This window comes from Nipponia nippon, unplaced genomic scaffold, assembly GCF_047370975.1.
Source record: "Nipponia nippon isolate SJK-2023a ecotype South Korea unplaced genomic scaffold, ASM4737097v1 scaffold_5, whole genome shotgun sequence".
In the NCBI taxonomy this organism is placed as follows: Eukaryota; Metazoa; Chordata; class Aves; order Pelecaniformes; family Threskiornithidae; genus Nipponia; species Nipponia nippon.
In genome coordinates, this window is record NW_028262369.1 from 21,969,029 (window position 1) to 22,026,384 (window position 57,356).

Sequence of the window (57,356 nt, forward strand, 5' to 3'; positions counted from 1 at the left end):
TCTGGGCTCCTGTGCACCTTTGATGTGCGTGAGAATCTCAGCTGTCACTGGAGTCCCCAAATGCCTCTCAGGGGTAGCGTAACCCCACAGGCACCTGAGCCCTCCAGCACCAAAGACTGTGGCTGTGGGTCAGTGTCAGCAGCGAGCCCAGTGCAAGGGGCTGAGCTGCCCCGTCGAAGGCAGCGGAGAAGGTGTGGAGGAAACGTAACTCCTGACACGGGACCTGCTGCTGAAAACGCAGGAACATGCAACCATGGGCTGCCCTGTGTTTGACTGCAATCGTGGTTTAACGTATTCCCTTTCCTGTTGGCCACAGGGCTGCAGCATGAACCTAGCCAGCCTAAAAAAAAATAACACGGGGGAAAAAAACCCAGCATCTTTGCTTTTTTCCAGCCAGATCGGGGCCCTGATCCAGCTGCCGGTGCAGCCCCGCGGGCGGTGTGCTGGCACAGCAGCGGCGACGGCAGCGCGTGGGAGGCGGCAGCAGGCAGAAAGTGGCCGTGTCAGCTGCAGCTGAGATGGGAACCTGCCCGTGGAAGCAGGAGGCAGTTTTAGCTAGCAGGAAGGAGCAGTTTTCTGCCCAGACAGTTACCAGCTGGCCCAGCGGGTTTCACTTTGGCATGTCCCAGTCTTCCCAGCGCTGCTGCACATGGCTGTTGGCTGTTTCACTAAGGCACCTTCATTTTTTTCCCCGTCTAATTTTGCCTGGTAATAACCCTGAGAAGAGCGGCTGGGAACACCTGGGCAGGACCATTGCTAACTGCATTATTTAACCCGTGGCGGTGGCTCCCCTCAGCCCCACAGCACGCAGACCTTGGCGTCCCTGCGCTCTGCTGAGCCTTTTAGGAAGGGGAAACATTTTTTTCTCCTCTTTTCCTTCTCCGTCTTTTCAGATTAGGAAGGCAGCAAAGCCCCTTCTCCTCCGGGGTTGGTCCCAAGGGAGCTGTTTGATCGCGGCAGCTGAGGTGGCTCCTGCGTACCCCAGCCCCTCCTGGCACCCCCCTTCCACAGCACCAGGGCCTTGGGAGCCCAGGGAAAGGGGTGGGTAGAGGAGAGCGCATAGAGATAAGGCCCACAGAGGCGATAAAAGCAGTGTTTGGTGTACCTGACCTTCTGCTTTGTAAAGTTCCACTGCTGGTTTTCCAGGCTAAAAGCACCTTTTACCTTGAGTGCTGTTAAGAACACTTGCTTGGCAGGTTGTTTAGGATTCAGGGGAAGAAAGTTCAGGCAGAGCTCAATTAGTCTGGCTTAATTTACAAGCAAAGTTCTGTGTCTGCATTATTTGCTTCACTTGTCTGTTGCATATTTTAGTGCACATAGCAGTACTGGGCTTTTTTATTTTTCAATGCACGTACTTAATGTAGAAGCACTGTTGTTATTCACATGTTTACAGCCCTCCTCATGATGAAACTGCTGGGTTTTCTGCTATGAAAAAAAATATCTAGTGCTATGCCGAAATGAGCAGAATATGTGGGAGGATAAAGCTGTGCGGTGCAGATCGTGTATCTTCTTGTGAGCTCTGCCTGACTTCTCCTGGTCATTCCTGCTGTCCTTCTGCCCAGTGCTATTTAATTCTGGGAGTTCTTCTCATAAAGGATCCATGCGCCACGAATGTGCTGATGCAAACAGCTCAGTGACAAGTGCTCTGTGTTCTTGCTCCCTGCTGTATTCACTGCGATGAGAAAGCACCAGCAAACATTAGGTACCGCTTAGCTAATGCGGTGTACTTTATTTTTATATTAGTAATGCAATAATAATTAGTAAGGAAAAAAAATTATTATTATATTAGTAATGCAATGTAATGCAAAGTAATTGCAGAAGTTACAGTTTTAAGTATTCTGCTTGCTATCTTCCACTGACTGTCTGCTACTTCAGACTCCCCAGCACTGATACGCTTTGCTTATAAAAAGTGCCAGGAATAGGTCATCTATCACACCTCACTCTGAGCTGTCTCTGCTAAAGCATATGATGGCTGTAGAGCACCTCAGTTTGAATGCTCGGTATCTTCATGCAGCAAATCAAGAATCCAATGAAAACAATTGCCAGAACAAACTGAACAAGAAGTTGCTAGGTTTCTCTGTGGCATACAATGATTATGTGATACCTGAATTATTTCTTACTGGTCGGAAGTCATGGCCATACTTGACTTTATTCAGAAGCAAACATAATGTTTTCTGTACCAGAAATCACTGTATTTTGTATGGTCTAGGAAAAAACCCATCTCAAAAAAACCCCAAGCAACCTCCTCCTTGTCCGTATATTGTACATTCTGACAGCAAAGTAACACATGCATCTGGAGAAAACCGGCAAAACAGATTTATAAAGGTTCTTAAGTTAAAAAGTAGGAAAAAACTTGTCTTGGGAGTGGAGCAAGGACCCAAACGAATTCTTCTTCCCCTGCCCTCAACTTGCTGCATTTCCTATTCTTGCTTAATAAGCAGGCAGACGACAGCTGTTGGCAAAGCTTGAAAATAGCATAAGAGTGTAGCATGTCAGAAAGCGCTCCGTGCCTCTTTTGGTAAGCAGCGCAGGAGTGGCTCCTTAGGTAGGTTATCTATAGGCCAGCTTCGGCCAAGGAGCGTTGCGTGTCCCAGCCATAAATAGCACCAGCAATCCATTTCTTTGGGTGCTGGAAATGTTGGTTTTACTCCAGTGTGAAACGATAACACGATTGTCTGCTATGCAGGAGAACCGCATCAGCCTGCCCAATCTTCGATGCCAGCTCCTGGAAGTCTTCTGTGCGTGTTTGAATTACCCCCATGCTGTCTGCTAGTGTCTAATGACTGCATCAGCAAGCAGTGTTAACGAGATGAGTGTCCTGAGACCGATGTGTGGGGTTTCAGTGATTTGGAAGCCATAACATAGAAGTTACGTCCTTGATTAGAAGCAGAAGTGCCGAGTTAATAGTCCTTGGCTATTTAATTCCCAGGCAATGATCGTCTGTGGTTCAGACCTTCAGGATCGATTGCAGTTCAGCATCGCTGAGCGTGCATGAATGTTTCTCTGGCAGGAAATTTTGCCAACATTCGGAGAGTAGCAGAGCCCCAGACCTTGCCATCTGTCCTTCCCTCAGCCGGCCGCAGCACGATCTCTGTCCTTATCCAGCATGGGCCGAGACGTGAGGAGGTATGATGCCCCCACGCAGCAGCCATGCTAGCCAGGAGCCAGGGCACACGCTGTCCCAGCACAAAGGAGAGCTTTGTCAGCAAACTGCAGCTGCGTTGTGAAAAGCAGTTGGGGCAGTTTCTTGCTGAAGCTTGGCTGCGGCTGGCTGTGGTTCTCCTGAGCTGCCCTGCGCGGTGGCCGGGATGCTGCCCCTGCCAGCCGTGCTGGAGAGCAGACACCAGCCTCACTTGTCTGCAGTATCTCAGCCCAAACCAAACTGTGAAGAACATGTTTTGGTCAAGCTTCCTAAGGAAGCAATGCACGTGCAAAGCTGTCAGCCTCAGCCGTCCCCCCAGTCACCTTTGAATTTGTTGGCCAGTGTCAAGCAGATGTAACAGAGCAACAATGATTAGAAAAGCCTTATCTTCTTGTCAGCCCTGTGAAAGAAGGCAGCTGGCTGCAGGGCAGGGACCTGCTAATGCTCCTCCAGAAGGCAAGCAAGGTATCTGGAGGAGCAATGCTCCAGAAGGAAAGCAAGGTATCGGGAAGAGCAATGTTCCTCCAGACTCTGCAAGGTATCAATGAACCCAGTGGGATCCACCTGGAGTTCCCCAGGTGTAGGAAGCCAGGCTTTTCAGCTCTGCTGAATTGAAATGTTGTCTTATGGCCAAAAGCGCCTGAAAACTGTGAATTGTATTTGGCAGACAACATTGTTATTTGGACTTTTGACCTGTGTGGCTAATTGCTGGGCCTCTTTATTACAAACGCCAACATGCAAGCAGGCGGTGCATGCCAAAGCGTGTGATGGTCCTGAGAAGAGCTGGAGCTTCCTACCATGCACCCTGCAACTCCCGTTTCTTGCTACACAGAATGAATAAGTCTGGTTGTTGGTGATTGTATTCATGTGATGGTCAATTTCCCAGTTCATATTGAAATACTTTGAATCTGTTTTGTGTGTGATTAATTCAAGGCATGACCCAAAACCTATTATGCCATGTCTGCACTTGGAAAATTTTGGAATACTGAATGTACATCAGCTTACAGTATAGCTCAGGGGAGTTGAATATGCACAGTCTTTGCAAAAGCAAGAGAGAGATGCTCTGACTTCTCTTTGAGTGAAAAATCCCAAGCCCCAAAGACAGGCAACTGAGAAGTCCATTTCTGTGAGCAAATGCCCTCTTACAAACAAGAAGCCATCCATGCCATCTGGCAAGCAGCATTCCAGCACTCCAAGCGAGAAACATTTGTAGTTTGTTCATAAAATGCATATGATGCAATGTAGCCTTGGTGCGTGTGACAGGACAGGAGGCTGAAATGGGTTCAAGGCTGTTCCTGAAAACATCTGCCATGTAAAGGCAAAGAGTTTTAATTACGCGTTGCTTGGTGGCATTTGATTCATCCCAAAAGCAAAAGGCTTGCTTGAGAAAACTATTTTGAGTTCTGAGGATATCATTTACGGTGATGACTTAACAATATACCAAGAACAGGGTGAGCTGCTTCCATGAGCGATGCAGTGCTTCAATCCCCCTTAGACCTAGCAGTGGTACTGCAGGAGGGGCTTCCTCCAAGGCTTCCCAAAAGCAGAACAGAGTGGCTGTGGTACTGCAGGGAAAGCTGACAAAGAACGATAAATGCAACCAAAATAATTTCCGGATAATCTAGAAGCAACTAAAATGTGGACTTACTTTTCAAAACCAGTTGGTTTGTGGAGTCTCCAATTTATGGGCAATGTGCATTCAAGAACTGAACAAATGTAATGAAATGAATCTCTAAAGCAATTATTTAAAGTGGTCTAACTTCTCAGAGTAGGCAAGGCAAATATTAAAAGTATTATCCTTGCTGAGGATAAACTTAATTATACTAACAGGGACCAAAAGGTTCTGACAACTTAAAGATATAAACTGTGAGCATAAGAAACAGTGTTTTAGAAGGACATGTCAAATCTGTGCTAGTTAAATATGTTTTAATCTCACAGTATAATTCCCACTGGCTATAAATAGAATGATAAATAATAGTTAATACTGCAAATATTTACCATCTTCACTTGATATTGTCTTCTAATTGTGTATATCTGCTAATTAGATGAGTATAAATGTTAATGAAAGGAAATTTTATTATACATCTAAGATCAAGGTAAACCTGCAAGGTTTTGAAACAGTAACTTTAATTGGTTATAGCAGCAAATCTCTTAAACCACTGTTACTGAAGTTGCCTTGAATGACACACACATTTATCTCAGTGTCATGCTTTAAAAAGCAACTTAATGCTAGTGAGAAGTGTCAGATTCACAGGTTTTGAATGCAAAAATGCTCTGTATCTTCAGCAGAGCAACACGTCCCTGCGTTAACTCGATCTCTCGACAGAAGGACTGTGTCCACGCTCACGCTCGCCCAGCCTCCGTATGCGAGGTACTTCGAGCGTTTGTGGTGACGATCTTCACCACCGCGATGTAAGACCCATTTTCAAACTGAACACGGTGGCACAGTCACCTTTCTAACCCTCGGCGCACAACGGGGAGGGTGTTTCTCCCCCAGTCTGCGCTGGATCTGCTGGCGGGTCCAACGACGGCCATCGCAGGGGACAAACCCTGCCGAGCCTGCGCGCAGCGCTGGCTCCCACGTGGCTGCCCCACGGCTGCGTGCGAGAGCCTGGGCTGGGAAACCCAAAACGTCTGTCTGCGGTGCCATGCTCCTCAGATTTTTTTTAAACCTGCTTTTATAAGGCAACAAGATGGTGAAGAAGGGCAGGGTGAGATATTCAGCAGTTTCGTACATCAGTGCATTTACCCGGGTACACGCAAGTACGAAAGCATAAATTCGTGACCGGGTCGTGCTTCCGCTCAGGTGTATCAGGGCTAATTAAAAACTGTAACTTTGTTGCAGCCAGCCCGCATTATTTAATCTTTAAATAAGCTCTAGGCATACCCCGGTGGTTTGTTGCACCGTAACGGTGGAATTCGTTTAAAAAAAAAGAGTCTGTGGGCTTTGTTCCACGTTATTTTCCCCGGCAGACCCTCGGGGCGGGCCGCCGGGCTGCTCCGAGCAGGCGGCGACCCCCGGCTCCGCAGGAGAGCGGGCTGGAGCCGGGGCGAATGGCGCGGGCCGCCAGGCTCACACGCCTAGAGTTAAGAAAGGGGCTCATTGCGTCAGGACTGATGTCACGGCTGCCGGCAAACCCCTGCCAGGGCCCTCGGCACCCCCGGGTCACCCCCGGGGCCCTGGGTAGCGGCGGGCCCCGGGCCCCCTCAGGCGGCTGCCGGGCCCACCCGCGCCGAGCGGGCCCAGCGCCGCTCCCCGCCCAGCGCGGCCCGGCCCGGCCCGGCCCGGCCCCGCCCGGGGCTGCGGCCATGGCGGCGGCGGCGGCAGCGGCAGCGGGAGGCCCCGCGCCCCTGGCCCCGCCCGCCGCGGCGGCCCCGCACAATGGCGGCGCGGGGCATGCCGGGAGCTGTAGTTCGGCGGGCGGGCGCGGGCGGCGGCGGGCGCGGGCCGCCTGCCTCTCCCGTCGTGCCCCGCGCGGGGTGAGGTGCCCGGATGTGCCCGGCGCCGGAAGAGAAGCGGGTCTCTTCGGGGCCGGCCATCTTGTGCGGCAGCGAGCAGGGCGCGGGGGCCCGGCAGCATCGGAGGAGGATCCCGCCGACGGGGGCCCATCATGCCCGGACACCTGCAGGAGGGCTTCGGCTGCGTCGTCACCAACCGCTTCGACCAGCTCTTTGATGACGAGTCCGACCCCTTCGAGGTGCTGCGGGCGGCCGAGACCCGGAGGAAAGAGAGCGGCGGCGGCGGCGGGAGCCAGGGGGGCGGCGGGGGCCGCGGCGGCCCGGCGGGAGCCCAGACCAACTCCTCCGGCGGGGCCGGCGGCGGCGGCCCGGGCCAGGCGGGCGCCGGCGGCGGCGTCGGCAGCGCGGCCAAGCAGCTGCGCAGGGAGTCCCAGAAGGAGCGCAAGAACCCGCTGCCCCCCTTCGCCGCCTCCGCCGGTGGCGCCGGCGACCGCCGGGAGGAGGGCAGCGGCCAGCCCGGCGCGCCGCTGCGGAAGGAGGGTGAGCGGGGCCGCGGGGGGCTGCGGCGGGGGAGGGAGCCGAGCGCCGCGGCGCTGCCGGGCCCGGCCCCGCCGAGGGGCCGCCCCCCGCCCCGCGGGGGCCGCGTCCCGCCGCGCACAAAGGAGGCGGCGGGAATGCGCCGGAGCGCGGCGCGGGGGGCCCCGGGCAGGGCCCAGCCCGCGGCGGCGGCAGCTCCGTGCCCGCGGCGGCGGCCTCGCACCCACGTGGGGGAGCGCATGGCGGGGCCGGCGGGCCGCGGGAGGCCGCCCGGGGCACCTGCCTCGGGGGGCGGCCCGCCCGGCCGCCCGGCCCGTGAGCGGCGGCGGGCCCGGGCGGCCGGAGCGCGGGGAGGAGCGGCGGCGGCCGTGCACGCCGCGCTGCCCGGCTGCACGTGGCCGCGGGCGGTGTGTCCCCGCCGCCCGGCCCGCGCAAAATGGAGGCGTGCGTGCGTGCTTGGGGTGCCCGGGTGCCGCCTGTGTGCCGAAGCGTCTGTTCTGGCCTGGCGGGGCACGGCGGAGGGAGGGAGGGAGGGCTGCCTGCCTGAAGGGTGGCGTGAAAGAGAAAATCCCAGCAGCGCATCCTGAACTTGCATTGTGTTTCGGGTGGCCTGACGTATTTGACAGGGTATCTGGCAGTCCCCGGGCTCTTCAAAGTCACTTGGGTCATTTTTCTAGGGAACGGCGTTGAAGGGAACCACGTACGCGTTTTAGTAACAGGTTGTGCGAATTCTCAGCCGTGTTTGTGTAAACCCGTAAGACATTCCACGTGGGAAACTTTGTTGAAAAAAGAAAACAAAGTATAAATAGGTTAAATGAATATGCTGGGGATAAAGTAGTTAGTAGGACGCAGCTCTGCATGGAGAAGGATAGATGTTGTGCACGCATGTCACCCCGTGGCAGGCAGCATGCAGACTTCAGTGCACATCGAATTGGTCAGAACTCTGATTAAATTGGAATCCTTGAAACGTATCAAAGTGTGGTGACAGCAGTTGGCGTGTGGGTGAGGAACTAACTTGCTAACTGCAGTTCAAGCGATCTTTTCAGAAACGCGGCCAGTTCAGGGGAGCACAGTGCTGCATGAAAGCATCTTAATACTTTAGCGTTTACTGCAGTGCATATTGCAAAATGATTCTCCACCACATTTTATGCTTTTTAAGAAAGAAAATGTTTTAATATACTAGTTGTTTTAGCAAGCCTCCCAAATGCTATTTGAAAATACCTTATGACAAGCTTTGCTTGTGGATCTTTTGTACTTTAAAGCTCGAGAGTTTTTTCCCTGTGAGCAATGCAATAATTTGTCCTGAGTAGCAGTTTACTAAGCTAGTGTCCTCTGGAAATATTAGTCAGATACAGAATTATGGTGTTGTCTTGCATGAGGTGAACCTGAAACATGGGCAGTGTCTTTGGCCAACACAAGAGAACAGAGAGGGCTTTTGGTAGGGCTAGCAGTACGTGTTTACCTCCCGGTTTTCACATTCATTTTCAGGAACAAGCACTACTTCACTATGAAAAAAGTATTTCATGGCTTATTATAGCAGTGAAACAGAGAAAGTCAGGCCCGCTTTTGTAGCGGTGTGTATGGAGCGCTGTAGTAAACAAAGTGACTTTCCAGTTTGAAAACTTCTGGTTTTTTGTGTGGAACACTAGTTCTAACGTTATAAAGGTGTTGGGTGCCGTGGTATCGACAGGGTTTGTATCCTGTGTGAACGTATTGCAGTTTAAAACTATTCCACTACTCTGGAAAGGTGCAGATTATTTGACTGCTGAATTACCAGTTCAAAGCTTTGTCATACTAAGAAAAAGAAATAACTTGTATTTTTGGTTAGGCTTCACCAGGAACCAGATTTTTCAGAGTGCGGGGTGTTGAACTCGAAATTCAAAAGACGTGGATTATTCATTCCAGTTCTGCAGCATACCTCCTATGTGACACTGGCCTGTTCGCTTTCCTTGCCGAGCTTTGCCTCTTAAGATGAAATGGTCATCCTTAGTTTGAGAGCCCTTTTCAAAGTAAATGTTAGTGAGCTTAACCCCTGTGTTTCCTTAGGGAGTAAGGATTACTTAGCAAGCAATGTATGTCATGCAAACTTCATGTTAAGTACAGCTTATAAGGTAAGGAAGACATTGTTCATTTGGGTGTGTTGGCTTGGATATCATTACAACTGTAACTTCTTTAGCCCCACCCAAATATGACATTGCTTGTTAGGCGGGAACTTATTTCTTAAAAAAAAAAGAAAAATTGGCAGCTTTTAGTTCAAAAGATAGTTCACAATTCTTAAGTCAGACTTGGTGGTTTGCTTAGTGTTTTTTCCCTAAACGTTTTGGCAAGAAAATAGTATAACACAGGAGTAATGTGTTTTGTCCAGATATTTCTAAAGAAGAGTTAACGGGCCTTTCAGACGAGTGGGGGAAAAAAAAACCCTGTATTTAAGATCCTTCAGATGTCTTAGTGAAGAAGATAATGCCCATGGGGAGTTTTTATTCAAAAAAAACCCAAATCTTTCAGAAGGCATAGAGAGGCAGAGAAGAATGCTAGCCAGTTCAGTGGCACAGTGTATTCTTAAGCTATTTTAAGTAAGGGCACAATGAGGTGAGTCTTTGTCAGGGAGCACGTATTGGACTGAGAGTATTGGTGTGGATGAACACATCGTTTAGTCACTGACCAGTACCTGCTGTAATGGGCTGCCTGCTTACTGGGATACAAGTGACACCTGTCTGGGTAAGGGTGGCCCTTGTGGGAGAGCACACTCTGTCCTGCGTCGTACTGCTGGCCGAAAAAGTTTCCAAGAGGAGTGCAGTGGGATGAAGCGGGGTGGCTGTCATAGGGACTTGGGTCCAGTGTGGCGACACTGATTTCATTTTGGTGTGCATCAGAATAAAAACCACTTGTTTTACCTGAAAAGCACCTTTCAGAGAGGAAAAAAAAAAAAAATCTTGCTTACCTTGATCCTTTGAAAGTTGACCCTATTGTTTTAACACGGATTACTAATGTATTGTGTGCTTTGACAGGTTTTGTTTCCTACAATATTGTAAGAGTGTACACTTGTACAAAGTACTATTTAATTGAAATGCTGCATAAAAATGTGAATAAGAAGAGTCAAATGATCTACAGTGACTTTTTATAAAGGTATAGTTTCTCAGATTATCTAGTCAAAAGGCTAGAAGAAAAACTTCAATTCCAGCTTCTCTTCAATATTGTTTTACGGTGTTAGAGTCAGTATCTCTGCCAGAGCAGCTCCACATTCCGTTGATGTGTTTTGCCTAATGTTTCAGGGATAAGACGTATTGGCAGGAGGCCTGATCAGCAGCAGCAGCAGCAGCAACAGCAGGGTGAAGGCAAGCCTATTGACAGGAGACCGGAGAGACGACCTCCTCGTGAGCGCCGCTTTGACAAACCTGCTGATGAGAAAGGCGAAGGAGGAGAATTTTCTGTTGATAAGTAAGAATTTTGTCTTGCCTGACAACTTTCCTAGTTTTGATAGGAAGGGGCTATCCTGCCTTCTGCTACTAAGTTAAAGAAAAAAAAAAAGCTGATAGAATCAAAATTAAATTGATTGAATTAAATTTTTGTCAGGCACAAGAAGAGTACGTGGCATGCAGAATATAATGCTTTTCTTTCCTTTTCCATGATTTTGTTTACAAACTTGGCTCAAGTTATAGACTGGGAGTGATCTAATGTGAACAGTTCCATTGGTTTAACTGAAAATATGGTTTAAATCAGTGTGATATCCACCATATCTCTCTAAATCTATAGCAAATGGGTCAGGAAAGGAACTCAAGTATAGCTGTTGCCTGCAGGATGAGATCTGTTTGCTGTTACAGCTGTTGCTTAAATCTGTGCAGCTGACTTGAAGCCAATAAAAGTTAGTCCGTGTAGGTGTTTATACCTTGGCTGCAGTGAATTCAGATCTGGAATTGGTGAAGCCATCTTATGTCTAGGCAAGTTTTAAAGTGTCTCGAGTATCGTGTAGCATCCAGAATTCAAGTGTTCTGAAAGTAATGTTCAAATACTAAGTTCTAGTAGCCAAAATTAAAATTCTTTTAAACGTAAGTTGGATGAATGTGAGTTAAATTGAAATTTTAGTGTCAGCTAGTGATGTAACACGAGACAAATGCTAAACTTCAGAATTTAGTGCCAGAAGATGCAAATGAACGGTAATCCTTCTGAGCATTTGTTTCCAGTTTCTAAGATGCAGGCATTATATATTTGGGTTTTTTCAGTGTAATAATTTGGTATTGAAATTAGAGCCTCAACACAGTTACAGTAATTATCAGAGGAAAAGTAAGTAAATAAAATTCTCAAAAGAGAAAAAGAAAACCATGCTGTAAATTTTTGGAGGTGAAATATTAAAGTTTGACTGTTCCATGCTAGACCCATTCTTGACCGACCTATGCGTGGACGTGGTGGACTTGGAAGAGGGCGTGGACGTGGACGTGGAATGGGCAGAGGAGATGGGTTTGACTCTCGTGGCAAACGTGAATTTGACAGACATAGTGGCAGTGATAGATCGTAAGTCTTTAACTTTTTCTATTGTGGACTTTTTTTTACTATTCTTTACAATTAAAACATAATTTAAAATTTGCCTTTGAATTTCTGTATCTGGACACTATAATGTTAACTCAGTTTTGTTAGTTCTGTTTCACATTCACATTTCAGCGGCCTAAAGCATGAGGACAAGCGTGGTGGCAGTGGATCACACAACTGGGGAACCGTCAAAGACGAGCTAACGTTAGTAATCTGTAATTGCTCAGAAAACTATTAGCAGAATCCTAATTCTTACAGCTTGCAAAATGTAAAGATTTAGCTGCCTTTTTTGCCTTTGATTTTGATAATTTTTGCTACACTATTAAAGCCGCCTTTGCAGAGTTTAGAAAATTAGTGATTTCTTGTGACATAAGAGATGGCTTAACTGTTAAAACCAGAATTTTGAGGAAGTTCGGAATTGGGGGGCGTCTTGTGCTGTTTTTTGAACAATTCTTTTACTAAAAATAGAACAATTTAATTTTAACAATTTTGATCAAATTAAGCATGCCTTTTTTTACAAATATTACATGGAAAACAGTGTTTTAAATACCCAAATCCATTTTGTGTCTCAAGGCACAGCGGGAGGCTTTCAGAATGGGTACTAGTAAGTGTTGGGGAAAACCATTAGGAAGGTGGAAAGCATAGAATTTAAAAGGCACAGAGAGCACTAATTCTTAATGAAATAGTTGTTTTTCAAGAAGAGTGGCTTGTGTAAATCCACTGTAGAACTTAGTCATTAATCGTATGTAGCTTTAAATAGGGATGAACTTTTAAAAAACAAAACTCCGAACATTATGTAATTGCAGTGAATTGGATCAGTCAGCTGTAACTGAGGAAACGCCAGAGGGAGAGGAACATCCGCCTGCTGATTCTGAAAACAAGTGAGTACCACCGCTCTTAATGTTCTTTGATTGCTTCAAAGGTAGTATTACTTTGCCTTTAACCTCTGGTATTTATTCCTACTTCTGTTTTGCCACACTCAGATTATATTTTCTTGAGTAGATATGAAATTATCCACAGTGCTGCCGAAAGACTGTCTCTTTAAGAATTGCCTGTCTAAAAATTGTTATCTTGAAACAGTTCATCAGTGTCATGCAGGCTCTTGGGTCACTTTCAGATTTAGTTATTAACAGTCAGTTCCAACATGCTTAGGATCTCGGGATTGCAACTACTAAGTACTAAATCCAAACACATCTGTGCTCCTAACTAGGTAGGTAGAACCACCAAGCAAAAGGGACAAAATGTTCTTCTGCCAGTGGAAGGCAACTTTTTTTAAACTTAGTTTTTCAAAACAACTGTTGAGACTGTGTGACTAGCCTGTAGAAGAAAGGTTGTATCTCTTTCATTCTCTGGCTTCTTTGAAAGTTGCCTGTATACACAGAAGTTAACTTGATTGCTTCTCACTCCACTTGGACACTGCTACAGAAGAAACCAGTGAGTGGATGAATGAAATAGAGTAATTAGAGAGGCAGAATGAGCAGCAGTGATACTTAGAGTTGATGTAAAAACGTGATACAAATTCTTATGGTAGTGTAGTACAATAAAATGTTTTATTTTAATGAGGAATGTGCTTTATGGCGAATTCAAAAGAAAACGGCAAACAGATAAGATAGAATTTTGAAATACTAGTTTGCCTGAGATTTCTAATGTGGAGTTTGCTAAGGCTTGATTTCCTTATCAATAACTTTGGTTAGTGGTAAAGAGGGTACAATTACTGTGTAGAGAATAAGGAATGGATTTAGTTTAACAAAAAAAATACTAAATGCTATTACTTCTCCAAGGCTTTGATGATCCAAGGTTAAGGTCATCATGTATACAGGAGTAGTATGAGAATTTTTAAGGAATTACAGCTTGAGCATTGGTCAGAAAATGCAAGCTAGCTAGTCCTTAAAAAGATTATATGTATTGGAAATCTGGATATATTAAATTTGTTGTGTCTGCAGTATTTCCTGGATCTTTTAGTAGCAGTATCCTGATGCTTGACCAGAAACTGACCTATCCATGTGCAGATCAGTTATCTGAAAAATTCTGCAGGTTATTTGTATGTTTTTTTCTTCTTCCTCAAATCTGCAGAAAACACGTACTCTTCCCAGTTTCAAACGTAATGCATCTGTTGTAACCTGTCAGTTATCTTTGTAGAAAAGCATCTTTACATGGGTTAGTTTTCAGGTTGGCTAATTTTGTGTGGACCTCTAACCTAAATGTTTCACCAGAATTGTAGGATGTTTTACTGCAGTAAAATGGGCAGAATACCAAGGGGTAATATCTTTGCCTTGAACTAAAAAAATGCTTCTGAATATATACCATGTCAAAAATCATTCTGTCCTACAGAATGAGAAAAAATTGAAATACAGTCATTTTGACATATACCCTCTGCATTATTACATCAAAATTAATGGCTACAAAATTAAGATCTGTTCTCTGAAGTTGAGGCTTTCGTGATCTTTTTGCTGCACATACATGGCACAAGTGTTCCATAAATCAGAAATTTAGTTGCATAAACACAGTGAAGAATGACTAGAGGATTGACTGCCTGTGTAGTTGGAACATGATCTGTTATTGAGCATAGTGGTTGTCTGTTTTACTTAAAAATAGCTCTTTGGCAGAAGGTAGAGGCACCAAAGATTTACAGTGAAGTGATATCACACAAGTAACGAAGTTGTATGCTGTTGTTTTTTCAAGTTAGCTGAAAGTAAAAATTGTTTTAGTTAGCTGGGAAATTAATAATTGTCTTTCATTCAATAAAGGAAGCAGACTATCCAAAGCTGATTAAATTCTGGTTTTCAAAAAACTAACAAGCTTGAAAATTGTGGTAAATACAAGCTCGCTCTCACTGCCTTAACTTGAGAGGTATCTCAAAAAGGGAAAATAGCTCTAAATAAGTCCATTGCAGAAGGTAGGCTTTCATATTTGTAAAGAAATTTGTCATTAACATGGAGAATAGATGGCATGGATCAGTGTTAATTTTAAATTTTAATATTTTGCTGTGCTGTGCTCACCATTTAGTTGCTTAAAAGTGTCTGGCTGTGATTTGATTTTTTTTTTTTTTTGCCATCTGGCTAAAGGAGTTGAGTTTTCCTGTCTGCTTTGAGTGGTGGAAGTGAGGGTTTTCTATACACATGTCTTCACTGCTAAATACTTGACAAACTTTTTTATAATCTGGTGCCGATTAACAACCGATTTTGAATTTGTTGTATCTAGAATGTGAGTTCTAAGTCATGATCACAATATCCATGAATTTACTACAGAGAGAATGAGGTTGAAGAGGTTAAGGAAGAAGGTCCTAAGGAAATGACCCTGGACGAGTGGAAAGCTATTCAAAGTAAGGATCGTGCAAAAGTTGAGTTCAACATCCGTAAACCAAATGAGGGTGCTGATGGGCAATGGAAAAAAGGATTTGTTCTTCACAAGTCAAAGAGCGAGGAGGTAAAGTGATTTTCAATATTTGCTAGTATCCAGATTGTATAGGTTTTTCTGTTGATATGCACTTATTGGAGTGGAAGCTCCATTCTTTGAGACACTGACCTGTAGCTAAAATTTTATAAAGTGGGAAGAACATGTCTCTTAATAAAACTGAAGTTATGCAGTAGCATAAGTGGCCATTCTTACTGTGGTTAGTTTTAGCAGTTGATCTGTACCTGTAGGTTGGTGTATACTGTGATATAATCTAGAGATAAGACTGGAATACGGCTGCATCTGGGCAGGTAACTTTGTAAGGACTGTCTCTTGGTGAGCATTTTAGGAGAGGTTTGTCAATATCAAATTTATTTCTTTGCTTTTTATGCAGTACACAGATTTATGGTTCTTGCTAAACATGATCTAAGATTGAAGACATACTGGTCATGCCTCAGACACCTTAATACCTAAACTGTATATCTTAAGTTTGTAACATAGGTATCTTCTCATTTTGTAGTAATATATATTCAAGTGTCCTTGAAGCTTTTGAGAAACCAGGTGAAATATATTTGTATGCTTCAGTGATATTCAACGTAGTTGCTGTAGAATTATTTTAAAATTGCAGTTTCTCAAGCATACTCATTTCAGTCATTGCAAAATTTTAATTATTCTGTTCCAAGATAGAGAGAAGGCAAGGAGAGACGTACTCTTTCACTTCAGAAGGGAGGGAAGTGCCGAGAGCTCTGTTTTCTAATGCAGGGCTGCATTAATCTTTGTTTTAATCTTTGTTTTTAATGCTCTGTAATATCTCCAGTGGCCCACTGTTAATCAGTGGCCTGCAAGTTTGTATACCAGATGGTTCTGGCTCCCTTTGAAGTAACTGAGTAGTATGGAATATGCTGTTCGGTCTTCTAATATGTATTTCTGCTTTTTCACACTTTGTCAGTTTTTTTCTTGTAAGCTGGGGGCATAATACAGGAGGGGAGGCACTATTCAGTACTTTCCAATGAAAACTCCATTTCTAATCACATTGAACTCGGAATGAGTTTGACTTTGTCACAATCATGCTATTTTCTTTTCTTGCTGTGTAAGGTAGTTCTTCAAATGATTGTGTATCTTTTTGTTTACCTTAAGCTGTTCAGTGTTTGAAGTGTTCATTCAATACCACTTTCTCTGGCTTGTGTAGAAAAGGGAAACTGAGTTAGACTTAATGTTGTCATATATTAAAAGAGTAGATTTAAACAGAAGTATTATGTACTTTACCAAGATTTATTAAAACTGTAGTCCTGCAAGTCCCCCCCAGCCCCAGTCTCACTGAAGCAGATTTGTTTGACATTTAGTCAGCTGAAGACAGTCTTTTTTTAACATATCTGCATGTATGATAGTATAATAAGGTGGTGGTACTCTTGAGTAATTTAGAAGCTAGAAAGATCCATGCTGTATTTTTCATTTGAAAAAAGAATCAGTAGTTAACTCAGAAAAACCCAAACAAAAACAATGAGAATAATCAAATTACTTTCATGGAAGAACTGACATAATTGATTGTTCTGTTTGGGAGGTGCGTTCGGTTAACTTCTCTTTGAAGAAATGAGTCAGATATTTTTAACACTATCACATAAGAAGTTAACAGCTCCATGCTGTATAAGCACAGAAGTGAGATATTAACAAAGCTGCCTTTAAATCTAGATGCTTTTAGCCTGCTTTTATTGTATGTCCAGCAGATGTCTCTCCCCATTTCATTTATTCATTGTTCACTGATCCTTTGGGAAGCAGCATGGGCTTTTCTTGCAAAGTATTATAGCAGAATAGCTTTATAATACAGGTGTTGGGAAAGCCTTCACTGCGGCTCCTTTGTGAGCAGGTTTAGAACGCGGAATATTTAGAAGTTAGGAACAAAACCTACCAATCACCTGCTGTTCTTTTTCTGTTTGTCCTCTTGGACAGACTTATGAGTCATGAAATTAAAGTTGGTGTAAGGTTTCTGCGATTCTTATTGCAAAGAAGGGAGTTGATGTGTGGAAGTGACTTGGTTTCTAGGTAAATTCTGGTTTTCAGCCCCAAATCTTCTGTACTCTTATGGCTGAAAAATCACAACGTGCCCTAGTAGATGTTCTCAGAAATTTGAATTGAAGTCGTGTGATGGCCGCCCTCACTCCTGTAGCTTGAGAACTACTGGGAAAATGCCCTAGGAATCTGTGAGAAAATGGGAGTATGGCTCTAGTACTGTTCATCTGCCTTAGTCTTGTGAAAGAGCTGTCCTTCTCCTCCTACTTACACTCTTCACTGAGAGGTGAAATGCTTGACCCTATCTGAGGTCTTTCCTCTTTGTCACATTTGCTATGCAATTACTAGAAAGTGATACTTTGTATAAAATGAACTCTTAATACTGTCTCAGATTCTTGCTGGTTTAGTAAGAAATCCATGTGTATTGGCAGCCCTAGTCTAATGATACTCTTTCCAGGAGATTGGGTTATGCCATAAAAGAGAGATCTTCTTTTTTCCTTCTCTGCAGCTGGTTTAGCGGCTTGAGTCTTTTTAAATTCTACTGGTGCAGCTGAACAAAACATGGGAAGGAGTTACATTGTGGAGAGATCTTGAAATTTGTTCAGAAAGTTGGATGCAAGTCTCCTGGAAAGATTGATACTCTAGTAGATCGGTTCCTACTCTATATATCTGCTTTATTGTGCTGTGCCACTTTCCTGTGCCTTCAAGCTTTCTTGCTAATCTAATCACTTCCTTAGAGGAGGTTGCAATGGCAGGCTGAGAAATATGTTTTGGAAAATAATAGTTCATCTTCTCAAAATTCGGAGGAATGACTCGTGAATCGAGGCTGTGCAGAAACCTTTTCTCATTAACAGTAATTTTAAACATCCCACCCTCTTATCTGTGTAGTTCTGTACACAGTGTGCCCAATGTATTGAGGTGCTAGAGATCAGCCTGCATGCATGGTCTCTACTAGAGTTTCCAGCAGCTTTTGTTAAACTTTTTTGGTATCGATCCGAGATTTCTCTTGTCTCCACGCCTGTGGTATAGTCCATCCTCTGGTCTTTCTGGATGCTTGCACAGCTGTTGATCTCATCCTTTTGCTGCTTCATGTGCTCAGTGACATCTGTATCCGGCAAGTTCATGTGACCTTATTACCTGTTGTTTCTGTATGTAGTTGAGTCTCATTTCTTCCTTTTGTTTTCTCCCTTTGTTCCTTTTGTCACTTTGGCGTGGACACGCAACTTTCATCAGACAAAGGCGATGACAGAAATGCAGGGGAGTCTGCTGGAGTCAAATGAGGTACTGATCCTTTATATCTAACTGGTAATACTTGTGTTTTGATATGAGCCCCTTCTGAAATGAAGGTCTGGATATTAAGAAGTCACAAAAATAGAGAATACAAGTGGATACAATATGGAGCTCTTCTGTCCATGCCTGTTGTCTAACTGTGCGCCATATAGGACCCTTCATAATCAGTACCCTTGCTCCTGTTTGAGCTGAATTCAAACCTTATCATAAATGCTTCTATCATGAGTCTTTTTATTTTTTGTTGCTGTTGTTTTTCCACATCTCACTGTCTGCTTTGGCCCCCCTTTCCGTCAGTAGCTTATTCTTAATTTTTGACAGCCTTTCCCAAGACCCATACATGCAGCAACGCCTTCGAGAAGCAACCAGTTATTAGATCAGAGCACTATTGAGAGTTGCCAATACATATAAATTAAATGCTTCCAAAGATGATTCAGAATAAGTAATTTGTATGTCTTTGACTGTTGTCACCTCAGTGATAGAAGAGTATGAGGAGAACACGCCAAGTCTTTTATTGGTGTTTTAAATTAGCTTTAGTTATTTTGGATAAAGAAATCTTTGGGTTACATACAGAATTTACTATTTGTTGGGTTTGGTGGTTAAGCCAAAGTTAAGTTGTGAAAATAAAATGTTTTTGGTAGACTGCAGTGTTCCTTTTTTAAGCAATAACAGTGTAGGGAAGGAAATGCACAGAATTATTGTACAAAGCCACTGATGCTACCTCTCAGAAAAGAGGATGTTGTACAGCTACCACTAAGTTGAAAATATCATCTCAGTACCCTGCAGTGATCAAAACTGTAGATAAAATATTTAGTGGGAAAGGAGTCAGAACTGTAGCAAATGGTATTGTGTACTGTTTTACAAATTGTTGGTGTACTTACATTTGAGTAGTGCAATGTCAGGCTGAGATGTGGAATGACTTTTGTCTGAAAAATAACTGCTTAGGGTAACTTCCTCGGTTTGGAAAAGAGATCTCTGAGGGAAGGGTGTACAATTAAAATCTATAAAATCAGGAGTGGGATGGGGACCAGTTGGTTACATGGAGTACATCCCAATGAGATATGTTTGAAATAAAGCAGCATGGGGAGGTATTTCTCATTGTGCCTAATTAAACTGCAGTGCCCTCCACTGCAGGGCGTTGTGGAGGCCAGATGTACAACTGGGCACAGAAAGGGGTAATGAGACTGGTGTGGGGAGAAGGCTCGCTCTGGCTCTGTACATCATGGTGCTTGTGACTGACTCAAGGAATCCCTGAAAGCAGCTTTCAGCCTTTTGACTGCAGACCCCTGTGTATCCATTGGCTGCCTTATGAAGGATCCACAAATGGTAATTAAAGAGTGTAGGGCCTAATTGCACAATATGTTGCCTTTGAAACAAGTCAGCATATTGTGTAATTGCACCACAAGAAAAGTAAGTTATAGTCAGTAGGCTTAAGCTTGCACATGGCACTTCTGTAGGAAAAAAGAAGCAAACTGAAAATTGCTGTGTCAGAAACTAGATGGTTACAGGAGAAGAAAGTGTTGTATGTTGTCACGTTTCCAAACATGATTGGGCCTTGTCACGTTTCCAAACGTGATTGGGCCTTGTAAGAGGCAGAGTGCTGGACTAGATAAACCCTTGGTCTGATCCAGTGTGGTCAGTTTTACGTTTTGTGTATCATCATAGGTGCCCAAAACTGACTTACCAAATGGAAAAATTATTTGTGCAAAAAAGGAAAAATAATTCATTTAAAAACACTTGGTTCTTTTTGCGTTCGGTGTGTAATAATGTGAAATACTCAAATGTGCTGAATAGTAGCATTTATGGTGTTAGATGTAACTCTTTGGCCCATACCTTGCTTTGTGAGGCTCAGGTTTCTCACTGGGAACCAACCAGCTGTAAGAGATTGCTGTATCATGGCAAAGGTAGTGAGAGTCATATTTTTCAGTGTAATTGGTGAGACTGGTTCTCTGTTTCAGCATGGTTTTAGCTATTTCAGTTACATTGTGTTTGAACTGTTTATGCCTCGTTTGCTGTTTGTTATGGCTAATGCAAACCAGTAAGGGATTCTTACTGTCTCCCTTGTTTTAAATATTTATACAGGGCTAAGCAAATGAGAAAGTGTAAAGTACTCATTGAGCAAAATAAAGATGGGTTACCAAGTAAGTATTTAAAAAGAATGAAATGAATTGATAGAACCTGAAGATTTCTCAGAATATGAAGTGAGAAGAAGAGAAATGCTGGAATGCTATACTGGCTTGGTGATAGTCAGTTTGGTCTCAGATAAACCTAAACGTGTTCCTCTGAAGGAACTGCAGAGATTCCCTGAATTATCTTGGAAATGCAAAATACCTTTGTTTGCTCAATCGCTTATTTGATTACCTATATGTGGTTTTGTCGTCTGCACAAGTGGTATAACTTGATTCCTAACAATTCCTGCACTATCTTTTAACTTGAATCAATCAAGTTAATCAGTCATCAATTTGGGAGCACATTTGGAGGTGAACACGCGTGGTGTGGTGGTAAGAGTGCAACTACAAATGAAAAAGTTTCTTTGGTAATTTTTCTTACTCATGGAGAAACACTCGTTTCAGGCTCATGCTGAGGACTCTGTAATGGATCATCACTTCCGCAAGCCAGCAAATGATATTACATCCCAGCTGGAGATCAACTTTGGAGACCTCGGCCGCCCCGGACGTGGTGGCAGAGGGGGACGGGGTGGCCGAGGGCGTGGTGGCAGGGCCAGCCGTGGAGGGAGAACTGACAAGGTAAGTAGCTACAGCTTTCATCTACAAAGGTGTTTAATTTCAGTTGTTATTAGGATTTTCAGACAGATAGTTTTAGATGTCTTCCTTATTTCTGAGGGAGTTGCTCTGACAACAAACACCACGTTTTAAAACGAAGTAACATGTCTATTCTTACAAGTTCACTTTAAACTAGGTTGCTGTCAGGACAAAAGGATGAATGTTTTAGCAGTGTTCTTATTAAACACTAAAAAAGAGAGGGTGGGGAGTAGGTTGGAGTAAAAAAAGAGTGTCCATCTTTGAAGGTTGTATCTAAACCCAAAAAAATGACTCTTCTGTATGGACAGATCTGAGTGTACTATGAGATGCTTCTGTTTGTGCCAGAGCAGAACTGCAAGTGTTAGAGCAGATATTTTCAGACACACTCAGGACGGTGTATCTGCATTGTGACCTGTTGGGGGTGAAAGACTGGTTTTATGGCTGCATGTTATAGCTTGAATTTGAGGAACTTAGAGTTTTCATGTAGAAAAAGGACTCTTACTGTGGTTTGGTTGTTTGTTTGTTTGTTTTTCCTCTCTAATCCACAGTAACTTTTTTCCTCCTCTAGTCCTAAAGCCCTAAGGAAATATTCAGGACTAAGTACCGAATCGGTCTGGGGAGAGAACATGTAGAGTTGAAGTACTGTAGTATAGCTGCAGTAAAGATTGGATTTAATATGGATCATTTATTTGGCTTACATGCATCTAATCAAATTGTTACTCACTAGAAAATGAGTTTGGTCTGTGTGGTGTGGCTTTCTTCACATAGACTAGACTTGTTTATTTTTATCTTGTGTAGGACACTGACTTTGTTTTCTCTTTTACACTGGATCACTTTAAGTTTTAGGCTTATTAGTTGGAAAATTCTCTTCTGATATCAATATAAGAAAATTTTAAGGAACTGATATTAACTGTTGGACTTGATGATCTTAAGAGTCTTTTCCAACCTTAACGATTCTATGATTCTGTGATTCTAAATGGTGGTGGTTTGCTCTGAGTCGTTTCACTAATATGGCATCTTGCTTCTTCAAGAATGCTCTCATAAAGCAGTTGAAAACTTTGAGATCTGCAGCTTATTTTATGTTGACTTTGTTTATTTCCTTCCAGTTGGTTAAGGAGTTTGACGTGATCCACACACCCAACCAGGTTGGTGACCTCTGCTGGCACTTACGTTACCTGTGAACAAGGCCCTCCTGTTGCAGGGACTGTAATTCCCCTCCTGCAGTGGATTGGCTTTTTTGGCTTGCTTTCTGCTTTTCTGTAATGAGCAACCGGAGATACTAAGGCTATAGGCTTAAGACCCTGCTGTTACTTTTTAACTCTAGTTTGTAGGCTGGGTAGTTCTGCAGTGTCTTAGTCTTGCCTATAGAGGTTGATAAAACTTTAATTTGAATGGTTTAAATTTATCTCTTTGTCTTGATAAATGAATATGTTTACAGGAAATTCCACTATCCTGGCTCTTCCTGCTCTTCTTCTCTTTCACATCCCTCATGGAAGTATTCTAAAATACTTAATTTCTGCATTTCATTGTAGCGCTGCTTTTTTAGGTGTGGTACAGAGCCTTTTATAAAAACTCTGATAGGGAAGTCCTGAGGAGATTCTTGGTTAGTGTGTGTGAATTTCTAGGGTTAGGTTGGCACAAAAGTTCTTTTTATCAACAGCTAGTTTGAGAGTGGGAAAAATTAAACATCTGAAACTTAATTTGTGCTACAAACAGGACTTTTCTGTAACGCTTCAGTTATGTCCCTCAGTAAGAATTGATGGCTATGTGCTAGTAGAATAGCATAAGTAGTATCAAATGTAGTGATCTCTTTAAGAACGGAAAAAAGAGATGTACTTGTAACCTTGTGCAACAATCATGTGCAAACTTGGTCTGTTTGCCTGTAATGCCTCTTTTGAATCAAAGCTATCCAAAAGTAACATAGAAGTCTTTCTAGTCCTTGGAATAAGAAAAAAAATGTTGCTTATCATGGGAGGGAAAAAGTTGCTCTTGTAGTAATTTGTTCAGTACTAGCCTGCTTATTCCACTGTAGTGTGTACCTGTTTGAAACCCGGTATTTCCCTATTGAATAGGGTTCAGGTTAAAGTAGTTTTAAAAAGGAAGAATTCCCACCCTGGTTTGTCTGGGGTGCAGGGAGTCCCCGTGCCTGCAGCTGCCCCGTGCAAGTGCCACCCCGTCTGTCTGCACAGGGACAGAGGCTCAGACTTGTCGCTAGGCCCCCACGCGTGCCCGCAGTTGAGCAGTGCTAACGTCTTGCACTGCCCAGCTCAGCTGTGCACTGAGCCGCGTTTGCCTAGCGAACGGAAGGACTTGGTAATGTGTGAAGAATTAGAAACGCAGTAGGGCTTGATGCCACTGAAGGTAATAACATTCTGATGTTTCTCTTTCAGTCAAGTGCTTCTGCTCCTGATGTAGATGACCCAGAGGCTTTCCCAGCTCTGTCCTAAACTGGATGTCATAAGCCAACCCTGCCCTCGTCGGGCCTTCCTCTCCGAGGCTTGCATGCTTAAGGATCCTAAACAACTAAGAAATTAAAAAAAAAAAGAGACTGTCATTCATACCATTCACACCTAAAGACTGAATTTTATCTGTTTTGAAAATGAACTTCTCTCGCTACACAGAAGCAACAATATGGTAGTCAGTTTTGTATTTAGAAATGTAATGGTAGCAGGGATGTTTTCATAATTTTTTCAGAGATTATGCATTCTTCATGGATACTTTTTTGTATTGCTGCTTGAAAATATGCGTTTCCAAACTTGAAATATAGGTGTGAACAGTGTGTACCAGTTAAGCTTTCACTTCATTTGTGTTTTTTTTTTTTAATTCAGGATTTTAGACATTTTCCTCAAACTACAAACTGGGTTTTAATTATTGCACACTATTTCCGTTTCCTTAATTCCTGTTTAGCAGATTTTTATCAGCCCGTGGTCTTTTGGAATATGTGAAATTTTTAATTTGGCAGACTGTTAGTGCTGTATGGAATACTAACTCCTGGAGTACTTTAGTTTTAATGCTCAATTTCAGACTTGGAAAAACAGTCATTTTTCATCTATGTTTGGTAGTTTGTTTACGCAAAATCTTTATACAAAATTGATACCAGATACTTGAAAAAGATTCAGAGCACATTGGTTTATAGTTAAATACCTGTGTATTGATCCAGCAATGATGTGTGGATAATTGGTCTAAACAGTTTTTTAAAATTAATGTATTACACCTTTCACTCACCCTTTTTACCTTTATTCCCTCCTCCTCCTCCTCCCTTCAACAGAACAAAATGCTTTGTTGGCCAAAAAAAAAAAAAAGTTTCTAAATTACCTATGTTTTTTCTTTGAGAGGGTACCCTGTAGAGTGGAGTAACCTTTCCTGTTGTTGGAGCTGGGAGGTGGGGGAAGGTGGTAGCTGTTGCTCTGGCAGTCTGTCTGGACTCCGGCTGGGATGTGGAATTTAGCAGCACAGTCTCTTGACACCAGTACATCAGTACCTGATGTATTCACCGCACTGCTCTGACAGTGGCAGGTCTTCTGAAGAAGAAACCACAGGCCTTGGCTGGGTCTGGCAGGAGGGAGTTTTGCCTTACCGTTTCAGATGGGGACATTGCAATCTGTGCGCGATACAACAAAAAGATGCAAAACAAAACCCCAACACTTAACTTCTCCATCAAAATTTTGTTCTGGATTTGTGCAGTGTTTGAGATCTGATTGCTAGTTGACAAATGAATGTTTTTCAGAGTGCGATTGTAAGAAACCCTTTCTACTCCCGTAGAAATTTGCCGTAGGTTTAATTTAATCCCTGTGAGCAGGATTACCACTTCCGTACACAAAAGGAGTTGAGAGAATGACTAATAAAGAGGGTTTCTTAGGGTTTTTATCTGCAGCATTTGTTAGGAGACTAGAAACAGGTTTCTCATTTTATTTAATGTTTTACACTTTGGACAGCTTATAACATATTTGTAGTTTCTTAACTAGGTAGATAGAAAACAAAAGGTAATGCCCTATTTTTTTAAAAGCTGTACAGGACAGGCAAAAAGTATTGGAGACCTTTGAATATGAAATATCAGACTCCTTAACTGTGGTGTTTAGCTGGCTTGCTTTATCTGAACTATTTTCTACAAAAGTTTTTGTTGTAAACCACTGTTAATATCATTGGATTAGACTTTTTAGTGCACTCACCTATAGTTTGAAGTTCCAGGCTGTGAGAAGGAGGCAAGTTTTCAAACAGTGGATGGTAAAATCTCTTGGTTTGTTTCTCCTGAGTCTAAGCAGATCTTACACAGGTGCTCAGCGGGAGGGCTGTTGGAGGTCCAGCACTGAGTTGTTCCTCTTCCCTCTCCCTTTGTGGTTTGGTAGAATGTGTTGTGGTTCTAGCATTAGGGACACCTTGGATAATACAATTAAACGACTGCCTTGATATGCAGAAACACACTTGCGGAAAAGCTTTCTCTGTAACATAAACCCTCCTCTCCTTTTCCAAACTGTATATTTGCTGCTTCACTTGCCACTCAGCTTTTCTCCCAGATGACTTCTGGGCCAGCCAGTCAGTCGTTTGGGGCCCTGCTAGCTGGACTTGGTCAGAAGCTTTCCCTTCTCCTGCTTTAGAGCATAGAGCAGTTTCCCGAATGGCGTGTCACGTACAGCTTTCGAGACAGCTTGTACTTACAATCGGTCTGTCTGCTGATAGATGTAAATTTGCCTCTTTCAGTCCATTTGTGTCAAGAATTAAAACTGTGAACATATATCTTTAATATTGGTGGGTGTTAACTGAAATAAAGGTTTATTTTCATGCTCTTTTAAAAATGTCATGAAAACACATGGAGATGAAACCACTTAGATTAATAAGCGTCTCATCTAGGTTCTGCCCCAAGTGGTCCAGTCTGCCTGTTGCGATGGTGCCCAGGCATTTCCGTTGCCAGGAATGGACTGTGCCTTGGGAAAATGTCTCCCAAGTAGCTTATTTACAATTAATGGGCTTGCTCTTTAGTAGCACTTTCTGTCCTCTTATTTGCTACTTTTGCTGTCACGCTAAATCCAGAGGACAAGACCTTTTAAATCTGAACAATTTGAAAAAGATGGTCAGCAGAAAAAGTTGGAGAGAAACAGAGAAGCACGTGGTGCAAATTGGCTTTAGAATATAATGATGGCAAGGTTTGAGCATGAAAGTTCATCTTACAGATTGAATGCCACTGATGCTGGGAGGAAACAAGACTGATTAATAAATGCAAGTGTTAGCCATGTGGGAAAGGGCATAAATTCTTCTGAAACATCAGAAGTCGCTGTGAATATGTGGTGTTTGCAGTTCGAGGAGTTGAGACCACTCTTACCTGTAATGACTCTTTGCCCATGGAGATTGGTTTGCATAGCCACACCTCTTGTTTTAATAAACGCAGGACATATGCCTAAAGCTGACACTTCCAGCATTTGCTAACCTGCTTCTTTTCTAAAATCATTACAAGGACCATGTTACCTTCATTTTGTACTCCTGTTCTGGTCTGCCTTCGCCAGGTAACAGTCTCCTGGCCAGGCTCAGGGTGTGTTTGAGCAAGTGCCAAGTGCCCTGACACAGTGGGCGGCGAGTCCCCTACTGCGCTGGGTGCTGTGCTAGAAAAGCCAAATGTAATATTGTTGCTGGGGGGTTGTAACCTGACTGTCGGGAAAACGGTTTGTTTGCCCTTACTGGGAGACTTTCAGGTAGGCGTTATAAAAGTTTGGTGGTTGTCCTACTAATGATGCTATTTGTCTCTTGAAGTTGGAGTAAGACTTTATGTGAAGCCCCACATGGCAATTTATTTAGAGACTTGAAGAGCAAGGAGAAAGTGCACTCTAGTGTTCTTTTATCCGTATGTTGAAGTTGAAGATCAATATGCAGAAATAGATGAATTATAGTGCTTTTTTTTGACTTTTTTTAAAAAAATACCTTTCTTTGGCAGTAGGTATCTAATTCAGTTGTACGCAGCTGACTTGAGGTACTGATTTGTCTGATGCCCAGCCAGAATCCTCTTGCTGAGGTGGTTGCCAGATTGGGTATGGAGAGCACGAAAATGGAGTTCTCTTCGATGTCCAGCCCAAGTCCGAGTGAAATGTTTGCCTTTGAGTGACACCAAGCCAGGCTTCACAGGTGGGAGATGTCTGTGTACCAGGCTGGAGACCAAACCTTGGAACCAGCTGCTAGACCCAAAAAGCAAAATGGCAGAGCTGGTACTTTGCCAAAAATCTTGCACACTTGTGTAGCTGACAGTGTGAGTGGCCTTGTGTGGACATGGGGAATGGTGCTTCGCTGCCTTCCCAGACTGGTCTGGGTGTAGTTTGTCTCCCTTAAGTACGTTATTTTCACAGGTGAAATACCTGACAGGGAAAAAAGGCAGTGCAAGAGGAGGACACAAACTAACAAAGCTATTCTCACTTTCTCAGCTCTCACTAAGAAAGCGGCCTCGGGTTTGTTCCTAGCAGTGAAGTGCAATGGTGGCTGCCTCTGCTTTGCTGGGCTGTGGCCGGCTGTGTGGCTGGAGCCCGCAGGCTGGCCACTTCTCCTCCAGGACTGAAGCTTGCAGGGCTGCAGGGTTAATGCACTTCGGCTCAAGTTGGAGGATGTGCAGAGCTGCCTGACAGATGAGTTGGAGCATGCTGTCACTTCATTCCCTGGAAGAGAGAAAGCAAGTAGGACCTTACAGGTTTTTTTGTTTTGTTTTTTTCATATTTCAGCAATGATTACAACTTCAAAAGTAAGAAAATAAATGTGAGGACTTGAGGTGTGCTACGTGGCTGTCACCTGTGTGCAGTGTCTCAGCTCTGGGTAGTTGTACGGCTGTTGATGTGTCTTCTGTGTTGGCAGGGAGCAGTAAACCTGTCGGCTTGCTGGGGTGCGCTGCAGGAGAGGAGGTGAGCTGGGCCGGCGCTGATGCTCCTGTGTGGACAGTACAGTGCGAGCTGAGGCTGCTTTGGTTTGTGTCGGTTCCCTGCCCTAGGGTGTGAGCTTGCACATAGTTACTGATAAGTGTACTTGAGCTGTTTGATCTTCACCCGCGAGATGCTGCTACAAAGGTCATCATAACACTAAGAGGTGAGGGAGCGGTATTTTACTTGCACATTCTTTACTGGGCAGAGTGAAGGCAAATGAGAGATGGAATTGGCTTTACTGCAATCTTTCAGTTCAGCAATTTGAATTAGCGCGTGCCCAGTTGTGTTTGGGATTTGTACTTGACAGGCTGCAGGATTTCCGCTGTCTCGTATGGAGGGCAATGAAAAGACGTGCTTCTGTCCTTTCTCCTAAGAAAGTGCCTGCAGGTCTGTGGCTCAGTGAGATTGCGTGGTACTTGCAGGGCAGCGATGCGGAGGAGGGAGGGAAGCACGTTGGGACAAGATGGCCATTGCTACTTCTGTGCTTTATTTGTGCAGCAGTTCCTTTTAACAGTGGGCCACTGTTTACCTTTGTCAGACTTGGATGAAGGTGCTAAAAGGGGCGGCTGCTCTGCAGATCGCTTGTGGGCTGCTGTTAAAAGCTGTTTTCCTGTGGAAGTGCATCTTCCCCTGCTGTCCTGTCTGAGCCGCGTCCATGTCCGAGCTGTGACCTTGAGCGTGGAGGTCCTGGGCCAGTTTGGCGGTGGCAGCGAGGATGCAGACAAGTCCCAGGGTTGAAATACTATCCCAAAATACAACTCAAAACTAAATTTCTGGTAACTACATGAGTAAGGCTGTATGCAGAGCTGCTGCAAAGCCTTCTTGCACGTGGCCTGCAGATCAAAAAATCCTGCCAGCTTTGACACCCCTATTGAAAGTGTGGGTGGAAGGGGGAGGCGTACATCGCTTGCATTGTTACCGTGGCGAGGCAGACTCTGTGCTGTGTCTTAATGAGTACGTGCACCTCTCTTGAGCGACAGGCTGTGCCACGTGCGTTTACTGGCACATCTGGGAATTGTTTTTCTTCAGTGCACAATTTCTGCCGTGAATGTGGTGAGCTCATGCCAAGTGGTTGGGCAGTAAGGGTAAGTACTCTCATCCTCCAGTGACTGCTGAGTTACCTGGCAGGAAGAATAAGCTTTGCTGCAGCCATGATATGAGAAGGATCCCTTGGCATGTCTGGGAGAGGTCACGGGCAGCGTCCTGCTGCAGGTGAGCTGGGGGCAGGAGCGGGGACCGCGCTCCCTGTGCTGGGATGGTGGGGGAATGGCCGTCACGCGCACCCAGCGCAGGTGGGCCGCGCGAGCGCTGTGCAAGAACGTGCATCTCGGAAGCGGTCTCTGTGCTGCAGAGGAGCCCTCAAGTGCACACCGTGAGGTCGCCGGAGTGCAGCACGCCAGAGCTGTTACCTGGAGTGCTGCTGCTCCTGCTCCTCTCTTCTTGCAACGTTTCCTTGCAGCACTTTCCCTCTGCTTTGGGAAAGCAGTTTCCTGGGCAGTAGCTGTTTTCAGTCTCTTCCTTGGTTCCTTATGTCTGAGAAGCGACTTACAGGAGGAGTGCTGCACGCTGTCATGCCCCCAGCTTTGATTGCAGGCTCCAGCTACTGAACATGTCTTGGCCAGGCAGTGAGGCTGGGGTTTTGGGGGGGCTTGTGGGGGTCTGGTAGGAGCTGGCAGTGAGTGGCCTGCTGGGTCCTGCAGGCTGCTGGCTGCTCAGGCAGCCGAGCTGCTCCGCCTTTACCAGGATGCATCTTCCTGGGAATACATGTGGCTGTGGTCTAGCAACAGCTAAATCATTGCTGATGGTTTTATTTTGTTTTCAATACACAGAAACAGAAGACTGGAAAGCAAAGGTTTGAGAAGAGCCAGGGTGCTTGCGATCACTTGTGTTGATCAAAGGGAAGCACTCTGGGCATTGCAGGGAAGTGCAGAGAAGTCACTGAAAGCTGAACACAAGGAGAACTGGTGCCAGGGCTTGAATTTCACGTTCCTAAGCAACCTTAAAACTCACGTGCACACAAGTATTTTCATAGACTCCCCCCACTGCAGAGGTGGTGTTGCAGTGCAGATGGAGGTTACAGACCTCGACAAACCAAGTAATGCAAATAACCCCAACCCATCTGGCGCTGGCTCAGAAGGCAGCCTGTGCCCGGTTATTAACAGTTACAGGCTTGTCCTGCAGTGCCTTTGAACTCGGGAACACCAGAGCGTGTGGGCCTCCTGTAGAAGGTAACATAGCCACACCTGGAGTGAAACGGGGGGAACAAGCCAACAGAGATCTCCCAAACCCAGCACTTTGGGTTTGCTTTTCACTTCAAGCGAAAGGCAATGGGGAAAGCCACGGCCTTGAGGTAGCAGCCTGGTGAGGCAGGTGCATCTCTGTCACTGTTGTGCAAGGAGACCTTTGCAGGGCTGCCGAGGGCCGTTTCCTCACTGAGTCGGATAACAGCTGTTCATGGAGGTGCTCTGAGATGGTGGTATCACAGGAGGGTTTCATCAATGGCTTGTGTAGCCAGCTGTGGATGGAGAGCAGCCACCTGATCCTGGGTAAGAGGAGGATGCTCCAGGTAAGTTCAGGTCTGGACTACCTCATCTTTAGCAGCAACGCTTCGGCTTTGTTTTTAAAGACCCCTTATTCTGTGTATAGCTGCAGCGTAGCACTTGAGCTTGACCAGAGAAAACAACAGGAAACAAAGGTTTCCAACATTTTATTTATATGTATACACATATAGTAAACAAAGTCATTAAATGTGTAACACATACTTCAAACCTGTAATTAGAATACTTCAATAAATGATTTAAATTCTCACCAGTCCATTTGACTTCTTGTGTACATGCACTGCCTGTTGCTTTTATTTCTGGTGAGGATTTCTCCTTTGCTGAACTGAGCCACGGAGGCAGGCTGGCCCTGGCTGAGCTGCCAGCCCTGCTGCAGCTGTGGCCCTCGATACCCACACGAGCTGTAGCACTGGTGTCACTGGGGACAATGCGACTTGGTGCTGGGGCTGCAGCGAGGAATGCCACCTGTGGGCTGGTGGGTGTTAGGTTTAGCACCCGTGGATGTGGATGTCCCCATGCTGCATCGCTAACCTGCTGTGCACAGCTGGAGGAGCAAGGGCTGCAGCCGTGGTCCTGCTGGGACGCTGAGGTCTGGCCCTGGCGTAACTCCTTGCTCTTCCTGGGCGAGCAGCAGTGGAAATGATGGTTAGCACATCTCTGACTGCTGGGGTGGACCGAGCCAGGTTGAGCCACTCGTGATCAGGCAGTGGGACAGGGGCCTGAGGCAACCCAGGCAGCATGAAGGCATCCGAGTAATTAATTAACCTCTCCAAAAGCTGGGCCATGTAGCCCTGGCGTTCCTGATCTTCTGTCTTTAATTCTACCTGAGCGTGGTGGGTGGATGTGGAGCTGCTGTATTGTACAGTTAAGGTGTGACTTGCAGTGCTGGAAAGGTGGTTGAGTTGGGTTTTTTTATTACTTAAAGGTGTCACATGCAAGTTACTGGACTGGCTGTACTGAAACACACTGAAATACTTCAGTAAAGTGCAAAAATATCAGGCCAGGCTTTAGATCACCCTGACTGCCTACCTTGTGAAAGAGCTGCAGTTTATTTTCACTGTATCCAAAGTAAGATTCCCTTCATAGGAAAGTACGGGTGTCAAAAAAGTTGTTGGGAAGATGGAGAGTGGATTGCACTCGAGTTCAGGGTGGCCTTCAGTAGTGTCTGTAACCAGGGGTAGGTACGCAGTGGCCTTGTCGGTGACGGGGTTGGTGATGTACTCGGAAACGGTCTGCGCGTGCTCCGTCACCTCCACCACTATCCTCTTGTAGAGGTCGGGAAGCTGCTGCTCATAACCCTCTCCCTCTGCCGTGCTGGGCAGAGGCTTGTACTCCGGCTCCTCGTGCCCCAAGCCGCTCTCCGGCGGCCAGACGCTTCCCCTGCTGCCAACAGTGCTGAGGAGGAGCTTGTCCTGGAGGGCCAGGGGGTCGGCTTTCACGAAGGCTTCCTCGACTTCTGTTGTTTCGGGCTCTTCAAAGCTGCCGGCACCATGCAGGAACAGGCTGGAGGGCAAGCTCAGCTCGGCCTGTGGAGGGGCACGTGCCACACAGCGATAATTACTTATGTGATCGATAGCCTGCAACCTCCCACCCCCACAACGCAAGCATTCCCTCCCCAGCAGCTAATACTGCTAAAAATGGAAGATCTCTCCATTGTTCTTGCATTTCACTTGCCCGATCCATCCTACAGTCTAAGGTGATATGAGAACAGAGATTATCCACTATCAGAGATTGCTGGATTTGCTGCATTAAGAGATTACTGACTTGCATGGCTCCAATTGCTTTTTCTTCTGAAGGTGAGGGGATTGGAAGAAAAAAAAAAAAAGTACAATTTACCTTCATAGACATGTAGTTCTTAGCCCATGTCGCGTTAGCTGGGTCTGGAATGGCTTTGCTCTGCCACTGCGGCATAAGTGCAGAGAGGAGCGAGTGTAATCTGCAGATTGAATAAGTGCAATTAAAAGCACGAATGCTGATACCTGCAGCACCGATGTGCTGTTTGTGCGTGCGATCACCAAAGAGCTCGGCGTAATCGTGACTCTGCCTTAGCAGGGACCTGCGGGGACCCCGGCTGGGCGGGGAGCAGGTTGGCTGACGGGGCTGTGCAGCTCTTGAGCAGAGGTGAGTGGTGCCCAGCATCCTCCTGCGATGATTAACAGCAGCCCTGCGGGCACAGCTTGCTGGATACGGCCGTGAGCCCCACTCCTGGAAAATTTGGCTGGGGACATGTGCGTGTTGCTCTAAAGTAAAACAGTTTTTAATCTCGGGGTTTAATTTTGCTCCCAGGTTAATTGCCAAGGATTGTAACCCTTCAGTTTTGTTTCGGTGGAAGCAGACCTTAAGCTCTAGGTTAAAAATTCACAATATATATGAAATAAGGCTATATTTTAAGCTCAACGGGTGTTCTTAATATCATTTGTGTACTCTGAAGCCTTTATTCAGAACAATCCTCGCTTGCCCAAGGTGTCCTGAAAGGACATGACTATCACTTCTAATAACAGCTCTCCGTTCTATTGGAACGTAACAGATGGATCCACTCACGCTTTTCTTGCTGGAGGCACAGAACAAATGCAGGCTGACAAGATGAAGAAGCTGCAGGTAAGCACAACAGTCATCCAGTCCCCAGCACCTGAAATACAGAAGACCCATCATTCACCTTTATTAAAAAAATAAAAAATTTAAATATGCTAGTTCAAGTTGGACAACAGTCGTGGCCTGACTAGTGTTTGCACTCATAAAACATACCGATATTTTTTGGTTCAAAGTCAGGAATCTGGATGGACTGCTGGGGACGACCATACTTTGTAAGATAAAGATGTCTACCAGCATCTCTTGAGATACGCAGTCCACAACCCAAAGCATGCAATTGCTGATCTCTCCTCCAGTACTGAACCAAACATTGAGAGAGGACGTAAACTTGGGGTGGTGCATGCAGCAGAGAGGTGTTAACTAGGAAAGATCTTACAAAATTCAGCGCGTCTTTAATGAACTGTCAGTGACTGAACTGTTTCTCAGTGAACACCTTGGCTTTAGCGTAGTTTCACTACCTGCTTAAAATGTAATTTTCACAAATCCAGATTTTATACCAGGAAAACTTTTAACTTGTTTGGATTGCTTTAATTTCCTCTCCTGCTCACCTCCCTGGATTTCTCCCGCAGTCCGTGGGAGAAACCTGCCTCCAGAGAAGCCCTGCTCCTACGCTGCAGAGATGAATTTCCTAACATACACGACTCGGGAGCTTAAAGTTGTTGTCGTGGCACGTTGCTAGGGAGGAAATGCAGCAAAACAAACTCTCTGGCAATACTTCAACACAAATTTTATCAACTCTTTTCTTGGGGTTTAGTGATCATTTGTCTTGACCTGGGCTTACAACAAATTTGATCAAAGCAATCCATCCTGCAGGACAGAAGCCCTGATGACTGCCGTTAGCTGTGGTCAGAAGCCTTTGGGAGAAGGTCTTGCTTTTGCATCCCCTGGGAGGCACAGGAACAGGGACCACACACACGATGCTGTGCTCCTCAAGAAGGCTCTGAGGTCACGGCTGCTTTAGTGACCGCAGGTCCTCAGAGAGCCACCGACCCATGGGAGGTGTGGAGGTCAGCAGGACTTTCTGCATGGATACCTGTGCCAGAGCTTGAAGCGCACAGCTATCTGGGCCAGCAACTCGAAGGGACCAAACCCTTCTTTCCCCCTTCACAATAGACCATCCTGCTGACCTTCAACTACTATTACATGATACAGCTAATGTCTTGGCACAAAACTGGGAGCTTGAAGATGAAGAGATGCTACATTTTAAAACTTTTGGAAACTAGAGATCTTCAGTAATCGAAGAGTAGTGGAAAGCATTTCCACTCTGTGGAAAACAGGGGGCCAGGGGCTAGGACCTCTCCTGGCCTCCCACCCCAGCAAAGACTCATACTTTCCAAGCAGACGAGCTCGCTGTTGCCCCAGGGCCCCTCTCCAGCAGCCGTCAATGCTGTCATCCACAGGGCATAGTGCTCACCGGGCTGCAGGTCGGTGATGTACAACGAGCGCTGGGCAGTCGCATTGGAAATGGCTGGAAGGAAAAGGGGGAGAAGCAAATGAAGCGCCTTTGCTGCATTTAACGTCAATGAACTGGGTTTCCAGGGCTTGGAACACGGAGAGGTATTTGTTACTTTAACTAATTTCCTTTTCTATGTTACTGAATCACTGGAAGGGCTATACGAGACCCTATGCTATAGGGGTGACCTGTGCCATTGTATAGATGGGACACCTAGGACTGCACAGCCTGTCCTCCGACTACTGTTGCTTGGTAAGTTAATGTTTCATAATGATCCATTAAAAACAGTCATGCAACTTCCACATAAAGTTTAAAAAAACCCCAACAACATTTCTTGGGTGGAAGCCTGGGAGTTAGGCAGACAGAGTGAGAGAGGGCTTGGGTGGGAAAAGCGTGTGGGTGTGGGAATGCAGTGGGTGCTGCCTGCCGAGCGTGTCTCAGTGTGTCATGCCGAGTATGCATTTGTTGGGCAGGGCTTTTGGAAAGTCTGTTATTTTACCCTGCCAATAATTACAAGGGCCTGCAGTGGTTATGACTCCAGAAAATAACTAAAAGAAAAAAAAAATAATAAAAAAAGCAGAGAGAAATCTGATAGTTCCACATTCAAAATAACTTAATGTGATCTGACTCAAAGCGGGAAGCCCTGAACATGTAGTCCTTTTGATGGGCAGCTGTAGCAGAGGGAGCTGACTCTCAATCTGGCTGCTAACCCTCACGGCAGACCAGCTGCCTCTGGCTCCCTGACTACACAGAGCTTTCTGAAGGCACCTCTCTCTCCCTCCCCTCTGTCCTCTACCCGCAGCACATGCACATCACGTTGGTCTTCACCAGATACCTACTGTAGACGTCTGGGCCTTCCTCCCTGTCCTTTTTCTGCAGGTATATATGGTACTCTATGATGCAGCCCATTTGCTGGTGGGCAGGGATTTCTTCCCATGAAACCAAGATGCTGTTTGCCCGTGGTGTTGTATAAATCTGGGGCCCAGCTGATGGTGCTGCAAAACATAAGACTGGCTTTTAAAGCTGAACTTAAGCTAGCTTAAAAATACCTGGAAGAGTATTACTGTGACTTACCTTTTGCTCTTGAGTATCCCCTAACTGATGCCACTTGTCCAGCTCTGTCCCGATAGAGTGCAAATACGCTGATCTGATAGCACACATTATCTTTTATGTGCTCTAAATAAAGACATTAAAAGCGTAGAGTTAATAGTTAAAGTATTTACAGTCATGGCTAAAGTATTTACATTAGCTGCTTAAATCTGAGATGAATCTTCCGATTTATTAACACGTCTTTCATAAAGAAGGAAAGAAATGGTTCTCTCTGATCTCCTGTTCAGCTTGGCAGAACCTCACTGTGTGTAAAGCAAGTGATGTTCACGCTCGTCTCCTCATGAAGCAAGAGCTGCCGGCAGACCTGTACCCTCCGAAGGAAACCCGGGACCACGTGTTGTGCTCCAGGTAAAGCGAGGGGGCGAATAGCTATTACCCAGCTTGTTGCTGTAAGATACGAGGTGCAGGGTTTGGCTATGCGTAAGGTCATTTAGGAGGCACGAGAATCTCACACCCTATTTCTTCCCCATGACTTCATGTGAGCATGCTTCCCTGGGCTGTTCCCGCAGGTTACGGGAGGTCAACAGGAACTCGTTTCTCTCCTTTCCAAAGCCGAGCACAAAGCGATGGCGTGAATACGCTGCTTTTTCCAGCTCATTCAAGATTAGGGATGTAAACACCTCGGAGGCACAGCACCCGGACAGAAGACAAGAAAAACTAACGAGGGTAACGCTCGCTGTCACCCCCGTCGTAACTTCATAGCTATCCAATGTGCAGAACGCTGACGCGTAGTACTGGTTAGGATTAGTAACCGACAATTAGCAGAAAGGAAATAGTCTTTTCTTAACCCTTTGATCTCTTGTACCTCTAGCTGGCTTGTTTCATTTTGGAGGGACTGGTTTTTTTTAAGAGACATTTTACTTATCAGATATAAATCTCAGCTGAGAGTGACTGCGGAACTGAGCCCAGAGAAGCCACGGATTTTATTTTTTTAATCCCATACAAAAAGCTTTAAATGCCATCATTTCTTATGCTGAATTAGTAAAAATTAGAGTCTGATTTGTTCCTTAAAAAGCTTTCAAAATAAAATGGTGCCTCAGTAACATCCTACCTTGAGGTGGCAGTTACCTGCTAACACTGTGGACAGGTTGGATGCTGGAAGCTTTACCCAGGCTGGATGGGACTCCAGGCGCGTGTTCCTCTGTGCGTCTGCCCACTCCACCACGTACCCGCTGATGGACACAGTTGATCTGACAGGGGGTTTCCAGCTGACGAGGATGCTGCTATTTCCCATGGCTACAGCAGAGACTTTCTGAGGAGGAGGTAGGTCTTACAGGGGAGAAAGAACAACCGAACAAAAAAGACACCGTCAGCACAAACTTGCCTTAACCTCAGGTGGACTTTGTAAGTTTGATATACAGTTTTTACCGTGTCTCATCCAGTTTGGCACCATGCAATGTATAAAAATAAACTGCCATTGAAAGAAAAGGTATTTTTATGAGGGCGATCTCTATGCTGATAGGAATAGAGCCACATTCTTGTCCTGTCTCACGGTGCAGCAGTTTGAACATACAGAGCTTTGCTTGTTTATACCATCCCCAAGCCCCGAGAGGACACTGTCATACCAACACCCTCCTCCTGTGACAGAGCCACAAACACGCACCATCTCCACAAGACCAAAGCTCTTGCTTTCACAGCTAGGGCCAGGTTACTTTTTCTTACAGGAGAAAATGTTAGGAAAGTCACCAAATTTTCATCGCTATTATAAAAAACACCAGCACCTTTTCTGAACTGTTTTTCTAACAAATACAATTGAACTGAGCCCACAAAGCAGTTCTTGTCCTACTGCCTCCAAATAACCACATACCAGTGATATTTCTGCACCAATCCTATCTCTACGTAATGAAGGGGCTCACGTGACCAATTCAGTCTGCAAGCTGAGGAGCTGTGCATCTGCCTCCGAAGGAGGAGAGCATCCCGTTGATGTTCAGTGCAGCACTGGGAAAAGGTGAAATACTTGGCAGTGGCTCTGTCACTGTTTTACTGACGTTACAGCAGGACAAGAGCAAACAGAGAACTGCCTCTTTGAACAAACCACCTCAGACCGCAAGGCTCCATCGTGCCTGGTACCGGCACAGGAAATTCGGGGTTGGGTGAGTTCAAGGAACGCTCGTTAATTTTGCTGTGTAGGTACAACAGAGTGCAATTTCACAGGAGATAAAACTTGTGCGATTTCCCCTCACCATCACCTTCCCTTCAGTCCTGCCACCTCTCTCATGAAAAAAAAAAAAACTTTTTTTTTTGTTTTTGGCATGGTTAATTTTCTGCTGTGTCAGGTTCCTGGATGGCTGACGGCGTGGCTTACGCCTGTGTGAGCAGAAGGGGTTAAGGTGAAATTACAGCAGTACTAATGCAGGGCAACTTAACATGTCATGAAACTGCACCCCTGACCACACTGAAAACTGTATCTGCAGATCCCTGAAGATTCACTGAGATGGACCTTGATGAGTATCAGGTGGTAGGACCTGAACGATTCCATGGTGTGTAGCACAAAGCAGAGCACTGGTATTACTCCCAGTGGTCCAGACGAAGCAGAAGCCCTTACCCTGGATGCTCAGGTTGGTCACGATGGATGCAGGGGGGGACCTGCCCCTTGAGTTCTCGGCGGTGACTGTTATCTTGTAGTCCACCCTCGGCGTGACTCTGGCGTAGCTGGTTTGGGTGGTAACGTGTGCTTCTCCTGCCTGGGGTCTCCGCTGGCCCAGGGCTTCGAAGGTCACTGTGTACTGCAGGATTCTTCCTCTCGCTTCTGACTTGCTCAAAGCCTGCGAGGAAAGTGCATTTGTTGCTCTCTTCTTCCGCTAAGCAAAGACTGCAGAAAGCTGACTGTACCAAGCCGGGGTGCCCCAGCAGGCTGCCCGGGAAGGTTTCGGACCTGCTCGTGGAGGAAGGTGTTGTTGGCCATTCGTGAGCCAAATATTTCACCTGCTTTTAAACAAACCTACAAGTCGAGGGGTCTTTGTGTCACACCTACAAACCCTCCTGAAGGAGGCTTTAGCGAGCCCACAGGCTCACGTGGGACTGCAGTTTGTCCACTCACGCTGGGGTGCCCGGTGCAGCAGCAGCACCGGCCCCTTCCCCGCACCGGCCCCTTCCCCACACCGGGCGCAGGTGAGGAGCCTTGATATCAGCCCTCCTGCCTGGCAGCAAGGGATGGCTTCAGAGCATCTCCCTAACCCCGATGCTCAAGCTGCCCCATTTAAGTGAGGAACTTTCACTCGAAGTTAATTTTTTCTCTTCCTTTTCTGTTCTAATAGTGAAGAGGTTATTTACAGCGACAGTGTTTCTTGCTGGCTTATAGCACATACCAGGTAATGTTCGTTGGTAACCAATTATCAGTTTTCACTTTCTTCTCTTCTAAAAGCTGCAGGAAACAAGCCCCACTACAGAGATTGCTCGCTTGCTTGTTGAGACTGCTTTCTTCTGTAATACTTTTTTTTTTTCTTTTTTAAATCAAGATCTGTTGGCCTGAAGCACAGCTAATGCATTTTAAAGGTAGCATAGCTTCCCCATCAGTACCAACCTAGGAATAAAGGTTCATAAGTGAACAGGCACTTTTATTGCTAAAAATACGTTTTTTTTCCAAAGAAAGCTAGTGTCTTTGCTGCAGAATGTCCCTTTTCCACCATGATTTTGCACATTAGTGTGAAACGTGTACCACATAACAGCCTATTCTGATTTTTCCCTTTGATTTTGCTGCTGCCCAGCCCTGTGACCCGTGCTGTCCATTCCCAAGCCTTATCCCAGCTCCATCACTGCTCTGCTCTTGGGAATCTGTGGCATCTAGCCACATGAAATGAGTTAATTCCCTAATGGTAGGGCCACGAGCATGCATTTACCTGAGAGCCTCTCTTAAGGTTGCATATCTTTCTTTTTATTTCTTATTTATTTTTCCTGTTTAATTCCAGTTTAGTGAAGCTCTTTTGCTGCCAATTTTCCAAGCAGCAGTATAGCTGGGGACAGGGGACAGTGAATCACACACTCTCCTCCTTCCTTGAGTCTGAATTCTAGCCATGCTTTTCATAAAGGGAAAAAAAAGTATTACCTGCACAGATGGATTTGTAAAAATGGGCAATTTTTGCTGTTGGGAAAATCCAGGTTTTTACTTAAAGCCATGATAAAGAATTATTTAAATTCAACCAGTTAGAATACACCTCTCTGAAAAGTCAGTCTGTGCTGTCCGGTGTAACACCTCTCACTGGTTTTTCCACCCCGGGTGTCTGCAGTCGTACTATCAGTTTCACGGTTTCCTGCAGTTCCTATCCAGTGAGTTCATTTTGTTTGGCTGGGTTTTTTTTGTCATAACACAACAAAAAAAGGAAGAGGGGAAAAACCACCTTTAAAAATAGGAAAATGTTTGCAGTTTTACAATCGCTTTGGCAGTGGCTCAGGACAAATGCAGTGCTGAAACCACTCTGAAAGCCCGCTGAAATTAAATTGGTGATACTTTCTTTGGCATTAGTGTGAAAATATGAAAACTTACAATGGTAGTTTGTTGTACTGAGCCTGAATCTTTTGCTTTGTAGCTGTCATGAAAACTAGAAAAGTAATGTATTGCACCCGTTTTATGAATGATGCTGCAGGAAGTCTGCTTCAATACAGAAAGTGTCGCCAGCTCACTATTGCAAGATAAAGGTCTTAAAGTCAAATGTCTTAAAGCCACAACGGCTGGGAGTCATATAATCACATGAGAATTTCTGCTTTCACTTATAGTGTAGTGCTTCTTGGTGTGGGGAGGAGATGTAACAGTAATAGGAAGGTTATCTAGAGATCGCAAACTGGAAGTCAAAGATAATCTGTGCTTTAAAAAAAAGTATTGGCTTTGAAATAAAACCACCACAGCAAAACACCCCACAATCCAAAAATTCCTCTTGGACCTGGCTTTAAGTATTGGGCAGGTCATGCTGGAGAAACTCAGCACCCAGCATGGGTAATGGGGCTTGGTTTCACTGGGAATGTTGGTATAGCAGATCTGGTGTAAGCCTTTTCCCCTGAGCTGGGTGGTAATGTATGGTAAGGTGGAATTTTTACCCTACAGCTGGGTTTTAATCTGAATTATTTTTGAAATTTCCCTTGCGGGGTCTCAGTCCTCAGCTCACAGGAGGCATTGCTCAGCAGACCCAAACAACCAACTGTTTTCAGCTTTGAGTTTGTCCAGTTTCAGATCTGCAGCTTTATTATTAGCAAACCCTTTTCCATGTGGTTTGCCCATCACCTGCTTCTCTCACCTGTAGAGAAAACCAATTTCTTCCTCCTGCTGCTGTACGACAAGAGCCTCGACTGACCATCCATCCACACAGCAGTGACACGGACAGGACCCTTTCAGTTGCCCAAACTACATCCAGCTCTTAAATTTTTTAGAGTTTGGTCACCTTAAAGGGCTATTACAATAAATTGCCTTTTCTGTCTCCCCCATTCTTCGTCGTTCTGTTCTTCATATAAGCAAAACAGAGCAGAAACACCTCTGAAGGAAGCTCATGTCCAAAAGCAGACACACGAGGTGTGTGCATATGGAGAACACGGGGCATGGTGTCCTCCTGGCCTCCCAGAACTCCTGTCCTGGCCACGTATGGCAACCATGACAAACAACAACGAGGCGGAGAACGAGGAGAGGGAGATATTAATTAGAAAACAAATTAGGAAGTCTGTAAGGTTGTTATCTGTCTTTTTAGATATATCATCAGGGACGCAGGTCGCCTCGTGGAAAGGGGGTGGGAATGTATCTTTGAAAGGTGGTAACTGAGCTGTGATACCTTTGCTTCTCTTCACTGATGCGATGTGCTGGGAACGTGTTATACTTCCAGCATGACTGGAAGTCTGGGGAACTGTAAAAGGCAAATTGTAGGTAGAAAAGAATTGCTGAATCTCCCTGGGGAGGCAAGCCTTGGGTAGCAGAGCTGGTCCGTGTCCCTGTCACTGGGCACTGGTAAAACCCTGTGCTTTCCTTGGGTTCAGTCCTTTCCTGTGAACACGTAAACCAGAGTTCCCCCTCATCTGCTTAGGTTTCACTTAATTTACCTTCCAAAAAAGAGAGATGTTCTGCTGTTGAGAGTCCACGTCCTGCTGTCGGTACCAGATGTCCAGGAGCCCAGTCGGCACTGGTGTGGAAGGAAAAAGTGAGCAGCATTACTGGCTGTATTTTGAAGCAAACAAACAAGACATTGGGTAGGCGAAGGAGGTAAAAATCCTGAGACAATTAAAATTTAAGATTTAAAACATCAATGAAATGATGCAATATGTAATAGCCTGTATTTGCTGTTGCAGCCAGAATTCAGCTGCGTTGATGACTGCCCACATGATGGTACGCATGAAGAGAACAAGCCATAAACCCGAGAGAGGGTTTTGCTCTGCTGCGCTCTCCTGCACTCGGTAATCAGGATGGCTCTTGAGGAAGCCTATGCATCAAAGTGACAGTATTAGCTCTCGTCTTTGCATAGAACTTGAAGCTAGTTAAGGTCCTTGGGGTTAGATACATCAACCCTAAAACAACAGACAGCTTCAGGTGATACGGTTTGTAGGATCTGCAGGATTTCACTGTCTGGCTCTAGGCAATGAATGTCTTTAACACCTAGCTGGGTAGGACCTTGTCAGAGGTAGCTTAAAACCCCTGTTCTTTCTGCGATTCTCCTTATAGTCACAGAGTGACTGGAAACCCTTGATGTTTTGAATAAACCTTCCAAAATAACACTAAAGCAAACTTCTGGCTGCAGAAACTGGTGGACAATGTGCTCCAACAGTTCAGAAACAGATAAAGACACATAAAGAAAGCCAATGTGACCAAAGATAACGAAGTTTGGTTCTTCAAGGTCCCTCACCGAAATATACCTCACCTCATCAAATTCAAATAATAATTGCTACTAATAGCCTAAGCAAGCAGGCAGCTGTTGGACAGTCCCAGCTAGAATGGGGCTGCCTGCTATTTGCTAAATTCAAAGACAGAAGAAAATCCCCAATGCCAGCAATGTTAAGAGCTATTTGTCCTGCATTAACTGCACATAGTGACTGGAATAGAAACAAGAAGCACGACCAACAGAAGAAATAAAACCAGAGCACACTCGCTGTGAGCGAGGGAGGAAGGGGCAAGCTCAGAGCAGGAAAAAATAAAATATGGGATTGCATCTGTTGGACTCCAGCTTGGATTTTAAAGTTAATTTTGCATGCGAACCACACAAATTATCTGGAGAAAAAGAAAAGCTCACTTGTGAACAGTGCTTGCCTAAAGCAAGTTTTGTGGCAGGTCAGAGAAACAGGAAAAAACTTAGCTCATTGAAAAGGCATACTCCTGAATTTGTAAAAGGCCAAAGTCATGTGTAGAATGTCAGCTCCTTCAAAGAAGAGCAACCATGATGTACCCAGAGCTTCTCGCCTGCAACCTCCCCTTGCTGTTACCTAGTCTGAGGACAGAAAATGCTCCTTGATTAGCTGAAAAGATTCTCAGTTTATGGCATCGGCTGGGTAGAGGGGTGATGACCGCAAATGCCGTAGCAAGCCAGGGTGCATCAAGAAGGTTGCGAAAACTGTTGAGAGGAAGGTGGGGGAGGGAAGGAAAAGTTCACACCTTCTGCATCAATCAATGCTTCTTACAGAAACTGATGCTGTCAGTAGTGGTAAGTAGCATGAGTAATAATGGCACTAGCCTGAAGAGCTTATAGTAATTCACAAAAATGAGCAACGAAAGCCAAGTAGGAGATGAAAGGAGGGGATGCCAAGGCAGCTGACACATCTTTGTTGAAACACAAACTTCTGAGAAGGTTTCTACTCTCGTAAGAACTGAAAGTATTGCAGTATGTGAGTTCATGCAGCTCAGGGTGAAGTCAGGCAGGCAGGTATGCGAGCCCGCGGCCAGCCCAAGGCAGCCAGCATTAGAGTTGGCAGAAACTAATAGGATTGCCTTCAGGTTGGTGCTGTATGTCCCTGGAGTCTGCTGTGCCGTCCTCTGGAGCAGAAACACTCTTTGCTCACCTAATTCCTGGTGGGATCTCTCTCTCCCGAATGCCTGGCCAGGTTCTGCTCTGCTGAAGCTACCCAGGTCTCCGGCAACTCCACGGCATGGTGGAGGAGGCCACCTGGGGAGGCTCCAAATGAAAGAACTTCTCTACTTGGGAAAAAATGAATTGGCAAAACTAAACTGTTCTACTAAAATCTGCCAGCATCAGCAGAACTGAGAGAGTCCAGGCAGTTTCCTGGCCAATTCACTCAACTTCTCAGCAAATTGTTGGGCGAGCTCAAGGACCCAGAGCGTGTCACCCAAACTGTGGTTCATCAGCACCAGAGGGTGACATAGCAGTCATCCTGACCTGAGTATGGGGCTGTTGCAGAAATTCAGTAAAATGCTTAGATATGGACCAATACAGAATACTTTTCTTTCCCCAGCTAAGCTGCACAACTGTCTCTGCCTTTTCCAGATGTGCGACTATGGCCCTGGGCAATGCGGAGAAAATTCCGCAATATCATAGAATCATAGAATCATTTAGGTTGGAAAAGACCCTTAAGATCATTGAGCCCAACTGTTAACCTAACACTGCCAAGTCAAATGAAAATATCCTTCAGACCTTCTCAGTGAACTCTTGAAATTCCTCTTTTGCAAGAAACTCAAACAGCTTCATTTTTAGTTCATTAAAAAAGCAATTCTGTTACAGAAGTTACTTCCCTGTTGCTCTGTGTCTGGATCTACAGAGGCTCTGCAAACCAACCAGCAAAAACCCAGCAGCATTTTGACTTCATCAGCTGAAGTCTCCACTTGTATGCAAAGGTTAGACACAGGCTTAGTGCAGGAGATGCCGTCTTGTGTTACCTGCTTCTGGAGTCCGGGTTTGGTACGCACGCCAGTTGCTCCACAGTCCTCGCTCAGGGTGAATTTTACAGCTGACCTGAAACTCGTAGGCTGTATGAGGCTCCAGACCATAAAGACTGCATTTCTCACTGTTTAAGCTTTCAACCTTTAATGAAGATAAAGGACATATAATGTTAAACTCATGAAGAAATAAAGGATGAAGACAGTGACAGGCTGAATTACTAATGCCCAAAGGAAGCCTAGCCAGCCAAACCACGTCTTTAAAAAACAATGGGGAAACCCCTGATCTGAGGCAACTTTAATAACTCAAAGAACAATGCGATGAATCATCAGGCTTGCAGTTCTTCATCAGAAAAATCCCTCATTTAATTATGTGAAGAGAACAAATTTTCTGTTCACGTGTTTTACTCAACTTTAAGCAATACATTTCCTTTACTAATTAAAATAAAAGCAAAGACTTCCAATCAACATTAGGGAAAGCACAAACATTTGGAAATTGCATGCCTGTAGCTGTGAGCTACAATGAGCAAATATGACCATTTTCCAGCAAAGTGGTGGGTCAAACATAACCTCTGATTCTTCTGTGCATCATATGGACACTTGACATAAGGGGAAATATTCATGCACGTGCTTTATTACAGGATCAGTGTTTTACCCTCATTCAATTTCAGACCAATGATCACTTTTGACCAGTAGGCAATAGTTTTTCTTAAATATGGTGTTAAAGAGCAGAGAAAGGCAAATTTGGACAAAGTGATTCTAGTAAGAAATACGATATTAAAGCAACCTCCAAGGATCATAACCTTCTTTATTCAGAAGAGGATTACCGTGCTCCAGCTGTGCCTGGTAAGTGGACGGTATCTCAGCCTGCAGTGCTGTACGTGTGCTTCCTCATGCCAAAAAAAGGTGCAGTTGGTCGCAGAAGAATTTTCAAATTCCACTAAAAAGTTGGGAGGATGTGGTTTCACTAGCAGCAAAAACAGAAAGAAGCAAACAGCACTTAGATGTGCAGCACAGCTCAGAACGGGGGGGTTACGTGGAAAATAGAATTACTGGTTTAGGCTGGATGGGTGCTTTTTCTGAGAGGTTTAAACAAGAAAGTGCTCAAAATGTTTTCATGTCTTTCTAAAGGGCTGGGACTAACTGAAAGGTGATAAGTAATGCATTTACCTATGTCTATTAACATGAACACGAGTGGCTGTGAAAAAGCACTGCCTAGCTCATTGGAGGCAGCAACCACAACGCTGTAAGTAGAGTCAAAATTCAACTTGCTCAGAGCCAGCGAGCCAAACTTCTTATTCAGACTTTCTTCTGAAACACATAAGACATCCGTCCCATTTGATAGCCTGGAACAGAAGGAAAACTCTTGGTTAACACTCTCCTCTATGCCGTGAAAGCTAAACCCTGGGTGCGTTGGGGCACGGCTCAGTCCCCATACAGTCGTGCTGCTCTGGGTCCCTTGGGGCTGCGGCTCTTTCAGCAGCTTCCCTGCAGGTTAGCTTTCAAGGGAGGACCACTGCACTGAAAGCCGGGTGAGTCATCTGCTTCTTGAAAGATCTACTTTATCTGCTTAAATACAGTGGTTACAGTAAATACTCCTCTAGCTAAATTGGTAGTAAAGGTGTTAAACTGCTTTTTGTTTTTAATTGCAGACAAAGGAAATACTTCTGGATTTCTACTGAGCTGCAAGTATGTGAGTAGGTTCCTTTTAATAGTGTAATGGTTACCTAATATTGGTTACCTAATATTTCTCTATGAATGAGCATAGGTGTTGGTACACAGAATTTGGGGGATGATGGATTTTGATTGTTGTTGTTGTTGTTGTTGTTGTTTTTTACATAAGTTAGTGATTAAAAATGTCATTTATCTGCACTCTAACGGTCAGACCGCATGACTTCAAACACAACTTTCAATTCTCAATCTGTCATTCAACCCATTGCCTTGGGTAACTCATTTAGCTTCTCTGTGTATTTTCTTCCACCTCAATCAGAGATGATTGTATCATGTTGCTTCAGGCTGACCTTTTATATTTTGTAATATATTTAATAACTTACTAGCAAGCACTGCTATATCTCTGTGTTACCACACTTGCAGGACTCATTATCCACACTTCCCTACTCTTCTGTAAATTACCTGTATATTATCCTTCTGTTTAAGGGCAGTGACAGGTTTCTACAAGCTACTAACAAAGTTCTGGCCAACAGAAGCAGGTGAGGAAGAAGAAGGTGAAGAGTGAGCCTCACAGGGCAAGGAGATGGTCAACATGCAGCACCTCAGAAACAAATGGGGAGTAGTGCAGCCTATCCAGCAGTTTATAAAGGCCAAAATTAATTCATTCTACCCAGATGTTTGCTTGAATAGGGGTTTTTAATAAGGTTCCTCCTATGCACCGTGATTCCTGAAATCCAAAGGTCTCCTAACATGCCTTGACGGGCTCTAGGGAACCTTTGCTCCTTCCCCACAGTTTGCTGCAGAAGTCTCCACAACATTTGTCAGGGAAGGCTCAGCCAAACCAGAGAGAACAAAAATACAGGTTGGGTCTAAAACGGGAAGCCAAAATAACACTTTTCAAAGCAAGGTCCCTCTCCGTCTCCTTAGCTAAATTCCAAGACAGTGAGCAGCTCCGATTGCAGGTTTTCTGGTGCGGGCACTGCTAACCACAGAATCACTAAATAGAGGAAATCCACCACAGGAAAGCAGCAGGTTTGAGCAGCCATTTTCAGACCACTTTCCCTACTAACCTTCTGTTTCCAAAAGGGAGCCATGTCTTGGCATACCCTCTTCACCTGCTGAACCCAGAAGGAGCCAAACTGCTGCAGTGCAGCACACACAGATGTGAACAGAAAAGGGGTTTTAACTGCTGGAGTTTGCTTCTGTGATCACAGCAGCCGTGGATTGGCTTATTCATAAAACACCTTTTCATGTGCTTTGATAAGGGTAAATCTTCAATAAATGGTGTAAAAATAAAAAAACCCTCTAAGATACAATTATAGGTATTAAAGAGCCTACATCCCTGCGTTACTTACTGTATTACATATGTAGTGTTGATGTATGTGAGCCTTCCTTTATCCCACGTGCAGGTGGGATGGCCATCTGTCCCATACTGGATACACGACACATTTCTTGGCTCATCTGGAGGATCTTAAACAGATACGCTTATCAGAGTCTTCCTTAAAGATATTGATAGGAGACATTTTAAGAAATGCTAGGTTTGTGTTGATTTTTTTTTTAAAGAGTCTATGGACAAGTAAGTGCAAAATATTCAGGCTGATAATTTTTGTATGTGAAAATAGCTGAGTCTATGATCTCTGCAGCCTGTTGAGACCTCTGACACTTGAGTGAAACCCCAGTGACTTTACCAGGGTGCTAGAGGAATACAAGTGCTTAACAGCTCTCTGGACTGGGCACCACAAGCTTTGCTTGAAGCAATCAACCATTATTCTTATTTTTTTTTAAAAAAGTAGCACTGATATAGCAGACAACTGCTGCAGCAGCAGCTCATCAGGCTAGAAGAAAATCTAAAATTTCCTTAGAATTTTTCTTGCAAGTCCCTTGTGTCCTGGAGAGACTGGTGGGTGTTAGGGGTAGAACAGGAGGGCGTATGATATTTGCTCTCAGCAGGCAGATTTATTTAGCATCTCTCAGTTTATCAATAATGGAGTTGCACAGTCCCATCCAGGAATATTTTAAATACAAAGAGCCACTAAAAGACGGCACCTTTTCTGGAAAAGGCCACCCACTGCTAGTTTCTAACATGTCTCAGAGGTACCACAGGAAATGTTGAAGAACAAGGAATAATTAAATTCTCCTTACTTCCAGATTCTATATCGATTCCACAAATGAGTTTTTTCTTGTATTCACAAACTATTTTGCACGTAAACATGTGTTTGCCATATGTATGGACTAGAAACTTGGTGCTTACTGAACTGCCGTAATTGCTAATTAGTTCAGAGCTGTTAAAGAAAATAGCTATCCTGCACTGCTCAGTGTATCGCAGGGGTTTCAGCTGGCACGAGAGGGTGATACTGGTTCCAGGCTGGACATGAGAAGCAGTGTTAGCAGTCATATTGCCTTTGTCACATATTTCTGCAGCGCCATGGGGAAGTTTGCTAGCAGTCGTGTTCCCTTTACTGCATCCTTCTGCAACAGAATGGGAAAACAAACCTTTAACACGGATACATCACTTAACTTGTACAACATGCTGTGCTTGAAGAAGAGAGGCTCCCCAAATTTATAATGCAGGAATTCCTGCTTCTGCATGGTAACTCATGGGATATTGCTGTGCCCAGTCTTCATCCGTCCGATTAATTGGGGATCAAAAACCAAGGGCTAGTTACCAGACATCAAGTGAAAAAGCACAACCCCAGGCAAAACCTATCAGAACTCTTTTTTCGTTGTGGTTTAAGGAAATATCTTCGTTTCAGTAAAGCGGTGGCAGGCATGTCTCTACTGAAGAGACAAGCAACGTTTTCTCTGACTCGTAGAGACCTCCCCTTGCATGGTATTGCCTTTTCAAAGTGACACAGGATGCAGATGGGGACAGGCAATCCTGTGCTCAGCGTACAAGAGCACGCACTCGCTGGCAGATTCCAGGACACTTGCGCTGGGGGCAAACAAGCCGAGCAGCAGCAGAAAATAAGGGAAAATGCTGGAGCACCATTTCTCCTTACTTTTGAGTTCTGAAAGTCTTTGTGGAAGCTAATTGTAGAGATGCTTTCTCATATAACCAGCAGCTCTACCTTGAACTAAACCAAGTAACCTCCCTCCATAACTTATTAGCAACTATTTGCTATATACTACATACACAAATGAAACAGGCTTGCAGCACCAATTATGCGTAAACACATGTCCAAGCTGCCAGTGCCTGAGCATATAAGATTCTATATTTGCCTCTTTTGCTGAGAGCCGAGGCCGTACCCCTGCCCGCGGTCACTCCCAGCCGTGCAGCCAGCACGCGGAGCCCTGCCAGACCAGACACTGCTGCCCACAGCCTGCCCAGACCGTCAGGGACAAAGTGCATTGCCAGGGAGAGTGGGAGGACACTCAGCAGTAGCAGCAGATCAAGGAGTTCTTAAGGAAATTACAGTATAAACCTAATCAAGCATCAATTTTTGCTCTCGCTAATAAGAAAGATGTTTACTAGTATACCACACAGAAGCTGAAAAAAAACCCTAATTAGCCTGAGTGCTTCTTTTAAGTGATAATTGCTATGTAGGAAAAAAATTCTTACCTGCTGTGAAGTGCACTAACAACCAAATTGCTGCGGGCACAATCCATGTAAATACCATTTTGCTCCCTATAGAGAAATGAATACCTTTTACCAGTTCCTAAAAAGTGGGAAAATCATTTACAGATATTTGTATTTTACTATTTTACAACTTCAGAAAATCCAGAATGCTTATCTCATGGGACCTTTCTAATTAACATTCTCTGCTAACACTGCTAAGTTGTGACTCTCGAGACCCTGTTGTAGGCAGCAGCTGATTTTTAGATGGTTCTCCCTAAAGACGGGCACAAGAGCTAGGGGAATGGCAGAATTATGGGTGCTTTAAAACTCTGTGCTTCAAAACTGGACAACTCTGTGCTTTAGAAAAATAAATATTTGTTCCCTTTACCCCCAAAGACCCCCTGCAAGCCCAGAACCAAAACTCTTACTGTGAAGGACAACAAGAACAAACCATCAGTACCCCTCATGCTGTTTCTCCCCAAGATGTGGTTTGCATGCCACGCTCCAGCACAGCCCACACGCTCCCAAAATCCTGCACCTTCTTTTGGATGGAGCAGCCCCATTTATGTACCCCATGAGGACCCTCGTGTGCTCTTCAGCAGGTCTGTGCTCAGACTTTGTACAGATGACCCCAAATCCAAGTAAATTGATCTCATCCCGTATGACTAACACAGTCTCAAGATTTCCAGACCTGAGTATAACTCATAAAATTTTGGCTAGGACCTTGGGAACTAGCAATCTTACAATTTCTTTAGACTGCTTTCCAAAAGGAAAGCCATCCCACACAGCTTATTTATGACTATTTAACTCTGCCCTAACAGATGAAGCTGCAGACACACAGAGTAAGCACGCTGTTAACAACAAAACCAAACAAAACAGCTTTGAAATGTTTTAAACTCCACAGGACTGCTCAAAAATTCTGTTCAAATGCAAACCTATGTTTACTAGATAAACCCCACACACCCATACTGGAAGTTATGAATACAAACTTTTAACACAAATTATTCAAGGTCAGCCTGAACTAAGCTCAATATTTTCCCATACATTTTGCAACCAGCATTAACAACTATTTCCTTTTTTACCTTTCCCCTGCAGAACTACAGGAGCAGTGAGAATATATTAGCTACTTCAGAAGTGAATACACCAACAAGCACTTTCTATAATTCCCGGCCTGTCACAGAGATGCAGCTATTTTACTAACTTGATGCCATATTGGAAACAAACTACCGTAAAGTGAAACTTTAAATCCTGACTGCTTTTCATGCTATCTTGGATGAAGGGGCACTTCCATGGGGATACATTGCGCAATATAGTCTTTGCTACATGTATATTAATACAAAAACAACAAAAAAAGTTATTTCAGGCTGTTTTTATATAAAGAGATAGGATCATTCCATGTTTTTAAGTGAAATTATATCTGAGGTAAATGTGAAATACATAAGATTGCCAAAACGCATGTTAACACCTTGTTTTATTTAAATCCAGGTGTTCTTCAGACTGCAATGGTAAGCCTTGCTTCAGGGCCTCAGCTTTACGCAAAGACACTTCATGCGGTGCCTTCCGTAGGCGATTAGTAACTGCAAGGATGAGCAATCACAGCACCAAGGTTCTTCAAGTAAATGCTCTGCCTTCCAATAAACTGAAATTGCCCAGTGACTGTGTAAACATCCTTCAGACAGCTTGCTGTCTGACAGCAATACTGTACCCAAAATACTTGAGTCAATAGACAAAAATAGTCTCACTTCAAATAATTTTGATCAGTGGTTTACTTAGGTAAGTGCTAGACAATTTATGCAGCATCCTATGAGTGCAGCAGAGCATAGAAACTGTGAGTAAAATATGAAAAAATAATAAGAAATAACCTCCAGCTTAGAGCAAAGATATACAGAAAACCTTTTTTTTAAGAAGAAAGAAATCTCCAGATTCCACATCAATGAGGGAAAATAGTATTGCTGGGCATAGGCCAGAGAAAATATAAAGGACATTGCCCTGGTGAGTACAAGGTAGAGGCAGTACGTAAGGTGTTCACAGAGTATGAGATCATGCATGTTTATGCATACTTATCTCTACGAAATCTCAACTGAAAACCCAAGGGCTACAGACAGTGTATTTTGTTTACCTATGGATTCGCCATAACGGCATCGGCTGTTTACAGCAGTCAACTCAAGTTCTTAATTGAAATCACTTGTAAAGCACAAAAGCTCTGTAGTTCGTTTTTCATCAACTTTCAACGCCCTTGCCCCCACTTCTCCCTGAAAAAGCTCCACACAAGGCAAGTGTCTGTTCTCAGGGTCTTACAGGGAACCCGCAGGAACAACTGACCAGCACTGGTGGAAAGAGGAACATTTCTCACTGTTACATTTCACGCAGAAAAAAATTGCTATTTGTACCCAAACTCTGCTGGCGCTTACATATCTCTAATAATACCAGCTGCATTTTTAGGGAAACTTCCCGCCGTCAGCAGGCTCGCGGGTGCCGCTCCAGCTGCCCTGGCTGCCACAGGCCCAGCGAGGACTGCGGCACCCCGTGCTCTCGGGCTGGGGAACCGCAGCCTTGGTGCCATCCCGCCCGAGGTCAGCGACCCTTCACCAGAGCTACCGAGCGCGAGGTATTTAATAAGACCTCACCGTATGAAGGAAAGGGATGGTGTTATTTCTAGAGGATGGCCCTTCAGCTCTGTGCTCTTTTAGGAGGCTCTGTCCCAGGGTGCAGTGAGCATCCCGAGGCAGGCAGCATCCCGAGGCAGGCAGCATCCCAAGGTAATGAGCATCCCGGGGCAGGCAGCATCCCGAGGCAACGAGCATCCCGGGGCAACGAGCACCCCGGGGCAGGCAGCATCCCAGGGCGGCCAGCACCCCGGGGCAGCGAGCAAAAAGTCAGGCAGCATGCCGGGGCAGCGGGCATCCCGAGGCAGGCAGCATCCCGAGGCAGGCAGCATCCCGGGGCAGGCAGCATCCCGAGGCCCCCATCGGCGGGATGCTGCGTTTCGCAGCGCACCGCCAGCTTGCTGCCCGCGACGGACACCTCGGGCCAGCGCCCGGCGCGCCGGGGATGGCTCCTCAGGACCGAAAAGCCGCGGTGTGTGTGTGTGTGGCGGGGGGATGCCCGTCCCCAGCAGCCCCCCTCCCGCCGCCCCCTCGCCCCCACGGCCCGGCCCGAGCGGCGGGCGGAGGGCAGCCCGGGCTTTCCCCTTCCCGCCCCCCGAGCCGCGGTTACTCACCCCGCAGCCCCGCAGCCCGGGAGGGCGCCGGCAGCCTCCCGCCTGTGCGCGGCGGCGGCGGTGGCGGCGGCACCTGCCCGCCCCGGCCCGGCCCGGCCCGCCCCCGGCCGGCCCCGCTCGCCCCGGCGGCCGGGGGCGGCCTCGTACGGGGAAGGGGGCCGGTGGGGGGCGGGGGGGGGGCGCTTTTCCGTGCCCCGGCAGTTTTTCATCCGGCCCCCTGCGAGCAGCCGGTGGCAGGCAGGGGAAAGCAGCAGAGAGGCAGCGGGCGGCAGCAAGGGCAGGGCTGCCGGCTGCCCCCGCCGGCCCGTCCCCGGGGCAGAAGGCGATCCGCGGGAAACTTCAACGGCAGAAAGCCCGGCTATGAGAAAAGGCTGAGATTACCAGAAAAAGTTTGTGAAACTCCAAGTGGAACTCTCACGACCTGCGTGATGCCTCTTAAACTGGAAAGAACAAGCAGTGCAATTAGAACAAAATAAAGCCTAGCCTCCCTTGTTAGGAGAGAGGGGCTCGTCCTGAGATACATCCACCGTGATTCTTCTTTTTAATGTGAGTCTTGCTTTCTCGCATTTTTTCGGTGCTCCCACAAACTACCACCATATTTAAAAGAGCTTTTAATGAAAAAGTATCTTCTTACTATTGTTCCTTCTCTTTTCTGGATGTTGATAACATAAACTCACTTTTCCTGACAGCATCTCCCTGATGTGATTAACTTTTATTAGCTTGAAAATTCTAGCAAGGGTATTTTGGGGGCAGGCATTCAAATGAATGAAGAGTAAGCACAAAGTTTGCAGCCTCCGTGAGTGGAGAGTTTTGCATTTGAACCTCCAGGCCACTTCACCTCTCTTCCAAAGCCCAACGTAACATTTGTACTTCTTTCTAGAGAGTTGACAAAGTTCATAAAGATATCATATGTGAACTGTGCGAGTCTGTACCCTACGAAATTCCAAATATCAACAGTTTCTTTTTAAGTATACATCTTGTTTCCTCCCTGTCTTCTTTTAGTTCACACTGCATTGTCACTTTTCACAGTACTGCTTCCCAGCACAGCCTTGATCTAGACTCTGCAAAACCAGGATTCATATAATTTTAAACCAGGATGCCGTTAGGAGTTTACATGGAATTTTATCTTGTGTTTCTTATCGAGGCCTCGTTCCTCGCCACATGTATTTACTTCTCCTCTTTGGAAAAATACGGCAGCAGCCATTACATGATGTGCTCAACTGGCATTAGCCAAACTTGAGTGGTGTTTTACTCATTGATGATACAGTTAAGGGAAGATGCCTGTTGGGTGGCCCAAGTGATGGGAGTTTTGTGTTCTGGTGACAGGAAGCTAAACTGAAAATCACTGATCCATTGCCTTTCGTAAAATGCAGTTGCTTTCTTTTTCCTCTTTGCTTATATTTTAGCACCAAAGTCTGCTTTTTCATACAATTCTTTCTTCATTGACTTGTGTTGAGCACAAAGCTCCAGAAGAAAGCACGTGGTACTTACAAATCATAAAGAAAACAGCATGTTCCCTGCAGTTGGGTGTCTCACCAACACCTCTACCATCTGCTTGACTGCAACAGAAGAGCCAAAGCACAAGGTCCTGCTGCAAATCGAGCTGCCGGTGCTGAGAGGACATTGTGCCAACCTCCCTGCTCCACCAGGCAGGGGATGATGTCAAGGAAAGTATGGAGTCATCAGTTCTCTGAGAGGAGGGGGTGTCTGTGATTCTGAAAACAAAGCTTGGGAAAGCACCAGCAGCAGTCGACAGAAGAACGTGTGATATTTGGTGGCGACAGCGGCTAGCTCCTGAGGAGCATCTGTACCGAAGCAGAGGAGGGCAAGAAAGAGGCTGTAACAAAATGCTATTAGTGGTTGTAGTGTAATCCCTTACACCTCAGCCAAAGTTGTGCTGTCTGAGATCCACACCTGCCTGGGGCAAGCAGGTTCCAGTAGCCTGGTTTTCACAGGGTGAGGCCTATATGATCAAACTGAGCATATGCCAATGCACAGCTGTAAATGCAAGACCTAAGGCAGCTTGTTGACCGTGCACTTCAGGGAATACCAGCTGCCTCGGGTGGAGCTTGCTTGCAGGAGGAGGATTACAAACTGCCTCCTAGCAGACCTTTGCTGCCAACAGCAGATGATGGTGGCTACAGCAAGGGAGGCAGGCAGCGCTTCTCTCACCCCTGGGGCACGAGATATGGGTGTCTGCTATTACCGTGCCGCCTTATTTCTGCAGAGCTTCCAGTGATACAAAGTGGAAAGGAATCTCCATTGGTAGAGGCACTCAGTGTGTTGAGGTCAAGATGCTTTCTGCTTCAACCCACCCTCATAACATGATGAATGCTGGAATAAAGAAGAAGAGTAAAGAACATGGACTTTCCTTATAGATAGTGAAAATAAAATGGATGTAAATGATGTCAACAAATTTGAATGTATACTGTCGTGGCAATTCATGCTCAGCTTCTGGAAGTGAAAGATGAAATAAGTTATCTGGGATCAAAAATGCACATAAAAGGAGACTTCTAAAGCAAAGCAAAACGAAACAGAAGACCAAGAATGGCTTATCCATCCATTGTGTCCATTGGCTTTGTAAGGAAAAAAATTGCTATCAAAAATGTAAGAAGTTTCAAATGCTGAAAAGCTGTCTCTTTTCCAAATACTTTGATGAGAATCAGAGAACATTAAAGCTGATGATGGAAGAAGGCTGGAACCCAGTCAGAAAACAGGCGAGTGCTAATGTTAAAAATATTACTGGAGGAAACGTAATTCAAACTCAAAAGTGAAATCAGCAGGTGCAGCCCTTACACTCTCTGGTTTTGTCAGGTTGTAGGTCTGGAAATAACCTTGAGAGAGAATAATTGTGAAGGAATGGTGGTGAGTCATCAACGTCGAAATGATGAGTGGCAGATCACTGGGAGTTACTTATTGGGGGCTTAAAAACCCATGCAAGAGACTGTGAGTATATCCAAAAACCCTGCTGTAGTTGTCATCAGCGGTCATTCAGGAAGGAGCAATGTTTGTTTATTTAATGTATTTCCTCCATAACATTCTCCGGAGTTCTTGATTTTACCACATTGTCTAGTCCAGCTTAGGAAGAGCTGTTGTGATAGTGTTTGCATCCCCGCTCTTTCAAAGGTATGCCACGATTTTTTGTCTTCAGTTTGTGTTCAACATAATTCCATTTTCTTGTGTCAGCAAAGACAAACAATTATTAAAAAAAAAAACCCAAATATTTTTTCTGCCTTCTTGAAGACCTCAGGGGTTCATAGACTGCTTTCAGACTGGCATCTCTTACCCAGTAGAAGGGTCACTCCTTCCAGCCTGCTCTTTTTTTTTTTTAATTTCTCTGAATATCTGTTGGTTTCTCACTCTGGTTTTGGTGATGAGGTTCCAGAAGAGAGTACAGTTTCTAGATCTGATTGTATCAGGGACCACACAGGCAAAGCTGTGCAGTGGCACTGCACTAAATGAGAGGTCTCTGGCCATGCCATGAGCACTGCATTGATCTTGCTGTCAAAACTGCAGTCGCATTTTGTTGCAATTTCGTATTTTGTCTGTGGTTTTTGTGATGCTGCCAACCCTCCATCATTTGCCACTCTCCCTATGGATGAGAAGGTCTCTGGTTCTTTGGGGCTGAGCTTTAGCTGCTGATTTCAACAGTTGATAACCAGGGCAGCAGGGAAGCACCTTCTCAATATCAGGGCCACCACAGACAGATGAGGACATGGACTTCTGGAGCAGACGGAGCCAGCCAGAGTGGCAACACCAACACGCGGCATACCAGCCTTCTGCGGTCACCAACCCAGCATGCAGCACCAACACCAAAGCTTGAGAAGCTCAAAAAAGGTAACACTAACTCAATGTTAAACATAGGAATAAACAAAACTGAATCACAGATGTTGTTATTTGGAATTATGATCAATTCTTTAATCCAATTTACTTCGCAGGACCGTGACTCCTCTCAGCACCGTGGAAGAGGTGGGACCACTAGACGTGGCTGAGGGGACACAACAGCTCAGGCTGCTGAATGTCAAACCGTGGCCCAAGCACACACAGCTCTGCTTCCACGAACTGAGCTTCATCTGCTCATTCCCACTGCCTTTCTTGCTTCAGCTTCTTTAATGACTTTCAGCTACTCAGATGTCCAGTTCCTTGCAACCCAGACAGCGGAGTTTTGGTCCATGACACTATAGTAATATTGAAGTTACTGCTACAGCAGAAGAATGGGCAATAATTCATTGCATGTTTGTCTGTCTTCAATATTACAGGTAGTCTGTCCTCTGGCTCTCTTAGTTTTACACCTGCTGTATATGCCAGCAATTCTCATTGAATTTGCCTTATCCCAGCAGGATAAAATCAGTTAGTTTGGTAAATGCAATTGCTCTGTCTCCTCTTGAGTGCATAACCAAGCCA

The 57,356-nt window shown here is 45.1% G+C and overlaps 2 protein-coding genes across 6 annotated transcripts; one reads left to right on the top strand and one right to left on the bottom strand.

The window, feature by feature from the left end:
• Positions 1 to 6,616: 6,616 nt before the first annotated feature.
• On the top strand, positions 6,617 to 23,890 carry SERBP1 (SERPINE1 mRNA binding protein 1). Of its 5 annotated transcripts, none has more exons than XM_087730539.1 (10): positions 6,618 to 7,141; positions 10,411 to 10,576; positions 11,510 to 11,647; positions 11,771 to 11,866; positions 12,469 to 12,543; positions 14,911 to 15,088; positions 18,296 to 18,343; positions 20,923 to 21,096; positions 22,218 to 22,256; positions 23,502 to 23,890. In XM_087730539.1, the coding sequence occupies exons 1-10, from the start codon at positions 6,754 to 6,756 to the stop codon at positions 23,556 to 23,558; spliced, it is 1,359 nt and encodes a 452-aa protein (XP_087586665.1). In that variant the 5' UTR covers positions 6,618 to 6,753; the 3' UTR covers positions 23,559 to 23,890. The 5 variants fall into 5 exon arrangements, with proteins under 5 accessions (XP_087586669.1, XP_087586665.1, XP_087586666.1 ...); XM_087730540.1 differs by having other exon boundaries at positions 6,619 to 7,141; positions 11,795 to 11,866; XM_087730543.1 differs by lacking the exon at positions 11,771 to 11,866 and having other exon boundaries at positions 6,617 to 7,141.
• On the bottom strand, positions 23,526 to 49,793 carry IL12RB2 (interleukin 12 receptor subunit beta 2). Its single transcript, XM_087730544.1, has 15 exons — positions 49,736 to 49,793; positions 48,319 to 48,645; positions 47,532 to 47,646; positions 45,676 to 45,851; positions 45,333 to 45,472; positions 44,506 to 44,650; positions 41,730 to 41,809; positions 38,257 to 38,476; positions 36,780 to 36,980; positions 35,676 to 35,777; positions 35,441 to 35,596; positions 34,479 to 34,616; positions 33,101 to 33,188; positions 32,396 to 32,495; positions 23,526 to 32,085 (listed from the first exon to the last, which is right to left on the bottom strand). Exons 1-15 carry the CDS (start codon positions 49,791 to 49,793, stop codon positions 31,585 to 31,587), a joined length of 2,547 nt encoding a protein of 848 aa, XP_087586670.1. The 3' UTR covers positions 23,526 to 31,584.
• Positions 49,794 to 57,356: the final 7,563 nt, after the last annotated feature.

Bases quoted from the DNA above. Each gene is read 5' to 3' on its own strand.
- IL12RB2 (XM_087730544.1), bottom strand. From the start codon at position 49,793: ATGGTATTTACATGGATTGTGCCCGCAGCAATTTGGTTGTTAGTGCAC. The intron at 44,651-45,332 runs GTAATCCTCTTC...TCTTCATTAAAG, and splicing joins CCAGGCACAGCTGGAGCACG to GTTGAAAGCTTAAACAGTGA. The intron at 36,981-38,256 runs GTAAGGGCTTCT...CTCCCCTGTAAG, and splicing joins GACCAACCTGAGCATCCAGG to ACCTACCTCCTCCTCAGAAA.
- SERBP1 (XM_087730539.1), top strand. From the start codon at position 6,754: ATGCCCGGACACCTGCAGGAGGGCTTCGGCTGCGTCGTCACCAACCGC. The intron at 7,142-10,410 runs GTGAGCGGGGCC...CTAATGTTTCAG, and splicing joins CGCGCCGCTGCGGAAGGAGG to GGATAAGACGTATTGGCAGG. The intron at 12,544-14,910 runs GTGAGTACCACC...AATTTACTACAG, and splicing joins CCTGCTGATTCTGAAAACAA to AGAGAATGAGGTTGAAGAGG.